This window comes from Paramisgurnus dabryanus, chromosome 11 (assembly GCF_030506205.2).
Source record: "Paramisgurnus dabryanus chromosome 11, PD_genome_1.1, whole genome shotgun sequence".
Classification (NCBI taxonomy): domain Eukaryota; kingdom Metazoa; phylum Chordata; class Actinopteri; order Cypriniformes; family Cobitidae; genus Paramisgurnus; species Paramisgurnus dabryanus.
In genome coordinates this window covers 1,153,838-1,214,785 of record NC_133347.1, presented here as the reverse complement: position 1 = coordinate 1,214,785, position 60,948 = coordinate 1,153,838, and the positions used below count along the sequence as shown (strand labels likewise).

General features: G+C 42.7%; 1 long non-coding RNA gene across 1 annotated transcript; it reads right to left on the bottom strand.

Moving 5' to 3' along the window:
• Positions 1-24,792: 24,792 nt before the first annotated feature.
• LOC135729949 (uncharacterized) lies at positions 24,793-26,482 on the bottom strand. Its single transcript, XR_010525816.2, has 3 exons — positions 26,406-26,482; positions 25,829-25,973; positions 24,793-24,890 (listed from the first exon to the last, which is right to left on the bottom strand). It is a non-coding gene; the product is annotated as an uncharacterized lncRNA (long non-coding RNA).
• Positions 26,483-60,948: the final 34,466 nt, after the last annotated feature.

Sequence of the window (60,948 nt, the reverse complement as noted above, 5' to 3'; positions counted from 1 at the left end):
ATTATTAAGAGTGTAAACAAGGTATGGTTTGAAACACACATCAAATAGTAATCTCATGAATGTGAATTATGAGACATGCTAAGATGAACAAAGCATCCCTATAGTGTTACAAGAAAGTGGTTCATTACAGATAAAAACATGCAATACAAGGATATATAATATATACAATTTAAACCAATTTATTTTGGTCTTAGCTGTGAGACAGACACATTTTTGTGTCATGGCTGCTTCGTCTCTGCTCACGGTTTGAAGTTTGCTTTGAGGTGTTAATTTGCTTAGATTGGAACAATAAAACAGCCAGAGAGAGATTCAATAGGTCTGGAAATGTGTGTTATCAGGAGATTAGGATCTTCTGATGAAAGCGTCCGAGCAGACCTGGTGACAAAACTCATTCTAGGGTCACAGCATGAAACCGTTAACAACCCAGACTGAAGAGACCTCCAGTGGACGTCCAGCCAGATGTTACATATTCCCCCCTTCACGACCGTTAAAGTCCAGGGAGCCTGTTCACTGAACTCTTGCATCCCGTTAAATCTTCGTTATGGGATGAAGGCTAGGCTGAGAGTAAGGACGTATCCTATTCCTGCGGAGAGGCACAGTACCGTGTCAGTGGCAGTCCAAGATCGGACAACACAAAGGCTGTCTGTAGTGGGCATCCGAGCGAGTCTCTGGAGGACAGTGTCGAAGGCTTTGACATCAACTAGTTGGGTCCCCCCTTACGCAATCCTCATTTTCAGTTCAGGGTTTACAATGAAGTGGTGGTCCCTGAGATTTCCACTTTGATGTGGTATTACTCACTGGGAAGGTGATCAAGTACCAGGTCATCGATGTGGAGAATCACATCCTTTGGAGTTTGAATCCACTTTGTCTGGTTGTGCAGACTGATGTGGGTGGTTTGTAGGTTAACGTGTTTGTGTAGGCTGGGGTGTTGAACAGCCATCAGTCACCTACGAATGTTAGTGGCATCGGCTAGTGGTTTAACCGAAGCGGAACACTGGGAGTCGATCTTCATGGGCTGCAGCCCATAGATGTCATCAGTGTTGTCCTTAAAAAAAAAAAGAATGCTTGGGCAGAGATGGTGAATGTCTTTAGTGCGGCTGCACCTGCGCGGGTTTGATACAAGATACAGCTGCTTGTTTGGTGGGGAGGCAGTAAGGAGGCGGTTTGGTCTAGTTGGAACTAGTCCCCCCTTTTCTGTTATGCCTCAATGTTTAGTGTGTTGGTTGTGTTATGATGGACCCATCTGAAGATTGTTTCTTTCTCCTCCCTGTCCATCCTGGTCTGGTATGCAACAGCAGAGATTTCCACAATCTGATGGGGTCCTGTCCAGTGTGGCAGAACTTCCTTCGACAGTCACTGGTGAGTTGTGTGAAGTGGCTGTGCAAAGCTGTTTGTACCAAACATCGTCATCCACGTCCAGTTCCTCTCATGATGACTTCCAGTCGTAGTATGCCTTCTAGCCCTCAGCCATCTTCTGTAGCTGTTCCCGGGCGGAAGCGAAGGGTTCCAGATGCCTGTGAAGTTCATTGGTGAGTGGTGTTGGCTGTGATGAGATTGGAATCTCAAGGTTGGTACAACAGGTGTACTGGCAGTGTCATCTGCCGTCCCATCAATGGTTTGAAGGGAGACACACCAGTAAATTAATTTGGGGTCGATCTGATAGCCCTAACAATAAAAGGGGAGTTTCCGATCCCAGTCCATCTGATTTGCTGAGACACATTTCTTTGACATGCTAGCCACAGTCTGCTTGGTTCGATGAGGAGGGATGATGCTGATGTGAAGTTGGGCGTGTGCGCCTAGGGGTTTCCACACATCTTTAATAATTTCAGCGGTGAAATGGGTACCTCTATCTGAGTTGACTCTCAGTGGCAGTTCGAACCTGGCGAAGATGTGGATCATGTGTAGAGGTGCTGTGTTTTGAGCAGTGTCATTGGGTGCTGGGAGGCTCAACCCACTGTGTGAATTGGCAAATGACCATGAGTAAATGTTTGTTGCCCCTCGTCGACCTGGGTAGCAGTTTACCCAGCCTAAAAGTCTGACCAAAATTAGCACTTGTTCTTTGCAGTGGTGCTCTGTGGTTTGGGTTAGCCGATTGTAGTTAGCAGCAAACCAGGCATCCTTTGATGCATTCTGCTTAGTCCTGCTGCATCCAGGGCCAGTATGCCACCCGTTTCAGTGGTTTGTACGTGGCTCTTGCAACTTGGTGTCTGGCACATGCTGTGTCATGCGCATACATCTGTAGGACCCCCCTATGTCAATGAAGAACCACAAGCTTAGGTGAAGTGCGGTCGTCAGGGACATATAAGAGGATGTTGTGTTGTATATGCAGCAGGTGTTCCATGTCATTAAGGCATTTAAGGGCTGGTGTAGCAATGAGGTCAGAGTTCATGATAGGGCAGGTGGAGGGGTCTGAGAGGTGGTTGACATAGCTTGTATGGTGGTGTCGGAGGCATGTAATGCAGCTATGTCACTGTTTGAGATGTGTGGAGCCAGTGTAAGTGGCTATGTGATGGGCACTGTGGTGGTCGGCGTGTGTTGGCCGCAGGTCAGTGCAATCACAGTTGGGCGGGTGGGTTGTTTGTAATGTGCACAACAGTGAACTTGAACTTTTGGTCTGAGACGATGTTCTCGCGACTGGCTGCTGGGTAATCCATAACTTTGTGACTTGGCAGTGTACTTCAGATGATTTTCTGAGTGAAAAGGTAGAAGTTCTCTCACCTGAGCCCAAAATTTTACTTTTTAAAGTCTGTTAAAGGCTCAAAACTATCTAACAAGTCTTTGCCAATGAAAAGAGGATGTGTGTCCACTGGTGAGATTTACACAGGGTGTAGAAGTCTCATAGAACCGATGGTCGGGTGGATGGAAAGCACCTGTTGCAGTTTGGCTGTGAGACTGCATATTCAGCATACACCTTTGTGGGTTGAGGGTCAGATCTTGTGCTTCATCGTTGTTCTGGAGTCTTGTGAAAAGCTGGAATGACATCAGCATTAGATCAGCTCCAGTGTTGGCGAGGGTTTCCAATCTGACCTTGTGTTTCACGGTGGTTGCTAAATAGAGTCTTTTAGCTACTCCTCTCTCATTCAGGTTTCCCAGGGCCTTAGTACCAGGTTTTGTGTGGTAACTGGAAGGCAGTTAAGGCTGGTCTTCAGTGATTCTGTAGGGAAACAGATGTCTAACACAGCACTTTCCTGGTACCTGCTGAATCTGACTGGTTGATGTTTGAAATACAGTTTGTGTGCCAAAGTCTCTGATTTTTGCGATGACTGGATCGATGGTAACGTGATGAGTGGCAGAGATTTAAGTGTTGCTTGCAGGAGGGTTTTCTGGAAAGTTCTTGCTGTATTCCAGTGCTGCTGCTAGTGACAAATAGTTTGGTTAATCCTCGCGGTCCTCCTTGTGAGGCCTCCTTTGGATTTGACTTCTTCACTATTTTCAAAATCTCTGCTGACTCAGATGTGTATGTGTCGCTTTGCTTTTGTGACAGTTCAGACTTAGCTTTGTTCACTGTGTGTCGAACCGGGTCCATCTGTTGACTGTTTGGACTTCTCATTCTGACAGGTGCAGGATGGTTTCCATGGACGCTGTCCTCTGGCTGTCTGATGATCCTGGCTGTGAAGTCCTTCGATCCTCTTGGCTCTCTGCTGAAATGTCCTTTACTGTGGCGCTGTTGTTCGCCCTCCAGTGGCCGTTTTGGGGTAATTTTCAGAGAAAGAAAGGATGACAGTCTTTTCAGAGGTGGCTTTTGTTTACCGTAGGCTTTATGGACGAAGTCCTGCAGCTGTCTGGTTGTCGTCAGGTGAGGGTAGGCCATAAATCCTAAGTGTTGCATTACGGTAAAATAAAGCTTTGCAGGGGGAGGATCTTGATGTTTCCTCCATTCTTGGCTCGTTTTGTGAGCTGGAGTAGACTGAAAGTCAGTTGTAGTAGTAGGCCTGTGGAGTTTAATTTCTGCTTTGTTTTAAATCCATTGCAGCGATAAGTCCTCATCGTGATTCTGGATCTGAAAACTCTTCTATCAAGGCCATTTGCAGCTGCTTATAATCCAACTTGACACTTTCTGACTGCCGGTCCAGGAAGCTCCTCACCTAACGGCTGGAAGTAATCCATAGCAGATACAGCTGGTCTCTTGTGGTTACATTCGGCAGCGTGTGCACATAAAAGTCAATGTTCTGCAGGTAAGCGTGGATGTCATGGACACCTGCAGTGTTTGGACTAAATGTTGGACTGTTTCTAGCCAGCTTGTCAAGGTCTTTGGGCCATGCCGTGTGTCTGTAGACATTGTTGGGAAAGGTGTTGGCCCCACCCCCCTTGTGTTCTTGTGAGAGGGTTGTGGATGCTGGCTGGCAAAGTTCTTAACAGTGGGCTCTCACCCCCCTCTTTTTCAGCAGGAAACTTTGGTGGGGGAGTGCAGAGACACTGATTGGATGAGAGGAGAATGATGCTTGCTCTCTCAATGGTTCAGCTTGCATTCTGAAACCATATAACAGTTCTTTTTGGACGGAATCATGTTCGTCCTTAGGTTGGTGATGTTGCTGAACAAGAACTTGAATTTCAGCTTGAGCAGCTTGCAGGTGGTTTTCGTAGGCCTTGGACTTGGCATCACGTTCTTTCTGTTCTGCCTTGGCTCTTACCAGAAGACTTTTGGCCTGCAGGAGCTTTCCCAGCTCCTCTTTGGCGGTCTTTTCCTGCTGCTCTCTGTGCTCGGTGTCTGTGTGGAGTTGTGAGATGGCCTTGTGAAGTTGTCTTGCCTCATTCTTTATCCTCTTGTGTTCCTCCTCGATCAGCTGCTGCTGATCCTTGTATTCCTGTGTCAGCCGATCTAGACGAGTCTGCGCGTCCTCCTGATTCCTCCAGGCTTCCTTTGCTTGGAGCTTTAGCGTTGCTGCATCCTGTTCCAGGTGGGTGACGTTCCTTTCATCCCGCTTTAGCTGGATGATGAGGTTGTGAGCGATGGCACCTGTGATCCTTGCCATCTCCTTGTGGCTGTAGCTCTGTGTTGAATCACGGGCTATGATCTCGTCCAGGTTGCCATCCCGTTGCTCTCGGTCTCGGCGCTGCAGATCGTTGGCGACATTGGTCAGGAGGTCAGATGTCGGATCGTTGAGCCATGCCTCCAGCTGGTCACAGTGGTTGGCAGGGCTGGGTGATCTGGACACGTTGGCGCACTGGTGGGTGACAAAACACAAAGAGCCAATACAAGTCCGCAGAATTTTAACGAGCTAAAATGAATAAAAAAAATATGGGCTATGTGGGTCTAACTGACGTGATCAGCTAGTGGCACAAATAAAACTATTATCGGGGCCTTGCTTCGGCGGCACAGATAATAAGTGTGGGTAAAAAGGGAAAAAATTTAGTGAATGGACGATGTGTTTTAACCTATTGGTCGCTTCAGACATTTGGTTAATCGTTCGCATTACTAATACTTTTTCTCAAGGTGTGTGCAGATATGGTTTTTCAGCCCAAAATAAAATAAGATCAAAATAATTAAAGTTAATTAATTATAATGATAAAATAAAATTAAATAAAAAGCAAATAAAAGGTGAGAAAGATAAATTACTGAAAATAAAACAAATAAAATAAAATGGATAAAAAAAATAAAAGAGATTAAAAATAAATAAATAAATAAACTGAAAATAAAATAAGACAGCCAAACAGACAAAGCAAAAAGGCTGAGAAATGAAAAGGATAAGAGATGAAAATAGTTATGAGAAGGAAGTCCCTGTTTTAGCTTAGCAGGTTCTCTACCCTAGATTTAATGACAGGGCCTTACAGGGAGAGGGCACTATGAAGTCATGCGAGCTAGGGGAGTGGCTTAGCTAGAGTGGCTGGGCTAGGCCCAACTTGCGAGGGACAGGGGGCTTATCCTATTGCACCAGTTAAAACATAAATGAATTCACTGAGAATGGGACTTATGGGGCTGAATTCTATTCACAGTAAAGAATTGATTCAATTAAAATTTAAAATAAATCAAACTGCATTAAATTTAAATTTAAACTTAATTAAAATACAATCTCTACAATAGAAAAGAGAACAGGAAAGTAAGGAGCGAGAGAGAACAGCAAAAATGAAATAAAATAAAATAAATCAAAATAAAATAAAAATTAAATAAAGAAATAATAAATTAATAAAGCCACAGCAATATTAATTATTATTTATAAATTTAAGACCATAACATTCAATACGTAGGAGATAAAACTACAAAGTAGTAGAATAACCTAGTTATTGAAGTAAGGTCAAAAATCCAAGTTTGACTCCTGTCATACATTTCCCAAAAGAGTTTATGAGAGGGCCAAACGAACTTTCCCCACCAGATGGCGATATTTCGCCCAACAAACAAAGAAAGCGGAAGTCAGGCGTAAAGTAAAGGAGAAGGAGAAGTGTTAGACACTCAAGACTGACATCTAGTGTTAGAACTAGGTAGTACGCTTTAAACTGACAAAGATTCGCTTCTATTCAACAATTACATCAGCGGCCGCTGCGTTGCTAAGACGACGGATGTAATTCGCTCGTGTTCGGCCGGTGCCTCTTTTGGCTTACCGGGACACACAATAAACAAGAGTCCAACGTGTTTTATCATACGTTGTAAATAAATACTTGATCAAGTTTTCATCTCCTTTAAAATTGAAAAGTCTTACCCTCGGGGCTTACAATTTTAAAAATCCACGTACGTGAATAAAATGGAAAAATACAATAGACAGCTTCTCTAATTGTAAATCATTTCCTGGAGATTTAACAAAAAGGCCTTATCAGATGGGAGTACTCACTCGACCACCGCTTCGCTCTAAATAAAGGAATTCTACTCTTTATTAGGCGGAATCAGACGGTAATTCAGCGTATCAAAGGGGTTTTAATACGGTTACCTTAAAGACTGCAGTAAACTATACATAACAGGGGCGCGAGTCTGTTACGTCCTGAAAATGATACAGGAAAATACATTTTCATTCATACAAATAAAGAACGAAATCAGTTATAGCTGATAGTTCTTTTTCATTCACACAAAGCAAAACACATTTGACTTGTAACTGGTTTGCTCAGAAAATAATGTTTAAATCTGCCCGCGCGTTCTCTACCATTAATATGTAGCGATTCAGTGGGAGGAGGGGAATAAGGTTATTTGAAACACTATAAACCTCCGACTGTAATACTACGGGGATTCCCAAGGGAATCTTAGATTTTAGCTCAAAAGGGAATATTATGTATAACTAACTGTAATTAATTATACAAGTTTATCAGGTTTACCTGGCGTAGCAGAATTAATAATAACAATTAATTAATATGTTCGTCCACCGAAGACATATATCCATAATCGTATATTAACGTCTAAGAAATGTTAATTTCATGGCCTTTAGAAAATAACATTCTTACTGCTATAAAGTATTTTTAAGCATGTAGCTTTAAGATCTTAACGGCAGATTAAGTGACATTTATTTCATGAGCATTGAACACAGAAAGAATTCAATTGTGAAATGCAAAACCGGTTTATTAAACTACGTTACACTACAAAAACACACAAGACTAACTATACATACAAACAACAAACAAGCAACATATATGAAAGAGAAAGAATGGAAAATTAAGAGAGAGAGAGAGTAAAAGAAGGGCAATATCACTATAGACTTAACTTCTGCACAAATCATCAGAACTCTAAGAATCACCTTAATTAAAAGGGGCAATAACTTTTTACAGCGAATGAACAAGCGATACTTGCGTTTGTCAAAGTCAAAAGTCAAAAAGTCAAAGTCTCTTTATTTGTCTCCCTAGGGAGAAATTTGGTTTGGAAATAAGGGAATTGCTACAGGACAAAAATTAAGACAAAGACACAGCACATGTAAAAAGATGAAAACAGATAAAAAAGATACAACACAAGTACTTAAAACATTTAGGCTACACAAGTAGCTGTGCAAATTTGCAATCCACTGTACCTTAAAAAACAATTAGTGCAAAAATAATATCGTGTCATGATCATAAGTAACATTCAATCACAAGTATCCAAGTAATATTATTATGATCCTAAATAGCATACAGTCACAGATATCAATGTGATTAAAATAATTGGAAAGTATAGGTAGTCTCACCTACATTGCTGCTGATTTATAAGATTAATAGACAGAGGAACCAGTGAGCACTTAAACCTGTTGTATTTACACAGGGGAACCCTATACCTCTTTCCTGAGTTCAAAAGTTCAAACTCTGAAGAAAGTACATGTGAGTTATCTGATATAATGATCTTAGCCTGCCTAATTATAGTCTGATCAAAAAGTTCACCCGGATTTAGAGGTGCAGGGGTACCCATGATCTTGCCTGCTGTCTTGACCAAATTAAAAATCTGAGTTTTTGATTTAACTGTCAGATTTCCAAACCAGCTTGTAATACCATACCGAAGAATGGATTCAATAGTTGCTCTATAAAAAATTAACATAATATTTTCACTGACTCCAAACAACCTAAGTCTGCGCAGAAAATGTAGGCGCTGATGGATTCTAGCACAAATATATGTAACATGTGTACGCCAACTCAAGTCATTGTCAATAAACACTCCTAGGTATTTAAAAGATGTCACCTGCCTGATATCATGTCCATGAATGGCCACTGGTCTCTGATCTCCAACTGATTTGGGGTCAACCAGCATTTCCACAGTTTTGCCTGTGTTAATCTGTAGGTGGTGTAAATCACACCACTTGACAAACTTGTCCACAGCATCTTGGTGAGTGTTCATTTTACTTTCAGTGGTAAGCAAACTAAGAATAACAGTATCATCTGAAAATTTTACTATATGTTGATTTGGTTCGGAACTGATGCAGTCATTTGTGTACAGTGTGAACAAAAGAGGTGAACTGACGCACCCCTGGGGGGCGCCAGTGCTGCACACTGTTAGATCAGACAGAGAAGAGTTGAACTTCACCTGCTGTGGCCTATTTGACAGAAAAGAGTGATACCACCTAATTAAAAAAGGATTTACATTTAACTGAACTAGTTTCCTAAGGATGATATCTGGCTGAATTGAATTAAAAGCAGAACTAAAATCAACAAAAAGCAGTCTAGCATATGCAGCAGGACTTTCTAAATGCTTTAAAGTTAAGTGCATAATAGTTGATATGGCATCACTTGAGCTACGTTTTTCTTTGTAAGCAAACTGGTATTTATCTAGAGTTTCTACCACATTTGTGTGCAGTTTCTCAATCATAAGCTTCTCAAAAGATTTAAAAACATTAGAAGTAATGGCCACTGGCCGATAGTCATTATTCTCTTGTGGGCATGCCTTTTTTGGTACTGGAATAATGGTAGATTTTTTCCAGAGTTCTGGTACTGCACATGTGTCTATGGAAAGCTGAAATAGTTTATGCCAGACTGGAGATAATTCTTCTGCAAAAGTTTTTAAAAGAAAGGCAGACAGGTTGTCAGGACCTGTTGCTTTTTTTGTTTGTAAATTTTTAAAAACCTTAGTAACAGTGGATGGTTCAATTACAATTCTATCCAGGTCAACGTTACACAGTACATTCTCTAGCACTGCAGCACATTCCCTGGAGTTATCTGAGTTAAAACGCATGTAAAAAGTGTTCAATTCAATTCAAAGTTGGCTTTGGTGAGGCGTGTACGTCCAGCTGTATGTGCGCGTATGCGAGGAAGAGAGTTCCTGAGTTTGTGGTCACGTGACGGAGTCCTGAGGTGTCCGTAGGAGTTGTTCCTTTTTGGATTAATCCGTCGGTCTGGTTAATCTGTGGCGATTAATTTGTCCAATTTGTTAAAGTTTGTCCAAGTGTCAGGGTGCCCGTGAAAACTATCCGAGAGAGGGACAGGTCTCACAGCAAGCCCGGCTGGGCGCCGTGGCCTCGCTGTTGAGCAGCCGTGTGGCCTGCTGTGCGTGTGCTGTGAGCGTTGATGAATTGGGGTGCAGGCCTCTTAACCTGAGTTTAAACCAACCCCTTGAAGTTCAGATGACCAATCCAAAAGGTTGTTGATAGAGTAGGAAAACTTTGTCTTTGTTTTACCAGACTCATTTGCATAGATGGACTATGCTAAAGATTTTGTTAAATAATAATTTTGATTAATATTTAACAAGTTTGATATCAGTTATGGTAAGATGATGCACATCATTGATCAGGAAAGGAAAAGGGGATTATTAAGAGTGTAAACAAGGTATGGTTTGAAACACACATCAAATAGTAATCTCATGAATGTGAATTATGAGACATGCTAAGATGAACAAAGCATCCCTATAGTGTTACAAAAAAAGTGGTTCATTACAGATACAAACATGCAATACAAGGATATATAATATATACAATTTAAACCAATTTATTTTGGTCTTAGCTGTGAGACAGACACATTTTTGTGTCATGGCTGCTTCGTCTCTGCTCACGGTTTGAAGTTTGCTCTGAGGTGTTAATTTGCTTAGATTGGAACAATAAAACAGCCAGAGAGAGATTCAATAGGTCTGGAAATGTGTGTTATCAGGAGATTAGGATCTTCTGATGAAAGCGTCCGAGCAGACCTGGTGACAAAACTCATTCTAGGGTCACAGCATGAAACCGTTAACGACCCAGACTGAAGAGACCTCCAGTGGACGTCCAGCCAGATGTTACATCTGGTAGTCCTATTGTTTGTACTATAAGCACTCTTTCAGTTTGACCAATACCGTCTGTACAACAACTGCATAATGTTGTAAAGGGTGCAGGTATATATTAAATTAATAAAAAATAAGCCACTACATGGTAGTACTATGATTGTGTTTAAATGTTAAAATATTTATATATAAATTTATAACGTATACATGTTCATCAGTAGAAAAACTGTTTTTCTTTGGGAAAATTAAATGTCTTGAAAATGAATACAGACGGTTTTGTACACTTTCTTTATTGTCATCTGAACTTAGTTTAGTTAGTTTGTAACTGCCGATTTAAAATGATGCACTGCAGCACACATAAGCTGAAAACTATCCGTTCTTCCTGCTTCGCTACTGCTTCGCTACTGCTTCGATACTGTTCGGACGCTTTTACTTGCGCTCTGTGCTTTGCGCTTTTGCTTTTTCGCTTTTATCTTTTGATTCAACTACCAGCAGTTCAGCACAGTGCTCAAACTAAACAATTGGGCACTCACACTAAAACTACAAATTCCTGGAACTATATTGATATTTGGAACATTCAACAACTTGTGGAATTTGTCAAAGCGGTCTACCAGTCTGCTATTGCCGGCAGCTAACAATCCTAAAACAGGACAACACAGCTGCCCACACTCAAACAGAAGAAAAGAAGAAAGAATGCCTTCTTCTGGATCTAAATCCACCTGCTGCTCAAATTGCCACAGACTTTTACAAAAGATTGCAGTTCTCGAAACAAAGTTACTTGTGGCGCTGCCGACCCTGCCAGAACATACAGCGAAGCTTCATCGTGGTCCTTCTCAACATAAAGCTGGTGAGTCCTGTGAACCTAATGCTTTTAAACAGGTCATAGAGAGCTCAGAGAAACCTAAAGTAATTGAGGACACAAACCGATGGCATAAACAGGGTGCGAGACCCAAAAGTGCTCAAGACATTAGACTGTCACGAGTGTCACAAATTGCTGCATTAGCATCATCTACCCCAGATATGGGTACAACTCGAGTAGCCAATATTGGTATTCTACCACCCCCTGTACGGCTTGAAAATAGATTTGAAGCACTAATGAGTTTGGGTGAAGAATCCCCAAATGTTAATGGACACAGATCACGTCAGCCAGTAGCTTACAGAGCTAACAGACGCTCAACATCATATAGGCAGCGGCGCTCCGCTCAGACAGCAGCCGAGCCAAACACGCTGATAGTGGGTGACAATATTATCAGAAACTTTGAAAGCAAGGCTACCCGTACATACTGTTTTCCTCGGGCAACGGTTTCTGATGTTAACAAGGAACTTTGCAACATTCTGATGAAACATAAGTCTGTCAGTCGGATTGTCATACATGTGGGAAAGAATGATATTCGAAAAGAGCAGTCTGAGCTCCTTAAGGGGGATTTCAATTAACTTTTTGAAACACTTACAAGACTGAAAGTTCAATTTTTCATCAGTGGACCTCTTCCAGCCCGAGGAACAAATATGTTTTCTCGTCTACTAAGCTTAAATTCATGGCTGCAAAAAACCTGCACCATGAGAGGACTGAATTACATTGACAACTTCAATATCTTCTGGAGTCAAAGGCAACTTTTTAACACAGATGGTATCCACCCAAACAAACTAGGTGCTAGGTTGCTTAAAGACAATATCTTTTTCTCCATGCATCATCCATCAGCTGAGTGTGCCAGTCCACTACTGAACAGCGGAAATGACCACGGGATTTTACACCAGCACCTGGATGGACATTCAGATGACAAGGATAAAACTCTGCAGTCACAACTACTGTTCACAGACACAGCTCAGGCTGAGCCCTGCCCACAGACCTCGCTACAGCTGGATTGTGAATCAACACCCAAGGACGTTTCTGTTGATAATGACCAGAGGAATGATAACACTCCCTCCCAGCCTTCAGGAACACCAGAATCACAGCTGATGTCGTCACACTCTCTCTCCCTCTCTCCAACATCACCACTTCTAGGCTTTTCAGAGAAAATGGAGAAACTGGTATCTGCTGGAACAAAGCTCTCCCACTCTATTGCTGCGAGTCCCCAAATATCAACCAAGAAACGGCGGGCTCCTCAACCACAAAAGCCTTCGGGCCCAGCCCGCCCTCCCCCTCCATCTCAGAGAACACTCCGACCTATGCCTCAACGTCAGGGATCACACCAGCCCTCATCTGCAAACAGCACTGGTAACTGATGTGTGTTGGGTTCCCGCTACGTCAGCAGTAACAATCATAAATATTTTAAGAACAAGCGGGCGCCCGATGTCCCTTTAGCTTTCCCTATCTCTGTCCTGACATGTGATAGAAAGATGAAGGCCGTCTCCAGCCGCACAGCAATTCTATCTAATCTACTGCCTATTATACGTGAAAGATGCCTTTCAATGCAAGCAAGTGTTACTTGGTGATTACCAGTCTTTTGAATATTTGTGTATTGCTCTAAAAGGTACACCACGCATTCTGTTTACAATTATATATAGACCTCCCAAATACACCTCAGCATTTGTTGATGAATTCACAGAACTTTTGTCAACAATTTCCTCTGAATTTGATTATTTTGTTATTGCTGGAGATTTCAATATTCATATAGACAAATCAGAAAACAATACTGCGATTGAACTGTTAAATGTTTTAAACACTTTTGATCTGACCCAGCACGTGCAAGGTCCTACACACAATCGGGGACACACTCTTGATCTGCTCATTAGCAAGGGTCTAAACATTTCATCCACTGTAATCAAGGATGAAGCGCTATCTGACCATTTCTGTGTTTACTTTGATTTATTGATCTGTCCTGCCACTGATGCTAGATCTGTCTATATCAAAAAAAGGTTCATAAATGAGAACACCAGTGAGGTATTTATGAATGCTATGTCAATGTTGCCAAACATATCCGCAGACTCTGTTGATGTTCTCCTTGAAAACTTTAACATAAAAGTTAAAGATGCTATTGATGATATAGCTCCAGTAAAGGTCAGGATGATCACTGGCAGACGTAAAGCACCCTGGAGAAACACAACAGCAGTACAGCACATGAAAAGAACATGCAGAAAAGCTGAACGTATGTGGCGGAAAACAAAACTTGAAGTACATTATAGCATCTATAAGGACAGTCTTCGTGCTTTCAATGTAGAACTAGGCACAGCTAGACAGACCTTCTTCTCCAATATTATAAATAACAACATAAACCACACTCGCACTCTTTTTGCTACTGTAGAGAGACTAACAAACCCCCCAAATCAAGTTCCTAGTGAAATGCTCTCTGACAACAAATGCAATGAGTTTGCTAAGTTTTTCTCTGAGAAGATCAGTAATATCAGAATGGCAATCAATACGACCTCAAATTGTACTGTGGTCAGTCAGATATCATTGCAACAACCTCAGAAATTAGCCATTCTCTCAGAATTTGACATAATTGATATAAAAACCTTGGAAGAAACAGTACAACTTCTTAAAGCATCAACTTGCAGCCTTGACACTCTCCCCACAGTTTTTCTCAAAAAGGTGCTTAACTGCTTAGAAACTGACCTCTTAAAAATAGTAAACACCTCTCTGATCACAGGCACTTTTCCAGAGTCATTAAAAACAGCAGTTGTAAAGCCTCTCCTAAAAAAGAGTAACCTAGACAAAACCATTCTTAGCAACTACAGACCTATCTCAAATCTTCCGTTTATAAGCAAGATCATTGAAAAGGTTGTTTTCAATCAGCTGAACAAATTCTTAAACTCAAATGGCTATCTGGACAATTTTCAATCTGGTTTCCGTCAGCATCACAGCACAGAGACAGTGCTCATAAAGATAATAAATGATATTCGCTTAAACTCTGATTCAGGTAAAATATCAGTGCTGGTGCTACTAGATCTTAGTGCTGCCTTTGACACAGTAGATCACACCATACTCTTACATAGACTGGAAAACTGGGTAGGGCTCTCTGGGATGGTTCTCAAATGGTTTAAAACATACCTACAAGGAAGAGGTTACTATGTGAACATAGGTAACCATAAATCTGAGTGGACATCCATGACATGTGGAGTCCCACAGGGTTCAATTCTTGCACCGCTTCTGTTTAATTTGTATATGCTCCCACTTGGTCAAATAATGAAAAAGAACCAAATTGCTTACCACAGCTATGCAGATGACACCCAGATATACTTAGCCCTGTCACCCAATGACTACAGCCCCATTGACTCTCTATGTAAATGCATTGATGAAATTAACTGTTGGATGCGTCAAAACTTCCTCCAGTTAAACAAAGACAAAACCGAAGTCATTGTATTTGGAAATAAAGATGAAACTCTCAAGGTTAACACATACCTTGACTCTAGGGGTCTAAAGACACAAAATAAAGTCAGAAATCTTGGTGTAATTTTAGAGTCTGACCTAAATTTCAGTAGTCACGTGAAAGCGATAAGCAAATCAGCTTACTACCATCTCAGAAATATTGCCAGAATTAGATGTTTTGTCTCAAGACAGGACTTAGAGAAACTTGTTCATGCTTTCATCACCAGCAGGGTGGATTACTGCAATGGACTCCTTACTGGGATCCCCAAAAAGACCATTAGACAGCTGCAGCTCATACAGAACGCTGCTGCCAGAATTCTGACCAGAACCAAAAAATCTGAGCACATCACTCCAGTCCTCAGGTCCTTACACTGGCTTCCTGTTACATTTAGAATAGACTTTAAAGTATTGTTACTCGTTTATAAATCACTTCATGGCTTAGGACCCAAATACATGACAGATATGCTAACTGAATATAAACCTAGCAGATTACTCAGATCATTAGGATCAGGTCAGTTAGAAATACCAAGGGTTCACTCAAAACAAGATGCGTCAGCATTTAGCTTTTATGCCACCTCTAGCTGGAATCAACTTCCAGAAGAGATCAGATGTGCTTCAACAGTAAACACTTTTAAATCTAGATTAAAAACACATCTGTTTAACTCTGCATTTACTGAATGAGCACTGTGCTGCTTCACACTGACTGCACCTTTAACTCAAGTCACTTTTACTCCTGTTTTATTCTTTTTAACATTTTAAACTGTTTTATTAAAATCACATTTATTTTCTTTAATTGTTATTTTAAATTCTCATGTATCTTTGTCTTTATTGTGATCTTATCGTGTAAATCTTATTTTTACATTTTCTTTTTCTTTTTTATATATTGTTTTCTCATTTCTGTGTAAAGCACTTTGAATGACCTCTGTGTATGAAATGTGCTATACAAATAAACTTGCCTTGCCTTGCCTTGCCTTGCCTAAGCATACATATATTCACATTTAGAACATCAAGAAGGGTGTGACATAAGATTTAAAAACCAAACAATCAAACATTAGCATGTAGAACACCAATGCCCGGTTTCACAGATAAGGCTTAAGGCAAAACTAAAATGAATGTTTCAGCTGTCTTAACTGAAAATAACTTGCACTGAGATATCTGAAAGTATGTATTTGGAAAAATGTGTTATCAACCAACCAACCAAATTTGCATGCAAAACACCAAGTAATTAAACTAAGTTATCAAAATCTTGGAAAAATAGGCAGTATTTTGTGCTCTCAAACGGTGGTGGTATGTACGCCGTCAAAGCTGAAACAACACCCACTTACTGTTTCTCAACTTTCAAATACCACTTCAACCTGAATGGATGGTCACAATTGTGTTAGGGGCGGTGCCACGCTGGGTGGCTCAAGTGCATTATCGAGCAACCATTTTAGGACCATCTAAAATATCCTGAACTCAGAAATACACAATCTTTACTCTGCAATTCAGAGCTACGTAGTTTATAGTCTTTGTTGTGTATTTCTGCAATACATTTTTTAAACATTTATAATGTGTTCAGAAACAATTTTTTAAAATTGACTTTACAGGGACTTAAGAAAACATTCAAATTTGTAAACATGTTAAGATTAAGTAGTTTCCATCACTGTGCCACAATGAGTTGGGACCTGCAACACGGTAGGTTCTTCGGTGCAGTCTTTGGGCCAACGCTCTACGTGCAGCTCCAGTTGGGTTACTTGTTTAATAAAAACAAGAGAAAAATTATAGGACAACAAAGTACAGCGGCTCAGATTAAACCGTACTAGTGAGCGGAGTAATAATGTAATGTAACTCTTTAAGTTAAGCTAATGTCAGCCGACCCCAAGGGGTTTAAAAAACTCCTAGGAAAAAACCCTTATAGGGGAAAAAGTCACTGGGAGAAAGAAAACCCTTGAGAGAGACCCAGACCTAGCTGATCCTAGAAAATATATACCATATATTGAATAGGCCTTCTATATTCTTAAAATGTATGGGAATTATTGTTAAAGGTTTAAATCATTTAAATTAAAAGTTAAAGTAAGTGGTTGGTTGTCACTAAGCAGAATTACGCAATCCAATAAAAAACTATACTATACGATTTATTAAGAATTAAACAATTTAGAAATAAAGGGAAGCAGCGGGTGGTCACTGGTCAGACATTGGCAGGGCATCACAATGATGGGAGGCCAGTAGATCATGGTGTGATGAGCTTCATGGCAGCAGGAACTGGGTCTGTCAGTCTCAGTCTCCTTGGGTTCTAGGACGAGACAGGGAAAGAGAAACAAAATCCTATTAGCATAAGTCATAACATATAATGCAAGTGTCATACAGTATAATGGGTGAAAGTGTGCTCTGTTCCAGACAAGCTAACTCTTGCGGCATACGTATATTTAATAGGCGAATTATGTGAATCCTTTGTTAAAGAGATATGTCTTTAGTTTAGACATAAATTGAACATTGTTGGGCAAAACATTCCAAAGCTTGGGACCTAAGTAGGTAAAAAGTATTTACTCTAACCATACAGTCCAAGTCTCCTTCGCGGCACTCAAATATTTATAGCTGCAAGCCTGGACCGAACAGCATTTCCCCCTGTAAGAGCCATTTGTCTTGTTAAGGTGTCCACTAGGTGTCACTGTTCTAGATTCAGTGAATATAGGTAGGAACCTTCCTTCAGGTGACAGGTGTTGCTGGAGGAAGGTGAACACACAGTTTTTTGACCGTATCACAAGGCCATGCTGTTACAACAATGCAACACATTAAATAAAATGAATACTCTGAGCATTCAAATGGTGAGTGGACATTGATTTAATGACATTTAACTTAAGCCAAGTGAGCGCGTACAAATACACCGTCCAGCAACCCTCAGCTGCTTTAAGTATAGACTTAGCTGCTTCATTTAGTCAAAAAACTTTGTTTTGCCTACGTTATTTGGAGTAATCATAAGTGGATTTACATCTGAAATGCTGCAACTATGATATGAGGACAACGCAAAGCTGTGGAGTATACATGCACGTCTTTTCTACTGGGATAAGGACCATCATCTGCACAAGGAAATACATCAGGGCTGTTTTACAAACACCGGCAGAGATCCTTTTGTTCCATAATGGCGCCCAACGTGAAAAGGTATGTCTAGTAGCGCCACTTATTGTTGAATGGCCATTTAACTATGTGTGCACACATTGTGAGACAAAAATCCAATGCATTGGTTATCAAAGAAAATAATTAACTTTACGAACTATTGTTGTTAATTGTTTACATCGTGTTTTGAACATTCTGTGGATTATGGAGACAGCTGAAGCTGTGCATAGCCAAATGGAAGCGCTTCAATTGAACGATAGTGTTTGTATTGATGTTGATGTTCAAATGGACAAACAAAAACGTGTTGTAAAGTTAACTCCTAAAGCATTTGCTGAAAAGGTTGAAAGGTTGCAGTGTAATAGAAAATCTGTACTAACTAAAGCTGCAAATTTAAGAAAAAAGGTACAAGGCCTGATGCAACAAAGACATATAAAGGGGGTGCAAAGTGTTTTTGATGACTTCTTAAATTTGTGTGATGAAGCAAGATGTATTCATGATTCTTTGTTGGGTATGTTACCTGAAAGTGAGAAAGGAAAAACATGACATATGGTTTAAAGCCAAAATGATTGTAAACAATGATTTTATTTCTGAGGTCAAAATGTGGGTATCATGTAATGAAAATGATGAAGTTACTATGCATGAGGTAATGAAGGTTGATGCTGTTAATCCAGAAGATAGTATCTCAAATGTTGGGAGTAAACATTCAAGTAAAGCAAGTACATGCAAGAGTGTTTCTTCTGCCAGAGTCATAGCTGAGGCAAATAAGGCTGCACTGCTTGCTCGTATGGCAACATTAAAGGAAAGGCATGCCTTGGAGGAGCAAGAGCAGATGATTAAGAGGAAAGAGGAGCAACTGGAGCTAAAAGCTATGCTAGCAGAGTCCACTGCCAAACTTGCAGTTTTACAGGCTTCTGACAATCGCAGTGTTTCACAAGTCTCTCTTATTGTGAATTCTCAACTGGAAAAGGAGCAAGGAAAGGCATCCACAACTATCTTAAATCCAATGGCAGAAGAGTTTGAACTTAATGTCCATGGCAAAACTGCATATCAAGCATTAGCAGTGAATCCGCCTTTGGCATCTTCTGAGTCATATCAGGAAATTCGGCAGCAGCCTTGGCAGGAATGTACAAACTCAGGAAGGCAGAATTCCCAACAAATATTTGTACATACATCAGTTCAACCTCATGGAGCTTTTGCATCTGATTGGAGTTCCCAGCATATACCAGGACATACATCAGTGCAACCTCATGGACCTCTTACATCAGATCGAAATTCTCAATACACATTAGGACACACATCAGTTCAACCTCATGGACCTCTTACATCGGATAGGATTTCTCGGCCAAACATTGAAAGTCAATATGGTGACATTGTCACTATAATGCAAAAGCAGAATGAAATAACAGCAGCTCTTGTTCAACAGCAATGTTCTGCATCTTTACCATCAAGAGATATTCCTTTATTTGATGGAGATCCGCTTCAGTATGTTTCATTTATCAGGATGTTTGAAAAGGGAGTTGAGGAAAAGCCAAGCAATAGTGATTGCTTATACTACTTGGAACAGTTCACTAGGGGGCAGCCAAGGGAGCTTGTACGTAGTTGTCTACATTTGAACCCTGACTTTGGCTACACTAAGGCAAAACAGCTATTACAGGAACATTTTGGGAATAAGTACAGGATCGCCACTGCTTACTTGGAAAGAGCCTTGTCTTGGCCAATAATAAAGGGTGAGGATGTCAATGCTTTACAGTCTTATGCTCTATTTTTACGTGGCTGCTGTAATGTTGCTGAGGAATTGCAGTATCTTCAGGAGTTGGATATGCCAAGCAATATGAGAGCTCTTATATCTAAATTGCCTTACAAGCTCAGAAAGCGGTGGAGAACTGTTGCACATAACATTCTGGAAACTACTGATTGTAGAGCTTCATTCAAAGATCTTGTTGGATTTATTGAAAGACAAGTTAGCATCTTGATGGATCCCTTGTTTGGTGATATCAGGGACTTGCCAGTTAGCTCAAGACCTGTCAATCGACCAAAACTGAGTCTAGAAGGCAAAGCTAAAGGAAACATCTTTGCCACTAATGTTGCACCTGTGAAGTCTCTAGAAGCCTCTAATATAAGAACAGAATTGCCAACAAACAATCCCAAGGTGATTTCATTATGTTTGTACTGTGCTAAACATCATGTGTTGGAGAATTGTATGCAATTTAAGAGTAAGAAGCATAGGGAAAGAATGGACTTTCTAAAGGAGAAAGAGCTTTGCTTTGGTTGCTTAAGTGCTGGGCACATGAGTCGTAACTGTGGCAAGCGGTTGACTTGTAAGATATGTAATCAGCCCATCCCACTGTGCTTCACATTGACAGAAATACAGCCAATGCAGACATAATCTCCAAGGAATCAGACGCATGTCAATTCTTAGGAACTACTGAAACATGTGGCCATACAGGGGCCGGAAAATATCACTGTCTACTTTCTATCTTACCAGTTCAAGTTAAATCCAGTAAGGGAGATCAGATAATACAGACGTATGCATTTCTAGATCCTGGCAGTTCAGCAACCTTTTGCACTGAAAGCCTTATGCAGCGACTTAATCTTCCTGGAAGAAAAACTCAGCTTTTACTACAAACTATGGGACAGGAAAAGGTTGTACCAGCCTACGTACTCTCAGGTTTAGAAGTCTCTGCTATTGATGGTAACATCTTCTATCAGCTTCCACAAACGCTTACACAGAAACAAATGCCGGTAAGTTCTGACAACATTGTGTCTAAGGAAGAGTTGTCAAAGTGGCCTTACTCGCCAAAGGTTAAAGCTCCTCACATAACGGCCAACGTTGACTTGTTGATTGGAAACAACGCACCCAAGATGTTGGAGCCTTGGGAAGTCATAAACAGCCATGGAGATGGCCCTTATGCCATAAGAACGGCTTTGGGTTGGGTCATTAATGGTCCTTTGCATGCAAGCAACTTTGAGGATGAAGACTGTTCTGCAGTGGTCAACAGGATTTCTGTGTGTAGGTTGGAGGAGATGTTGTCTCAACAATATAACCATGATTTCAATGAGCAAGTTACAGAAGAGCAAGGATTATCAAGAGAGGATATTAGATTCTTGGAGATTGCAGAGAGTTCTGCCAAGCTTAGGGATAATCATTACACCTTGAAGTTGCCGTTTAAATGGGAAAATATGCATCTTCCTAACAACTTTTCTGTGGCAAAACAACGTATACTTGGGTTGAAGAGGAGATTCCAGAGAGATGAGCAATTTTATCAGGAGTATGTAACATTTGTCAATGAGATGCTCAACAAAGGATATGCAGAGCAAGTTCCCACTCAACAGCTGAAAGGTGAAAATGGCAAGGTGTGGTACATTCCTCACCGCGGTGTACGTCATCCCAGGAAGAAGAACCTGCGGGTGGTTTTTGATTGTGGTGTAACATTTAAAGGAACATCCTTGAATCAAGTCCTTTTACAAGGTCCCAATTTTACAAGTACATTGCTTGGAGTCCTACTGAGGTTTAGGCAAGACGTGGTTGCAGTCATGGGTGACATACAAGCAATGTTTCATCAGGTTAAGGTGGCAGAAGAAGATCGTGACTTTCTTCGCTTCTTGTGGTGGCAAAATGGAGACTTTGCAAGAGAAGTGTCAGTGTTTCGTATGACTGTCCATCTTTTTGGTGCTGTCTCTTCTCCAAGTTGTGCTGCTTTTGCTTTGAGAAAAACAGCAGATGATCATCAGTCTGAGTTTCGAGAGGAGGTTGTACAAACTCTCAAAGAAAACTTCTATGTGGATGATTGCCTTAAGAGTGTGGCATCTGAAGAAGCAGCAACTTGTTTAGTTAAAGATCTTTCTACTCTTTGTCAGCGAGGAGGTTTCACTTTGACGAAATGGAGTAGCAACAAGCGCACTGTTCTTCAAACTCTTCCAGAGGAGTCCCGAGCCAAAGAGTGGAAGAAGCTGGATCTGGACAGAGACAGCCTGCCTGTTGAAAGAGCTCTTGGTTTGCTGTGGTGTGCAGAAACGGACTCATTTAAATTCAAAATGGAGGTTCAGGAAAGGTCCTACACAAGACGTGGGATGTTGTCAGTTTCAAGTTCAGTATACGACCCACTTGGATTTTTGGCACCAGTAGTGTTACCTGCTAAGATTATGTTACAGGAGCTATGCAGGAGGAAGTTTGGATGGGATGATACTGTGCCCCGTGACATTCTGCATGATTGGATGAGGTGGTTAAAGGAGCTAAATGCACTCTCTGAATTCAAAGTTGAGAGATGCATAAAGCCCACAAGCTTTGGGTCCTACATGTATGCTCAGCTTCATAACTTCTCTGATGCAAGTGAACAAGGATATGGCGCAGTCACTTATCTCAGAATAAAGAATAACAACGGTGACATCCATGTTGCCTTTCTTTTGGGAAAAGCTAGGGTAACACCTTTAAAGGCCATCACTGTTCCCCGTTTAGAGCTAACTGCTGCTGTGCTTGCTGTCCGTGTAGACCTGATGTTAAGGAAGGAGCTGAGGCTCCAGCTGCAAGAATCTGTTTTCTGGACAGACAGCACATCTGTGCTCAAGTATGTCATGAATGAAGACAAGCGTTTTCATACTTTTGTTGCAAACAGAGTCTCCATCATCAGGGAGGCCACAAAGACAGCACAATGGCGATTTGTTGGCACAAAGGAGAATCCAGCTGACGATGCATCCAGAGGAAGGAGGGCTGGAGATTTCATTAATGACAACAGATGGATAGAAGGCCCCAAGTTCATGTATAAACCAGAAGAGGATTGGCCCGAAAAAATTGTGCATACTTCAGTAGCTGTTGATGACATCGAGGTCAAGAAAGAAACCTTTGTGAATGTGGTAAATACCCAAGATGCCCTGGAGGGTACAAATCTGCTGATAGCTTACTTTTCAGATTGGAGGAGACTTCGAGTGGCAGTTGCCTGGTTCCTAAGGTTGAAAGGAATATTATTGACGAGGACTCGCATGAGGAGGGAGTCTGATGCCATTGATGTCAATAAGCAGAATGCCTTGGCACAAGAAAAACTGATGGCTAAAGGTACAACAGGAGGACAAATCTTGTCGGCAGAGGATCTTTTGGAAGCAGAGTTGGCTATAATCTGCTACTGCCAACAGCAAATATTTCCTGAGGAGATTGCTGCTTTGTCTTCGGGAAAGAATACAATAAGCAAACACAGTACCATCTATAAGCTGGACCCATGGTTGGATAATGGGTTTCTGAGAGTTGGAGGGAGGTTGACACGAGGCTCATTGCCAGAAGACACAAAGTATCCACTACTTCTCACTAAAGATCAGCATGTGGCTACCCTGATATTGAGAGATTTACATCAACGGCTTGGCCATAGTGGGCGTAACCATATGTTGTCTACATTAAGGAGGAAATATTGGATTACAGGTGCTACCACAGCCGTAAGAAAGATCATAGCAGAGTGCTGCTTCTGTAAAAAATATAATGCAAGACTGATGGGGCAGAAAATGGCTGACTTGCCTAAGGAGAGGATCCTGCCAGACCAGCCGCCATTCACTAATACAGGTGTTGACTATTTTGGTCCAATAGAGGTGAAGAGAGGACGAAGCACAGTAAAACGGTATGGTGTCATCTTTACCTGCTTAGCCAGCAGAGCAGTCCACCTTGAAATGGCCAATTCCCTTGACACAGATGCTTGTATTAATGCTCTGCGCCGATTTATCAGTAGAAGAGGGCAGGTGGAACGTCTTCTGTCAGATAATGGCACAAATTTCATAGGGGCTGAGAGAGAGCTTAAGGAGGCACTTTCATCACTGAATCAAGTTATGATTCAAGGAGCTTTATGTCAGAAGGGAATCCTCCGGCTGGATCCCATTATGGTGGAGTTTGGGAGCGAGTCATCCGGATGCTGAAAAAAATCCTCACTTCAGTTCTTCAACAGCAGACGCTTGATGATGATGGTTTACATACAGTTTTGTGTGAAACTGAAGCCATCTTGAATGATAGACCAATCATCAAGTTGTCTGATGACCCAATGGATCTTGAAGCTCTGACTCCCAATCATATATTGTTGCTGAAAGGAAAACATTCCTTATCTCCTGGATTATTCGATGTGCATGATTTGTACATAAAAAGAAGGTGGAAACAGGTTCAATACATTTCAGACCTATTTTGGAAGAGATGGGTGAGAGAATACCTACCTTTGCTGCAAGAGAGGCAGAAATGGAAGCAAACTAGGAATAACCTCAAGCCTGGGGACATTGTGGTCATTATGGATCCAACGGCACCTAGGGGCTCCTGGCCTCTTGGAAGAGTTTTAGAAACATTTCCTGATAAGAAAGGCCTGGTGCGCTCTGTGCGTTTACAAACTAAGACCAGTGTTATTGATAGGCCAATAGCAAAGCTTTGTTTCTTGCATGAATCTATGGGCTAAGAGATTGTTTACAATCATTATGCATGTTTATTGTGCTCACAGTTTGTATTTGTTTTATGGCTCTTTTGTATGTTTTGAAAATTGGTATATGTCCCAATTAGGGGCCGGTATGTAAGAGCCATTTGTCTTGTTAAGGTGTCCACTAGGTGTCACTGTTCTAGATTCAGTGAATATAGGTAGGAACCTTCCTTCAGGTGACAGGTGTTGCTGGAGGAAGGTGAACACACAGTTTTTTGACCGTATCACAAGGCCATGCTGTTACAACAATGCAACACATTAAATAAAATGAATACTCTGAGCATTCAAATGGTGAGTGGACATTGATTTAATGACATTTAACTTAAGCCAAGTGAGCGCGTACAAATACACCGTCCAACAACCCTCAGCTGCTTTAAGTATAGACTTAGCTGCTTCAGCCCCAATCTTCTAATTTTCTCCAACCAAATTCTGAACAATATCATAAAGTTGGGAATCTGAAAGGTGTGAATATCTCAAGACAGAAAGGTTGAACTCTCTAGGAAAGAAAAGAAAGATTTCATTGTAAGTGTATTGGCTTTTTGATGAACATGACAAAAGAAACATCTGATACAGATAACTAGGACAGCTATAATAGAGAAGCATTTAAGACAAACTCCTTTCAAAATGTTCTATAAAACGACTTTACAATGTATACTTTTAAATATCTTAAAAGCATGCTTTAACAATACTGTAATATATATGTATTGCAAAACTATAAAAATTATAGTTCTTTATAATTTTGCTTAAAATAATAAGAAGAGTTCATGTTCCCCAAATCAGCATATTACAATGATTTTGAGGGATCTTGTGACAATGAAAACTGGAGTAATGGCTGATGAAAATTCACTGCTGTCAGATGTTGCACATATAAATGACTTTGACTTTGAAAAGCATTGTTTGTAAAGTTGAATTAGTTAATAAAATAATAGTCTGATTAAACAAGTCATGCTGCATGTGGTACCTGATATTGCTATGACAAACACAAGTCCACAAACAAAATAAATCGAAGTGCAGAACAAATGGTTAACACTGTAGTCACTACTAAGATAAATGATTAACTAATCAGTAGGTATAACATACTGATGTTTAGGTTTAAGTAAAAATTACTTGAGCAGTTAATTATTTAATAATTAATATTACACTCTGTAAAAGCATGTGTTAATTTTTTTACACATTTTTTTGTGTTATGCGCTTTAACACATTACGTGCAGTTTTAACATATTATGTGTCACTTTGTGTTAAAATAAATAAAAGTGACAACACTTGTATTTAAAGTAACGCAAAATGTGTTGTTCCAATAATAACAGAGATTTGTCTGTTTTGGGACAATGCATTTAGTGTGTTGTCCCAAATCTAACACTGTTTGTGTTGTTTCTAACATCAAAACAACATTTTTAATCTGTTTAGAGTGTAGAATGCTATTCTCCATATTACCATATAGAAAGTGCCCCATTTAACTATTGTGGATATGTTATTGACTGCTGCAGTACTTTGGTCGGGGAGTTGGGAGTCATCAGATTTGGTCATGTATTGCACAAGAGTGACCATTTTCACATAGTGGTGTACTTGAGGTAGTATTCTGAAACATGATAACAGAAATAATAAATAATTATTGTCTAAATATAACACGTAAAAAACATAAGAGATTACAAACATCAATGATAAACAACTAACTTTACCATTAAGTTACACAACGCACTGATATATGACCAATAAATATCAGCATAAGATAACAACAAACTGCATAATGAAGTAACTACTACAAAACAACAATAATAAATTGAATATTATACTGTATTGTTAATAAAGCAATAATTAAGCAGAAATGTTGCACTTTTGAAAGAATAAACAAGTAAACATAAAACATATTAGCCGCGATGCTAACGGCACTAATCTGCTCATAAAACATTTTCAAATTTCACTCAAACAGATCTCGGAGCATCAAAGTTAACACAGCTGCGGTACATTGTAATAATCTGCATTGACGACAACAACATAGAAGAAAACTTACTTGTCACGGACTTTCACTTCCACATGAACGCTACATATGAATAACTGCATATGAATCCGCGATCTGACTGCTACCACCATAGACTGTAAAAAAAGATGGACGACGCCTGTTCGCTCTCTTCCATTGGTGAAAAGTGAAGCCGCCAGTGTCCCGATATGGCGCTGACATCTTGGGTCTTGAGTCTGCGCAATAGCGATTTCGGGACCAGTCATGCGCAGTAGTGAGCAGGAAGGGAAGCCGCGAAGTCAAAACCCCGCCCTCGCTCTCGTAGAATGCGCATATCACACGATATCACAGCTGTCAATCATGACGTGACACCATCGTTTTTATATCATTAAATAACTAACTAAACACAAACCTATTTTAAAAACAAACATTTGAATTTACATCAGCGTGATAAAAACTACAGTAAATGACAGAAACCAGCTTCGGAAAAAAGATAATTAAAGTGTAATTAATTTTTTTAGTTGGTCTCAAGTCCCATTGAATAACATGGGGAGGCGGGGTTTATGACCTATACTGGGACCAGTCACTGGGGGGCGATCGAGACGTTTTGGCTTCACTTTTCAGGGCTTGTGCGGCACGCTTGGCTACCACGGTGAGTTCTTCTTCTGGTGTTTTATGGCGGTTTGGCACACCAATAAACAAGTGATTACCGCCACCTACCGATCTGGCGTGTGGAGTGAACAGATTTGGAAAAAAGAAATACAAAAAAATCTCTTGTTCTTGTGTTTTACAGGTATTTCATTACTAATGAATGTACTCTTGATTGTCTTGACTCGTTTACTAACAATACTTTTAAAGAAGTATTAACTCCCAACCATTCTTGTCTTTACGGTGAGTTCTTTGCTCGAAACACTGCTATACGTGTCAAAACGTCACACACAGAAAACTTTAAGTTCTCAACGATACCAATTAAACCCTTAGCACTTTTATTCTGTTTTCTATCATATTGATGATAAAAAATATCCATAAAAATGCAAAAATAAAGATTCCATGTTTTCAAACCCTGTCCGATTCCTTATGTTTAAGTGTAGAAGATAAAGACTCAGGAGGTGTGCTTTTTAACATTAACCTTTTCTTAATATTAAGAAAATATGGTACCTATTAATTAATGTAAGTAATTGGCATGTGGGGGACGTGAAAAATATAGCCTACGTTTGTGTGTAGAAGTCTGAGCTAAAGATACGCGGATTGTCCGCTGTCGGTACACTGTAAAAAAATTCCGTAGAAATTACAATGTTATTGCAGCTGGGTTGCCGGTAATTTACCGTAGATTTACATTTATGTTATTTACTGGCAAGCAGGCGCGGAGCTATGGGCGGGCCTGGACGGGCCTGGGCCCGCCCAGATTGACAGCCGGCCCGCCCAATCAAAAATTAAAAAAAAATACTACTCTGTATAGTTAGACAAAAAAAACAGTAAAATTATAAGAAAGCCTGATAACCATTTAAAAACTATTATAAAGAAGTTGAATGTTGCAATACATTATGGTTCTAAAGAGAAAAATATTCCCGAGAACTTTTTTGCAAGCAAATGGAAAACGTATTTTGAATAACAACACGTTATAAATATGTGCTGCGCGCTTTCCTCTCAATAACATAAACACACAACAAATATGACAGCGGGGTAAAAAAATAGAAAGAAAACATCTAATCACAGTGATGTTGTTTGATATAGCCTACCAGCTCTCTAGCTCAGCACTATAAGTTACGCCACGTTTACTGATACACTTTATACAATATAGCCTATTGCTTTTAAGCAACAGATAGCCTATCATAACAACCTATATAAGCCTACTGTGTAATTGAGACATTAATTTAAGAAATGCATTAATAGCAGAAAGATGTAGGCTGCGGAAATAAAGTGGGTTCACTTCAATCCACACCACAGACGTTCTTGGTTTGCTTCTTATTTATTAAATCGAGGCAATTGTTTGATTAAACATTGATTAATATTAAGATACAATTTATACAAAACGAAATTCACTTTAAAGAAAGTCTTTAACAAACCTATGCAGGGCAGGGCTCGCAAAATCGCTACCCCGAAGTCCCGGGGGGATCCTGTCGGGCTACAAAAATGTATGCGCCCTGCCCGTCGGGCGGAGGAAAAAATATTGTAATGTGTTTGCATTCTCTCAGATTTAGTTAGGTAATTATATTGTATGTTATTCGGTGTCATCTTGTTAGTCATTACTATCCCCACTAACAAGTAAAACTGTCAGGAAATGAAGTGAAAGCATAATTAAACCCATTATTCCTTTCGTGTTCACGTCTGATATGCGCGCTCCTCGGCTACGCTCTTCACGAGTAGGCTACCCGCTTGCTCTTATGCTCATCAAAAAGTATATTAAATGTTTATTTATTTGTCATTTCGTTTAACCTCAGAGTCAAACATTATTCTAGCAATTCCCTTTTTCTTTCTTTATTTAGTAAGTTAACTTAAATATGTGAAACGAAAATATATTTTTAGTGATTTGCATGAAGAGAATATGTTAGAAGCTTCATTTTAAGCATTTAGTAGCTTAATTTATTTAAACAGTTTTAATAGGCTATTTTAAAAAGTATAAGGTTTTTTGTGTTCATTTATATTTGTCACTGTGTGCAGGTTCTTTTTTGTAGGCTATGACAGCCCAATATTTTTTTTTTACCAAAAAGGCTTAATTAATGTCATGTTGCATTACAATTTAAAGTATATCAATAATATCAAAAATGTGACGTGCAGTTCGGGTGTGTGTGTATGCTGTTTAAATTAGTGTTTTCACCAATACGCTTGTGATTCCTGAAGTTTTGACGAATTTTATAGACTTGTTATAGTTTCTTATTCAAAAGTGACACCCATAGATTCAGGCCCACCCGGACTTAATCCATGCCCACCCATATGTCACGTTCTGCATCCGCCACTGCTGGCAAGAATTTGTTCAAAGTTAAATAAATTTTTAATATTAACAAGTCTTTATCTTTACAGAATAAACTACAATTACAGCCTCATGCAAAGCATTCTGGGAACCAGAAATCATCATCAAGCTTTTTCTGTTTTTTGCTTCAGATTTTGTTTCCCAGAATGTTTAGCTTGATGCTGTTTTTTTAGTTTTACTCTGTAAAGACAAAGACTTGTAAATGTTTAATGTTCATTTAACTTTGAACAAAATCTTGCCAGTAAGTAACATAAATGTAAATCTACGGTAAATTACCGGCAACCCAGCTGCAATTTCTACGGAATTTTTTTTACAGTGTAGGTAAAGCAATTCTGATGAATATGAGAGTGGATGCGTGAAACCACTGACAATGAAATATTATCTACATTTCTAACATGTAAACGCGTTAAAAAGTTCTGCGGATGTGATAATTTACTGGTCTGCATGTGTGACAGACACAATAAACTTTAGGCTACACGTTCGTTTAAAAACATATTAATTTACCATATCTGTCACAGTTATGAGACTATGGAGGGTTCGTATAAGGATATAAATTAAAGAAAACCATGAGGTGACCCCAAATAGTCAAAATAGTCAAATCATCACAGACGTGCTATGAAATGAGGATCATTCAATTTTGGCCATATGGGGGACACATTATCTGATTTCACATATAACAGCTTTCTTCCAATATATTAATATAGGCTACAGCATATTATTTGCATAGCATTATCATAATATGTGAAGAAGTAGCCTAGCTTTCAATAAATATTTAAAAAATGCGTTAATAAATCCAATAACCCCCGTGACAGAGCTACATGGCCATAAGAGGTTTCTAGGCTTTGCTTCTGCATTTAAAAAGACAAAGCTGGCAATTCTGGCTACTCTTTCGTTATTTTAATAATTTCTTTATTTTATTTTATTTTATTTATAAATTACTCGGGTTAATCTAATTTAATTATTTGGCTTGTGTTTTGTTTCCGTGCACTTCAGGCATTTTGCACATATTTGTCCTGCACCTTGTTACTTCTGAGCTCTTTTTATTTAATTTTTATTTATTATAAAGGTAAATTCTGATCTCAAGTTAAGTAAATTTTGGATTGCTTCTTGTTGTAGTTATAGCCTATCAATGTTGCACTGTTGCGTGCTGGCCATGGTGCTGGCGAACGCTAAGGTGCTAGGTGCGCTCTGAGTGTCATATTTAGGAGTTCATCAAACTAAACTTAAAAAATATATTTTTTTCGACAGGTATAAGTTTAAAAATGTATTTAAAACAGGGTGGTTATCTTGTCAAAAGTATAAAACTGCACCAAATTAATTCCAGACGCGACTGTCTCTCTTGTGATTTAAATTCTTGAAATAAATGATATTAGAATCATCAGGTTTTTCTACAATTAAAGTGAATACAGAGATGATAAAAGTCAAAATAAACAAGCAGCAAAATAATACAACGTAGTGTCTATAAAATAATTAATTTCAGTGTTTATCTTGTTATAAATTAATATTTCAAGGAATTGTATATAAAGCTTAGTTTTTATCATTTAGGCTACAGTAAATCATATTCGTCTGGGTGTCAGATGTTTAATTTAAAATCTTTGTGTACGTTTGTGAATTACAAATTCTGTAGAATGTATAAAAAGTATGTCTCTTTTTTAATCACTAGGCCACCCCTGAAAAAAACGTTCTGGCACGCCCCTGTGTAGCAGAGTTTGATTTCTGACGACTAAAATAAAATTAATGTGACTAGATTAAAATAAGTGTGCTTCACCGAATTGACCCAATTACGAGGAGCAAAACATTGAATATTCAGAAGAATAAACCTTAATAATTTAATGGATAAGTGATTGAGATTTCAGCACTCAAGCACGCAAACTCCACCGCACCTTGGTGTAAAGTGCATAAAAATGAATAAGTTACCTTGCGCACATAATCATCAGGTAATGCTTTTTGCTGTATTATGCGTTTTCATGACATAGCTTTTAGGCTTTAATATTTTATTAATATTTTAAAATATTTGTTTATATATTTGTAGTGCTTTGTAATGCTATTGTTTGCTAATTTTAGCTATTTTTAATGTGATTTTGTGATTATTTTATGCTACAGAGGTAGCATTATTAGTTTATTTAGGTCTATGTAAAGAGTTATACATTTTACCGCCTCGACTTAAACCTTTAACCTCAGTTTATTGCTAAAGCTATATTTCTAATTTTCGTTTAGTTTAGATTAGTTTAAAATAATATTTAGATCTATATTTTATTTGATATCAGTTAAAATAAATTATTAAAAATGGTTTAGTAAATGATAATAACCCTACTATGGTAAAGAAATGAATGAAAATGAATAACAAAGCAGTCTGAAAATGAAAATTCTGTTGCATCATGCTGCTGTTGTGCCCTTCCGAGGTTGCAAATACGAATATATCATGTGATACGACATTTGATAATATGCGTTTCCATCAGCTATATCTGTAAACTGTTTAATAATTTCTTTTTATTTAAAAAGTGTTACTGATCAAATCATATCTGTTATATTTGCTCTTTGTATGAAAGTGACAATCAACCAGAAGATATTTCAAGATTTTAAATGTTTCAAAGCATGAAATTATTTTGCCCACATGTGCCACGAGGGTTCCACATTATCATCCCACATGGGCAAACCTATATATGGGACCCACCCACATAGTGAAACCCACATGGACCCACACATATTGCCCATGTTAAGCCCATGGCCACATGGAACCCATGCTGAACCCACGTAGGTCCCACATAAAAGAATATTATGAGTTTGCATACATTGAAATATAAAAGTGTACGCTTAATAAATAAGAAAAGCACACTCTTTTAACTAGCTTTTTAAAACAGGACATGGCAATGCCTACAGAAACTACAGCGTCACATTCAATTCAATTCAATTCAATTTTATTTATATAGCGCTTTTCACAAAAGTCAATTGTTTCAAAGCAGCTTTACATAAATAGAAGCAGTGAAAAGCACAGAAAACGACAGATAGCACAACAGAATACATGATAGCATGAGCAGTTAAATTTGCTGCGGCTATGACTCAATATTATAATTGCACGTATTACTAAAGCAACGTATAGAAGAGGAAGCTAGGTAAAGCCCAAAAAGGCTGCCTCCCCGGGGTGAAAAACCCCCTAGGAGAAAAAAAAAACCCCGGGCTTTTATCCGAGGAAAAATGAGTCCTAGGAGGGAAAAACCCTTGGGAGAACGGAAATGGAGATTTAGCGGAGATTAAGCGGTTCTGCCGGTGATCGTTGGTCAGGTATCAGCTGGGCATAACGTTGAAGGACGGCCAGTAGATCAGAGGTGTGCCGACTTTCACATCTACCGGGACTGGGTCTGTTTGTCTCGTCCTCGGGTCGAGGACGAGACAGGGAGAGAAAAACAAAATCGTATTAGTGTAGCAGCCGTTCATATGTATTGAAGTGTCACACAGTGATGTGGTTTAACTCAGCTTAGTTCCAGACAGACTAAATATTGCGGCATAATTATGTTATCCACAGTTGAGGATTTAGCAAATTGGGGGCCCAATGCGAGGGTATATATGGTAAATAAGGGTCACCTTCCGATCTTTAAGAGAAAATGAAACCTGACGACCCGTTTGACTAAGGCCTAAAGCCCCACTGTCGTCGTTAATGCAGGTTCAGTGGCAAACGGGTCTATATTGTATACCATTTACAGGACCAGGAGAAGACGCCAAAAACATCGCAACCCGACCATACGTGTTAACCCGTTTGACTAAGGCCGGAAGCCCCACTGTCGTCGTTAATGCAGGTTCAGTGGCAAACGGGTCTGTATGGCATACTATTCATAAGACTTACGATAGCGCCAAAATCGCAACCCGACCATACATGCCAACCCGTTTGACTAAGGCTGGAGGCCCCACTGTCGTCGTTAATGCAGGTTCAGTGGCAAACGGGTCTGTATGGCATACTATTCACAAGACACACGAAAGCGCGAAAAACGCAACCCGACCATACATACCAACCCGTTTGACTAAGGCTGGAGGCCCCACTGTCGTCGTTAATGCAGGTTCAGTGGCAAACGGGTATGTATGGCATACTATTCACAAGACACACGAAAGCGCGAAAAACGCAACCCGATCGTACATACCAACCCGTTTGACTAAGGCTGGAGGCCCCACTGTCGTCGTTAATGCAGGTTCAGTGGCAAACGGGTCTGTATGGCATACTATTCACAAGACACACGAAAGCACCAAAATCGCAACCCGACCATACGTGCCAAACCGTTTGACTAAGGCCGAAAGCCCCACTGTCGTCGTTAATGCAGGTTCAGTGGCAAACGGTGGCAAACTATTTAATGCAATTCATTTTAAGTGTTCATGTAGAAAAGGTTTTTATTTATTTATTTGGTTGGTCTGTGTTATGACCGTGAGTGCTTTGTTCCGTGAAAATAACTATTGCGAGTTAAGAACCTTTACTAGACAAATTATGCGAATGCTTTGTTGAAGAGAAAAGTTTTAAGTCTAGATTTAAAATGATCGACTGTGTCTGATTCTCGGACATCGGTTGGTAAATCATTCCAGAGCTTAGGGGCTAAGTAGGAAAAGGATCTTCCACTTTTAGACACTTTTGATAGTCTAGGGATAATCAATAGGCCAGAATTTTGCGACCGTAGTGTGCGTGATGGATTGTATTCTGATAGTAATTCTCTAAGATATGAGGGTGCTAAGCCATTTAACGCTTTGTAGGTGATTAATGATATTTTAAATTGGATGCGATATTTAACTGGTAGCCAGTGTAAAGATGCCAGAATTGGGCTTATGTGGTCATACTTCTTAGATCGAGTAAGTACCCTTGCAGAAGCGTTTTGAACTAGCTGAAGCTTGTTGACCTGATTTGAATGGCATCCCCCGAGTAGCGAGTTACAATAGTCTATTCTAGAGGTCATAAAAGCATGAATAAGCTTCTCTGCGTCAGATGTAGACAGTATATGGCGTATTTTTGAGATATTTCTAAGATGGAAGAATGCTGTGCGGCAGACGTTGGCGATATGACTATCAAAGGATAAGTTGCTGTCGAACATCACACCTAAGTTCCTAACCGTGGAAGATGGCACCACAGTACAGCCATCTATGTGCAATTTGTAATCTGACATATTATGTTTGTAGCGATTTGGTTCAATAAAAAGTACCTCTGTCTTATTGGAGTTGAGCTTAAGAAAGTTATGTGCCATCCAGTCACTAACATCGCTAATGCAGTCTTTTAGCTTAGAAAACGTGTGTGTTTCGCTGGGATGCGAGGAGATGTAAAGCTGGGTATCATCCGCATAGCAGTGAAAACTTATGTTGTGTTTCCTGATAATGTCTCCTAGGGGTAACATGTATAACGAGAACAGGATAGGACCTAAAACTGATCCCTGCGGTACACCGTATTTAACCAGGGAGTGATATGACTCTTCCTCATTTACATAAACAAAGTGATAGCGATTGGTTAGATATGACCTAAACCAGGCTAGCGCCTGACCACTGATACCAACATAGTTTTCTAGTCTATTGAGTAGGATTCTGTGGTCTATTGTGTCAAATGCTGCACTAAGGTCTAGTAATATAAGAATTGAGATTTCACCACGATCGGATGTTAATAGGAGGTCATTTGTAACTCTAAGCAACGCTGTCTCTGTGCTATGGTGGGGCCTGAATCCTGATTGGAACTTTTCATATGTACTATTATTTGTCAAGAATGTGCGTAACTGGCTTGCCACTACCATTTCTAATATTTTCGAAAGAAAAGGGAGATTTGAGATTGGTCTAAGGTTATTAAGTTCTCCTTGGTCAAGCTGTGGTTTTTTAATCAGCGGTTTAATAACTGCTAGTTTGAAAGCTGTTGGAACGTATCCTATTTCTAGCGATGAGTTAAAGATATTTAGAACCGGGGTTGACACTACAGGGAATACTTCTTTAAGTAGTTTTGTGGGAACGGGGTCTAATATACAGGACGATGATTTGGATGATGTGACTAGTTTAGAGAGCTCATCTATTGTAGTAGGTTTAAATGAATCAAGATGTTCGTATGGTAGTCTAGTGTTAAGTGAACTAATGGGTAGAGTGGTGGCTGCCTGGGTAGCTACGATGTTTTCCCTAATAGCCGAAATTTTGTTAGAAAAGAAGTTCATGAAGTCGTTACTATTGTGTCGTTACATCTGAGGTATTTTAATGCAGAATAGCTCTTATAATTAATCTTACGAATTTAATGCAGTTAACTGAAATAAACCAATGAGTTCTCCATAGGATGCAGCCTTCCCAACCCAGTTAATGAAAAAAAAAAATAATTCATGGTTACAGATAGATTGGACGCCATTCCCGCTGGGGTCAAAGCAGTCCTTAAAGACTTATCCCAGCTTACTGTTATACTGTATGCATCTGTTTGGCACTTTTTTGGAATATATATTTTTTTTATCCAGTTGCGTCGCAACAAAAGAATTAGAAAATTATTTCATATATGGATGTGATCTCTAACCATTGTCCTAGACGTGATGCAACACGGCACTTCTCATCTAGTGTGGGACCCCCTTTAGATTTTTGAATGCATGTGAAGATTTTTTTTTCACTTAATAAATAATAGTACTGTCAAATGTATTTCAGATAATAAAAATACTCTAGTTCACTGTATGTATTTGTTTGTTTCATTAAGAAAAAAGTCTGAAGGACACCATCAAATAATTATATAAATTCATACAGGGCTAGTAGTATGCATGTACAGCTTTATGTACAGATACACCGCCAGGTATCAGCTTAGGTTTTAGACTAGTCCTACACTAAAATATAAACGTAAGAGCAGTCCAAAGTGAAAACATCTTGCACTGTCATATCTTAAAACACATCAGTGCCCGCTTTGCCATAAAATGCACACAAGTAATGATTTTAGTAAGACTTGTTTGTTAAAACTTGTTACCTAGTAACTGACTTAAGATAATCCCCGTCCAGGAAACCACCCCTATAGGTGTATATATAAATATGTATTACACATTTAATCATAGTACTAGCATGTAATGGCATCCTTGTTATTCTTTTAATGTATTCCTGCACCCTTTTTACCGTTTGTTGTTCAGCCTGTACTGGTAAAATGTTTTGAAAACTGAGACATTTAAAACCCTCCATATACACTTACAAGCACACCCTGCCAGATATTATGAAGTACCAGTGAAGTGCTGTTTTCCACCTTCCATATATATATATATATGCTTTTGGAATCTGATCAGGGATAGCAAAAATAAAACTTGCTTGGCAAAAGGTGGAATTGAACCTGGGTCTACCGCGCCAAGTGCAGGCATCACCAACCACACACCACTGAGCCTGATAAGCGAAGTAAGTGTTGTTTTAGTTAATGTACAGAGTGCTTGCCAACAAGGTGGGCAATTTGTGTAAGTATAGACAATCTGTTATTTTATTTGCAGTATTTTACATTATAGCCAACATGTAAGAAGGAAAAAGCACAAAGAAATAAGTTGATCCTTAGCATTTTGGTGTCATAGCATAGAAATGGACGGGAACCCCCCAAAGCCTACAGTAATGGTTTAACCCAACTGCCCAGCAGCCAATAGGAACTCATCAGGCTCACTCGTTGAAACTGGTCATGTTGCCACGAGGGCCAAAATCGCGCGAATTTTCACACGTAAACAACGCGTAAACAACGCGTAGAATACGTGTTGTTTGCGCGTAGAATACGCGTAGAATACGTGTTGTTTACGTGTGAAAAATCGACGCGTATTCTACGCGCAAACAACATGTATTCTACGCGCAAACAACACGTTGTTTACGTGTTGTTTACGTGTAAGATTTCGCGCAAATTTGATCTCTGCGGCAAACCATACACATCATAGCGCGTGATACATTTTGAATTTAGTTGGCGCGATGGCGGAGAGTCAGGCACGTGCACAGATAGGGCTCAACCTGTGCAGAACACATGCCCTTTTTGTCCTTACCCGGCCGAGATACGGCAGTCTATGCCCGGATATTCCCACGGCCGTATCTCGGGCGCCCCGGGTCTGGGGCCTTCGCCCTTCGGGTCGGTCGCTCTGCCGGAGGGGGCCTTTCGAACGAGCCTACCCGCGAGCCTCTAGCCCCTTCCCCGGCCGAGATACGGCGGTCTATGCCCGGATTTTCCCACGGCCGTATCTCGGGCGCCCCGGGTCCGGGGCCTTCGCCCTTCGGGTCGGTCGCTCTGCCTGAGGGGAGCTTTCGAACGAGCCTACCCGCGAGCCTCTAGCCCTTTCCACGGCCGAGATACGGCGGTCCCTCCCCGGATTTTCCCAGGGGCTAACTTTAAACGGCCGTAGCTCGAGCGCCTTTGCTCGGATCGACTCGCCCTTTGGGTCGGTTGCTCCACCGGAGGGGACCTTTCCAACGAGCCGTCCCGCGTCTCTCTAACTCTAAGCCCGGGCAAGATACGGCGTACCACCGCCTGACCTTTAAACGAGTCCGAGACTTCCAGGCCTTCTGTCGTACACCCTCGCGTCCGCTCCCGAGACGTCTCTTCGGCCTGGGGGTGCGCCATGTACACCCCCCGCGTCCGCTTTCGACTCTTCCGGAGGGGGCCTTTCGAACGAGCCTACCCGCGAGCCTCTAGCCCCTTCCCCGGCCGAGATACGGCAGTCTATGCCCGGATTTTCCCACGGCCGTATCTCGGGCGCTCCGGGTCTGGGGCCTTCGCCCTTCGGGTCGGTCGCTCTGCCGGAGGGGGCCTTTCGAACGAGCCTACCCGCGAGCCTCTAGCCCCTTCCCCGGCCCAGATACGGCGGTCTATGCCCGGATTTTCCCACGGCCGGATCTCGGGCGCCCCGGGTCCTGGGCCTTCGCCCTTCGGGTCGGTCGCTCTGCCTGAGGGGAGCTTTCGAACGAGCCTACCCGCGAGCCTCTAGCCCTTTCCCCGGCCGAGATACGGCGGATTTTCCCAGGGGCTAACTTTAAACGGCCGTAGCTCGAGCGCCTTTGCTCGGATCGACTCGCCCTTTGGGTCGGTTGCTCCACCGGAGGGGACCTTTCCAACGAGCCAATCCGCGTCTCTCTAACCCTAAGCCGACCCAAAGGGCGAGTCGATCGGACCAAAGGCGCCCGAGCTGCGCCCCTGGGAAAATCCGGGGAGGGACCGCCGTATCTCGGCCGGGGAAAGGGCTAGAGGGTCGCGGGTAGGCTCGTTCGAAAGCTCCCCTCCGGCAGAGCGACCGACCCGAAGGGCGAAGGCCCCGGAACCGGGGCGCCCGAGATACGGCCGTCGGAATCTCCGCGTGCTTCGAACGGACGTATCTCCGGCGGGCGGGGTCGCACGGACTCGAGGCCGGGCTCGTCGGAAAGCCCCGGGACGGACCTTTCGAACGAGACCGGCCGCGCGACCTCCGAGGCGGACGCTAGGGGCGCCGGAGCTCCGGACGAGCGAGTTGAGCCTGTTTTAGGCCACAAGGCCTGTGAATCACAATGGTAAAGTTGCATTTACAAATTTCTTAATTTTTAATTAAAACAAAGTCCAATCAGATTGTGTGATACATCATTGTAATGCGTGTGTTTTGCAGTTTCACATGAACCCAAGCTCATTGTTGTATGTGTGGCAGTACGAGTTAAACTCATAATTACTTTGCACTCTTTTGGCCAATCGCTGTCCCTGGCTCTCCCTATAAATAAATGTCGTAGTCCTTTGGACTGCTGTCTTGCTCACTGGTGAAGGAAGTGCGTCATACTTCCGGGTCACTCGCTCCGTGTGTTTTGCTGCTGCACAACAGATCTCTGGTTGGTTGGCGAATCCTCTGCACGGTCGCTCAACGCATTCAAAAGCGGATGTTAACGCAGGCAACCTGTACTGTTTGTACCCTTTGAGCTGTCTTCTCCTGGGTGATACAAGACGATGCCTGATCGAGATCGGACTGATTCAACTGGAGACTGACTTCAGCTGCAGAGCATTTATTCATTAGCTGCTGTTTTGCCTGGATTATTGTTCGTGTAACGTGCATATGTGGGTTGTTATATTAACGCCAACTGTGTTGTACGTCTGTCTTGAATGACTGGTGGTGTCAACGTGCATCCACTGGTCATTTTGTCAACCACTTTATGTGACTGCCGCACGCTCGCCCTGGATTGCTGTTTGTGCACGCATGTGCGTTGAACATTGATACTAGCCCCTTATTTAGTTGTATGCTCGCCCTGTGTTGCTGTGTGAATGCACGTGCATGCTGAGAACATCATACTAGTCCATACTTTATTCAATCACTGCATGCCTGCCGTGGACTGTTGCTTATGTACGTGCATGCTTTGAACATTATACAAATCATCTCAGCTCATCACCAAAACGCCCGCGTTGGACGTGCATGTTTTGCGGTCATCTCCACGATTCTATTTGAGTACTGCACGCCGGTTTGTTTGCTGCCGATTAGCGACGAATGTGTTTTGAGCACTGATGAACGTATTCTGAACAGTGTGCCAGCAACCTTACTGTTTAACAGCCTTCCCGGCCATTGGTCTGTTTGAAGGGCGAGCTTCCTGTTTTATGTGGGCTAGTATTTTAACTGTGTGTATACCGCTAAAGGGGGTTTGTTTCCTGTTATAATTTGGTTGGTTAAGTGTTTTGTTTGTTTTGTTTTCCGTTTGTTGAAACTGTCTTTATTGTTTGGATTTTGTTTCTTTTTTTTGTGCCAATACAAAGTAATTTAGTTAATTGTGTATTTTCATTTATTGTTTTTGCTTTAGTTTCTTTCCTCTGATTTATCCTATTTGACTTACATTTGGTTTTGTTTAGTGATAAGTTTATTTTTGCTATTCTGTGCACTGCCTTTGTGGAGCCATTGTTGGCCTTGGCAGTTTATTATATATTTAGTGATTTAACTTTATTTAGCTTTCTTTGATATTGAGTTTTGTCTGTCGATTTAACCCTTTTGTGTGTTTGTTTTTGTTCCAGCTGCTGAGAGCTGAAGGTGGTGGTATTGGTGTCCCGGGTGGTGGTGTCCCCTTGCCAGTGTGCTGTGGCAATTACCCCGTTTTCTCCATATTCACTGTTTTGCTGTGTGTGTGTGTGTGTGTGTTCACGTGGGTGATTTATTTTTTTTTTGATTTCTCTACGCCCTTGTGACCTGTTTCCCCCACCGGTAAGCCTCAGCAGCCATTATAATTTGCCCCCCTTCCCAAGTATGAATGTGTTTTAAAATGGTGTTTTATGATTGAAATAAAGTATTGCTTATTTTTTTGAACTTCGTCTCTGGCTTAATTGTATACGTACCTGGGTGTCCTTACGTGTACTTAGAATATCAAAATTAGGAACTAACACCAAGTATTCCCTGGGTGTAAGTCCCAGGGTGGCGTAATCAGTGTTTTGGGGGTAGGTTTTCTTTAAAACTAACCACCCCTCCCTCTTTGTACCGCCACATTTGGCTTATAGTCGGCAGGGCCTCACAATTCAAAGCTGAGACGAGTTCAATTTTTGTTTTTGTCTGTTGTGTTTTTGGGTGTATTTTGATTCATGTACAGGAGTGTTTACCTTTTTGTTTGTTTGTTTTTGTGTTTTAGGCAAAACAGCAGCTGGTGTTTCTCCACCTTATCTCTTAACGAGAGTTTCCCCTTTATTGGGCAGGATAAGTATGGAGGGAGAGTTACAGGAGTTGAGGGATTTAGTTGAGCAGTTAAGGGCAGATAATGAGAAGCTGCGCCTGGAACAGGCCGGGGCTGTGGCAGGACCTAGTTCAGCACCCTCTAATGCGTCAACTACTGCACTACCCGCGGCTAGAGCCCCTACTACCGAAAGATTTGTTTTCGTGCCCCGTGATCGGAAATGTCCTATGTTTAGGGGAAGATCAGTTATAGGGTTAACAGAATGGATTGAGGAAGTGCAAGCTTGTATGAGGGCGCGCCATTTGTCAACATCTGATCGGGCATTCTTTTTGATTGATCACCTGGAAGGGGAAGCCCGTGATGAAGTAAAGTTTCGTCCGAGTGCAGAACGTGAAGACCCGGTTAAGATTATTGCCATTTTACAGGAAATTTACGGTTGTTGCGAGTCCTACGTAGCCCTGCAGGAAGCGTTCTTCTCCCGTCGGCAGCAGGAGGGGGAAACCTTGCAAGAGTTTTCCCTCGCATTATTGAGCCTTATGGCGTCGGTAAAGCAGCGTGCCCCTAGCGAAATACCGAATGCTGAAGTTTTACTGCGCGACCAATTTGTTGAGCATGTACTTGACGGCGCTCTCCGTAGCGAGTTGAAACAGTGTGTGCGCAGACAGCCGGCCGCTACTTTGCTGGAGGTGAGAGCAGAGGCGATACAGTGGGAGCGAGAGGGTTTGCCAGGGGGAGCTAGGGGTAGGAGTCACTCGGTCCCTTCGGCCCTTGGTTTTCAGTTTGGTGTTCAGAGTGATTCTCGGGGAATTGTTAATTCACCCCAGGTATCGGAGCTGAGTGAACTACGAGAAATGCTAAAGGTGCAGCAAGGGTAGCTTAACCAACTTACCCAAAGCATTGCCCGTTTGCAGAGTTCTAGCCAGCGCGGTCGTTCATCTTATAATGCCCCCATAATATGTCGGAGGTGCCAGAAGCCTGGCCACTTCGCCCGAGAGTGCGAAGGGGAACGTGCTCCTGCTCGTGTATCTTTTCCTTCACATGCCCCTCCACTTCTTAATAGGCAGTCTCGCCCTGGTCCGGCGTCGGAAAACTAGCACCCGCCGAATTGCAGAGCCACAGTTCGGGGGGGGGGTAGATATTGGTTCATTTGGTTCTGATCGTTTGTCAGAAACCGCAAAGCTGATGTCATCTTGTCCACATTTAGATGTGTGTATGGGTGGGGTTGAGGTTCCTTGCCTTGTAGACACCGGTTCAATGGTTTCTACAATCACAGAGAGTTTCTTTCTCAAGCAATTCAAGCCATGGGGTCAGGAAAGACTCCAGTCTTGTCACTGGCTGCAGCTTAGGGCAGCCAACGGTTTGGCCATTCCTTATCTTGGCTACCTGGAGCTTGACATTGAGCTTTGTGGTAAATCATTGCAGCGGTGTGGGCTGCTGGTAGTTAAAGATCCCCCTGGTGGTGTGTCTTCTCAGGTTCCGGGTATTTTAGGGATGAATGTGATTCGTAGATGCTACAGAGAGCTTTTTAGTCTTCATGGCCTGGCCATGTTTGACTTACCTGTGGTTGCCAATAGTCCAGAACTTGTTGTGAATGCATTGCAAAGGTGCCAGCAGGCCAGCACTCATTCCCTGGATGATGCAGTTGGTAAGGTAAGAGTGCGAGGCAGGAAGGCTTGTCGTATTCCTGGAGGGGTGATGAAAATTGTCACTACCACATGTTCAGCACAGTACTCTGACATTACTGCATTGTTTGAACCCCTGAATGCTGGCTTACCAGCTGGACTTCTGGCATCTCCTGCCTTGGTTCGGGTGGTAAGGGGTACTGCCTATATCCCAGTTGTGAATGTGGGTACCATTGATGTGCTGCTTTACCCACATACAGTTGTAGATACTTTGGACGAGGTTTGTGTTGTTAGCTTGCCTACAGGAGTCATAGAGGTACCTTCACGTATGGCCACAGTGTCATCTCAGACTGCTGCTCCTACAGTGCAGGATCAGATAACTTCTATGGACCTGTCATCATTGTCGGTTGAAGAACAGGGCTTGGTAAGATCCCTTTTAGGGCGTTATAGCTCTGTCTTTTCGACTCATGACGGAGATCTTGGGTGCACAAACCTGATTAGTCATGACATCCCTCTTTTGGATAATGTTCCTGTTAGGCAACGCCACCGGCGTATCCCTCCTTCTGAATATGAGGTGGTTAAGGAGCACATTCACCAACTGCTTGAGTCACAGGTAATTAGGGAGAGTAGCAGTCCCTATGCCAGCCCAATTGTTCTGGTAAAGAAAAAAGATGGAACTTTGAGAATGTGTGTTGACTATAGGCAGCTTAATTGTAAAACCCGGAAAGATGCCTTCCCCCTTCCTCGTATCGAGGAATCCTTGGATGCCCTCACAGGTGCTTGCTGGTTTTCTACCCTGGACCTGGCTAGTGGGTACAACCAGGTCCCAGTTACAGAGGTAGATCGGCCGAAGACTGCGTTCTGTACGCCCTTCGGGCTTTTCGAGTGGAACCGTATGCCCTTTGGGCTTTGTAATGCCCCCGGTACCTTTCAGAGGTTGATGCAGCGGTTGTTCGGAGACCAGCAGAACCAGTCTTTGTTGCTTTACCTTGATGATATTGTGATTTTCTCCTCCACAATTCAGCAGCATTTGGAGAGGTTGGAAGTGGTGCTGGGTCGGCTAAAACGAAAGAATCTAAAGCCCAAGCTCACTAAGTGTGCATTTTTCCAACAAGAGGTGCGTTATTTGGGGCATGTTATTTCCAGCAAAGGGGTTGGCACAGATCCAAGTAAGGTAGAGGTTGTAGCAAATTGGCAGCCACCTGCCACTGTTTCAGAGCTGCGGTCATTCCTTGGGTTTGCCAGCTATTACCGCCACTTTGTGGAGGGTTTTGCGAAATTGGCAGCCCCTCTACACAAGCTTGTGGCCCAGTTGGGGGCCACCAAGTCTAAGAGGAAGACTGAGCAAGCTGTCATTGAAAACTGGACAGAGGAATGCCATAGCAGTTTTGAAGCATTGAAAGCCAAGCTCACAAGTACACCAGTGCTTGCATATGCCGACTTCGCTCTTCCTTTTATTTTGGAGGTGGATGCAAGTCACGGTGGCCTTGGTGCCGTGTTATCACAGGAGCAGAATGGTAGGGTTAGACCCATAGCCTATGCTAGCCGGGGTTTGAGGCCCACTGAGCGCAATATGGCGAATTACAGTTCAATGAAACTGGAGTTTGTGGCGCTCAAGTGGGCTATGACGGAGAAATTCCGGGAGTATTTGCTAGGCCATAAATGTGTGGTCTTTACCGATAATAATCCGCTCAGTCACTTGTCGTCTGCGAAGCTTGGTGCCACTGAGCAACGCTGGGCAGCCCAGCTCGCCTCGTTTGATTTTGAGGTAAAGTATCGCTCTGGCAGAAGTAACAAGAATGCGGATGCTTTATCTCGCCAGTATCCGCCTGCCTCTGCCAATATGGAAGCTATGCTTCCTGGTACTTTACTCCCCAAGCCTTTGCAGCAGGCCCTCCAGGGACCTGAAGCAATTCAAACTGCTGTCATGGCCCTGCCTCACCTCACCACTGTTGATATCTCTACCCTTCAGCAGGCTGATCCGGTTATGCAGGAGGTTTTTGTGTTTTGGAGACGTGAGCAGCGTCCCGACTTTGAAGAGCGCCGAAAGTCGTCTCGGTCTGCATTGGCATTACTTCGACAGTGGGACAGGTTGGTTGAACAGCGTGGGGTCCTGTACCGCCAGGTGTTTCGCCCTGATGGGGCAGAAGCAGTTTTGCAGGTGGTGGTGCCCGCTTCCCTAAGGGAAGAGGTGTTGACTAAGGTCCACCAGGAGCACGGCCATCAGGGTATAGACAGGACGTTAGAGCTTTTACGCCAGCGCTGTTATTGGCCAGGTATGTCCGCAGATGTGTCTAAGTGGTGCCAGGCCTGTGAGAGGTGCCAAGTGGCCAAGGGTCCTCAACATTCTGGTGCTAGTTTTATGGGGCATTTGTTGGCCTCCCGGCCTAATGAGATTGTAGCCATTGACTATACAGTGCTAGAACCCACCCAGAATGGTTTAGAAAATGTATTGGTTATGACGGATGTCTTCAGCAAATACACACTGGCTGTTCCTACCTGTGACCAACGAGCCTCTACTGTGGCCCAAGCTTTGGTGGTAGAGTGGTTTTCCAAGTTTGGTGTTCCTGCCCGTATCCACTCTGATCAGGGCCGCAACTTTGAGAGCTCCCTTATTCAACAGCTGTGTCATCTTTATGGTATTGAAAAGTCTCGCACCACACCATACCATCCGGCCGGAAACGGCCAATGCGAACGGTTCAATAGGACGCTCCATAACTTGTTGCGTACTTTGCCAGTGTCTCGGAAGAGGGACTGGAGTTCCTGTTTGCCACAGGTCTTGTTCTCCTATAACACTACTCCCCATCAGGCAACTGGTGAGTCTCCATTCTTTTTGATGTTTGGACAGGAACCTAAGCTGCCAGTTGATTTCCTGTTGGGTAGAGTTCAGGAGCCTGTGGGTGGAAACATTCATGAGTGGGTTCAGGAACACCAGACACGTTTGCAGTTGGCCTTTGAGGGGGCTACAGAGAGGTTGCGGGTTGCTGCGGCGCGTCGCAAGAACAACCACGATTGTCGGGTGAGAGCTCTGCCCCTTAACTTGGGCCAGTTAGTGTGGCTTCGTGATTTTACCGCTCGGGGCCGTCATAAGCTTCGTGACCTTTATGGTCCTGTACAGTATAAAGTCCTTAAGGTACCCAGGGAGGGAGGGTCCGTGTACACAATTGCACCGGTGGACGAGCCGACCAAAGCCAGGCAAGTCAATCGTGCATTCTTGAAGGCTGTGGTTGGAGCTCAGCCCTTAAGCGAGGTTGCCTCACCTTGCTCGCCTCCTGGAGACCCGCCCCAGTCGGAGGACGAGCTGCCAGGGGATGATTTGGTGGTGTTGAGGTATGAGGCCTCTTTTGTGACTCCTACTTCAGTGTCGGTTACTCAAGCCGTCCTTCCGGTGCAGCCGTTACCAGCTGCACCAGCACTTACTGGTCAATTGCCATTAGTGCCTATTTCTACCAGGGCAGTAGGAGGCCCTGTTTCGGAAGTGGCTGTGCGTCGGACAGCGCAGTCAACTGCTGGCCAGCACTCTAATGTCCATCATCTACCTAGACCGGTAGTGACCGTGGAGAATGCTGCTGATCTTCCTGGTCCAGTGTCTAATGCAGTCATGGCTTTCTTTCGACCTTGGAGCTAGCATAGGGTATTTTTGGCTTTATTTATCCATCGTCGGGGCGACGATCCAAAAGGTGGGATAGATTGTGGCAGTACGAGTTAAACTCATAATTACTTTGCACTCTTTTGGCCAATCGCTGTCCCTGGCTCTCCCTATAAATAAATGTCGTAGTCCTTTGGACTGCTGTCTTGCTCACTGGTGAAGGAAGTGCGTCATACTTCCGGGTCACTCGCTCCGTGTGTTTTGCTGCTGCACAACAGATCTCTGGTTGGTTGGCGAATCCTCTACACGGTCGCTCAACGCATTCAAAAGCGGATGTTAACGCAGGCAACCTGTACTGTTTGTACCCTTTGAGCTGTCTTCTCCTGGGTGATACAAGACAATGCCTGATCGAGATCGGACTGATTCAACTGGAGACTGACTTCAGCTGCAGAGCATTTATTCATTAGCTGCTGTTTTGCCTGGATTATTGTTCGTGTAACGTGCATATGTGGGTTGTTATATTAACGCCAGCTGTGTTGTACGTCTGTCTTGAATGACTGGTGGTGTCAACGTGCATCCACTGGTCATTTTGTCAACCACTTTATGTGACTGCCGCACGCTCGCCCTGGATTGCTGTTTGTGCACGCATGTGCGTTGAACATTGATACTAGCCCCTTATTTAGTTGTATGCTCGCCCTGTGTTGCTGTGTGAATGCACGTGCATGCTGAGAACATCATACTAGTCCATACTTTATTCAATCACTGCATGCCTGCCGTGGACTGTTGCTTATGTACGTGCATGCTTTGAACATTATACAAATCATCTCAGCTCATCACCAAAACGCCCGCGTTGGACATGCATGTTTTGCGGTCATCTCCGCGATTCTATTTGAGTACTGCACGCCGGTTTGTTTGCTGCCGATTAGCGACGAATGTGTTTTGAACACTGATGAACGTATTCTGAACAGTGTGCCAGCAACCTTACTGTTTAACAGCCTTCCCGGCCATTGGTCTGTTTGAAGGGCGAGCTTCCTGTTTTATGTGGGCTAGTATTTTAACTGTGTGTATACCGCTAAAGGGGGTTTGTTTCCTGTTATAATTTGGTTGGTTAAGTGTTTTGTTTGTTTTGTTTTCCGTTTGTTGAAACTGTCTTTATTGTTTGGATTTTGTTTCTTTTTTTTTGTGCCAATACAAAGTAATTTAGTTAATTGTGTATTTTCATTTATTGTTTTTGCTTTAGTTTCTTTCCTCTGATTTATCCTATTTGACTTACATTTGGTTTTGTTTAGTGATAAGTTTATTTTTGCTATTCTGTGCACTGCCTTTGTGGAGCCATTGTTGGCCTTGGCAGTTTATTATATATTTAGTGATTTAACTTTATTTAGCTTTCTTTGATATTGAGTTTTGTCTGTCGATTTAACCCTTTTGTGTGTTTGTTTTTGTTCCAGCTGCTGAGAGCTGAAGGTGGTGGTATTGGTGTCCCGGGTGGTGGTGTCCCCTTGCCAGTGTGCTGTGGCAATTACCCCGTTTTCTCCATATTCACTGTTTTGCTGTGTGTGTGTGTGTGTGTGTGTGTGTTCATGTGGGTGATTTATTCTTTTTTGGATTTCTCTACGCCCTTGTGATCTGTTTCCCCCACCGGTAAGCCTCAGCAGCCATTATAATTTGCCCCCCTTCCCAAGTATGAATGTGTTTTAAAATGGTGTTTTATGATTGAAATAAAGTATTGCTTATTTTTTTGAACTTCGTCTCTGGCTTAATTGTATACGTACCTGGGTGTCCTTACGTGTACTTAGAATATCAAAATTAGGAACTAACACCAAGTATTCCCTGGGTGTAAGTCCCAGGGTGGCGTAGTCAGTGTTTTGGGGGTAGGTTTTCTTTAAAACTAACCACCCCTCCCTCTTTGTACCGCCACATATGTTACTCACAGCTCGAGATAACAGGGGTCAAATCGGCCTTGTTGAGGTCATTGCAAAAGGCCAGTAAATTATTTGGTAAATTGCCTGTATAAAAATCTGTGTATATCAGTCAAATCTGAAGCTATTGTCTTTTGTTTTGTATCAAATTAAAGGTGTTTATGTGTAGTTTACAGACATATGAGTGACTTTACTGTGTGTTGTTCCTAACAGGAAGGAGAAGAGTTACAGTTGAGCCTGTTTTAGGCCACAAGGCCTGTGAATCACAATGGTAAAGTTGCATGTACAAATTTCTTAATTTTTAATTAAAACAAAGTCCAATCAGATTGTGTGATACATCATTGTAATGCTTGTGTTTTGCAGTTTCACATGAACCCAAGCTCATTGTTGTATGTTACTCACAGCTCGAGATAACAGGGGTCAAATCGGCCTTGTTGAGGTCATTGCAAAAGGCCAGTAAATTATTTGGTAAATTGCCTGTACAAAAATCTGTGTATATCAGTCAAATCTGAAGCTATTGTCTTTTGTTTTATATCAAATTAAAGGTGTGTATGTGTAGTTTACAGACATATGAGTGACTTTACTGTGTGTTGTTCCTAACAGGAAGGAGAAGAGTTACAGTTGAGCCTGTTTTAGGCCACAAGGCCTGTGAATCACAATGGTAAAGTTTCATGTACAAATTTCTTAATTTTTAATCAAAACAAAGTCCGATCAGACTGTGTGATACATCATTGTAAAGCTTGTGTTTTGCAGTTTCACATGAACCCAACTGTAGTCTGGTAAGTAAATAAATGCTTTGCTTTAAACAAATGCATCTATTTTTAAACGTTTTTAAATGCTATCTTACGTATTTATTGCCGCTCCAGAACCTAAGTCGATGGGGTTGACCAACGGCTGGAGAAGTGAACGCTCCAGAACCTAAGTCGATGGGGTTGACCAACGGCTGGAGAAGTGAACGCTCCAGAACCTAAGTCGATGGGGTTGACCAACGGCTGGAGAAACTTTCGGGTTGACCAACTGCTGGAAGTACTTTCGGGTTGACCAACGGTTGGAGATCGTTTCGGGTTGACCAACGGTTTGGTTCTCCAGAGGGGCCGGGAGTATGGGGCTTAGGCCGGGGGGGAGTGCTTAAGAGTGGGTGCCCGGGACCGAACGGTGCGCCGGGTACGGGCTCCAGGGTGTCCGTGGCGGGTTCCGAGGCCGGCCTCGGGTGCACTGTGGGCGGGTAGAGGGGCCACCGTCCTCGGGGGTCCGAGGCCGGCCTCGGGTGCACTGTGGTCGGGTAGAGGGGCCACCGTCCTCGGGGTCGTATCTCGGCCGGGGAAAGGGTTAGAGAGGCGCGGGTTGGCTTGTTGGAAAGGTCCCTCCGCGGGGCGTCCGAGGGTGGGTGTCCCGAAGGGCTGCGGCGAAGGGCTCCGGGGCTACGGCCGTGGGAATATCAATGGGTGGTACTCCGTATCTCGGCCGGGCTTAGGGTTAGAGAGATGCGGGTTGGCTCGTTGGAAAGCTCCCCTCGGGCAGAGCAACCGACCCGACGGGCGAAGTCCTGGGACTTAGTCCGCCGGAGCTACGGCCGTTTAAAGGTCAGGCGGTGGTACCCCGTATCTCGGCCGGGCTTAGGGTTAGAGAGAAGCGGGTTGGCTCGTTGGAAAGGGCCGCTCCGGTAGAGCAACCGACCCGAGGGACGAGTTCATCCGATCAAAGGCGCCCGAGTTACGGCCGTTTAAATGTCAGGCGGTGGTACCCCGTATCTCGGCCGGGCTTAGGGTTAGAGAGAAGCGGGTTGGCTCGTTGGAAAGGGCCGCTCCGGTAGAGCAACTGACCCGAGGGACGAGTTTATCCGAGCAAAGGCGCCCGAGTTACGGCCGTTTAAAGGTCAGGCGGTGGTACCCCGTATCTCGGCCGGGCTTAGGGTTAGAGAGAAGCGGGTTGGCTCGTTGGAAAGGGCCGCTCCGGTAGAGCAAGCGACCCAAAGGGCGAGTCGATCCGAGCAAAGGCGCCCGAGCTACGGCCGTGGGAAAATCCGCGGAGGGACCGCCGTATCTCTGCCGGGCTTGGGGTTAGAGAGACGCGGGTCGGCTCGTTGGAAAGGTCCCCTCCGGTGGAGCAACCGACCCAAAGGGCGAGTCGATCCGAGCAAAGGCGCCCGAGCTGCGGCCGTGGGAAAATCCGCGGGGGGACCGTTGTATCTCGGCCGGGGAAAGGGCTAGAGGCTCGCGGGTAGGCTCGTTCGAAAGGTCCCCTCGCGTGGAGCAACCGACCCAAAGGGCGAGTCGATCGGACCAAAGGCGCCCGAGCTGCGCCCCTGGGAAAATCCGGGGAGGGACCGCCGTATCTCGGCCGGGGAAAGGGCTAGAGGGTCGCGGGTAGGCTCGTTCGAAAGCTCCCCTCCGGCAGAGCGACCGACCCGAAGGGCGAAGGCCCCGGAACCGGGGCGCCCGAGATACGGCCGTCGGAATCTCCGCGAGCTTCGAACGGACGTATCTCCGGCGGGCGGGGTCGCACGGACTCGAGGCCGGGCTCGTCGGAAAGCCCCGGGACGGAGCTTTCGAACGAGACCGGCCGCGCGACCTCCGAGGCGGACGCTAGGGGCGCCGGAGCTCCGGACGAGCGAGTTGAGCCGGTTTTAGGCCACAAGGCCTGTGAATCACAATGGTAAAGTTGCATGTACAAATTTCTTAATTTTTAATTAAAACAAAGTCCAATCAGATTGTGTGATACATCATTGTAATGCGTGTGTTTTGCAGTTTCACATGAACCCAAGCTCATTGTTGTATGTTACTCACAGCTCGAGATAACAGGGGTCAAATCGGCCTTGTTGAGGTCATTGCAAAAGGCCAGTAAATTATTTGGTAAATTGCCTGTATAAAAATCTGTGTATATCAGTCAAATCTGAAGCTATTGTCTTTTGTTTTGTATCAAATTAAAGGTGTTTATGTGTAGTTGGAAACAGGCGCGGGTTGGCTTGTTGGAAAGGTCCCTCCGCGGGGCGTCCGAGGGTGGGTGTCCCGAAGGGCTGCGGCGAAGGGCCCCGGAGCTACGGCCGTGGGAATATCAAGGGGTGGTACTCCGTATCTCGGCCGGGGAAAGGGTTAGAGAGGCGCGGGTTGGCTCGTTGGAAAGGTCCCTCCGCGGGGCGTCCGAGGGTGGGTGTCCCGAAGGGCTGCGGCGAAGGGCTCCGGGGCTACGGCCGTGGGAATATCAATGGGTGGTACTCCGTATCTCGGCCGGGCTTAGGGTTAGAGAGATGCGGGTTGGCTCGTTGGAAAGCTCCCCTCGGGCAGAGCAACCGACCCGACGGGCGAAGTCCTGGGACTTAGTGCGCCGGAGCTACGGCCGTTTAAAGGTCAGGCGGTGGTACCCCGTATCTCGGCCGGGCTTAGGGTTAGAGAGAAGCGGGTTGGCTCGTTGGAAAGGGCCGCTCCGGTAGAGCAACCGACCCGAGGGACGAGTTTATCCGAGCAAAGGCGCCCGAGTTACGGCCGTTTAAAGGTCAGGCGGTGGTACCCCGTATCTCGGCCGGGCTTAGGGTTAGAGAGAAGCGGGTTGGCTCGTTGGAAAGGGCCGCTCCGGTAGAGCAACCGACCCGAGGGACGAGTTCATCCGAGCAAAGGCGCCCGAGCTGCGGCCGTGGGAAAATCCGCGGAGGGAGACGCGGGTTGGCTCGTTGGAAAGGTCCCCTCCGTTGGAGCAACCGACCCAAAGGGCGAAGTCCTGGGACTTAGTGCGCCGGAGCTACGGGCGTTTAAAAGTCAGGCGGTGGTACGCCGTATCTCGCCCGGGCTTAGGATTAGAGAGATGCGTGTTGGCTCGTTCGAAAGGTCCCCTCCGGTGGAGCAACCGACCCAAAGGGCGAGTCGATCCGAGCAAAGGCGCCCGAGCTACGGCCGTTTAAAGTTCAAGCGGTGGTACCCCCTATGTCGGCCGGGCTTAGGGTTAGAGAGAAGCGTTTTGGCTCGTTGGATAGGGTTAGGAGTTAGGTTAGGGTTAGGGTTAGGGTTAGGTTAGGGTTAGGTTAGGTTAGGGTTAGGTATAAGGGGTAAATGCAGGATCAGTCAAATGACTGATCCTCAAATATCTCTTGATAGGAAGGTCGTAGAGACTTCAAACCAGGTTCAAAGTGTTCCCTTTTTGATTGCGCTTCTTTTGGTACCACCCTCGACTTCCTGTGATAACCGGAAGTCTGTGTAAAACCGGAAATAAACATTAAAATGCTTATATCTCGAGAACGGAAGGTCGTAGAGACACGGGGACAAGTCTGGCGTGTTCCTCGTGGTCGAATTATGTCAGACGGAAGTGTTCAGATTTGCTGTACGACGTTCCGTTCCTGAGATATTGTTAGGTTATAGGCATAAATACGAAGAGTGCACCCCCTGGAAGTTAGGGTTAGGAGTTAGGTTAGTCCAGAGCCCAGACAAGTCCAGACCCGGTTGTGCATGGGCCATCAAGCTCTGACCACTCCAGACAATCCAATGGACACCCCAGGAACCAGAAAAGCCCCCCGCTCCCCATCATACAAAATTATGTAATATTCACACATCAACAGATCTCTGAATGGGCAATAAGAAAGAAGAAAGTCCATCCTTTGGTGTAATCTGTACGTAGAGAGAGTGAGAGACCATGACCAATCCACCACTGTGTACCTAGAACAGCCTCCAGGACCTCTGTGTTTAGATTATGTGTCTGGAGAAGGGAATTTTTATTTTATTCAGTGTGTTCAGATGATCTTTTATTGTGTAAAGGAAATATAATGTCAAAATGAATTTTTAAAGGAGTACTGCATCCCAGTATAAGTCAATGGTGCCCCAGATACAAAGTGTGTTAAAATCAGTATATGGGGTTCTAATCTCTAATGATGTGGATTTTAGGTGTATAGTGTATGTCAGACACAGTGTATCACACCATAAGGGTTGTATTCATATAGTGTTTGATATATATAGGGCTGGTGCACTTGGGTTAAACGTTAGGTTAGGTTAGGGTTAGGGTTAGGGTTAGGTTAGGGTTAGGTTATAGGCATAAATACGAAGAGTGCACCCCCTGGAAGTGCACCCCCTGAGATTTTTTTTGTCACCCCCAGGGATCAAGTTTTCTAGGCGTTTCAGGTGACGCTGATTCTCCTGGTATGATTTCTGTGAGAAGTTAGGGTTAGGTTAGGTTAGGGGAACTGAATGCCTCATGGGCTAGCTCTGGCACAGGTACACTTTAAAACTTTATGTTAGGGATAAAAGAAGGAAGAAGAAGAAATTGTACAATCCAATATAAAATTAAACCATACTTATAATAAAAAATCCATACCTCTCAGTTCAAATAAAACAACAGACACCATACAGGAAGAGTAAAATAATAAAAACAAAGTCCAAAATTTTTTGAGGGGCATTCTTTTGTTTTTACTATCGTACACTGGGTTTTGAAAAAAGATGGGTGGCAAGATATAAGAAAGGAAAAAAAAGAAAAATTGAAAATAAAAAAAGCGGGGGTTATAATTAATTTTAGGGTTAGGTTAGGTTAGAGTTAGGCCAAAGCCAGACCCAAGGTCCAACTTGGAAGCACTGGCCATCGTTCAACTGGCCGCCTCAGGTAAGTTCCCATTATCACACCAACAGCCCAAAATAGTATGCACAAGCACTCACAATATCCTACTTTTTGGAAAATAAATCCACCTTGGTGGTTAGTGAGCTTAGGGCTGCTTTTTGCAGGGTTTGTGACGTTGGGGTTAGGGTTTGTGTTCAGGTGAGAGGATCTAAATGGATCTACTTCAATCACCATCCACAATAAAGGTTTCCAGATGATGTTATGCTGGTGTTCGAGAGAAGACTTGGTCTGTAAGCCTGTATCACGCGACGTTAGGGTTAGGTTAGGTTAGGTTAGGTTAGGGTTAGGGTTAGGTTAGGGTTAGGGTTAGGTTAGGTTAGGGTTAGGGTTAGGTTAGGTTAGGATATAGGCAATAATGCGAAGAGTGCCCATTTGTAAAGTGCCCATTTTCGTTTTTAACTATGTTAACTTTGTCCTAGAGAGCTGAAATTTGGTATATATACTAATTAGGGGACGCCCTATCGATTGGGCGTGGTTTCAGCTCGATAGCGCCACCACAAGTTTAAATTTGGTATTGCACTTCCCATTTAATGATGTCATATATATAAAATTGACATCTATATATACTATTTCGAGGTCGCCGGACACGATGGTGGTGTTTTCGAGTCGATCCGAGCTTCCGTTTCCGTTTGCCCATGGGTTTAAAAATCTGCCCATTTTTTTTGTAAGTCCCAGATATAAAACTTACATGTATATGTACTATTTCAAGGATGCGGAACACGATGGTGTTGTTTTCGAGTCGATCCGAGCTTCCGTTTCCGTTTGCCCATGTGTTCGAAAATGTGCCCATTTTTTTTTAAAGTCCCAGATACAAAATGTACATGTATATACACTATTTTGAGGGTGCTGAACACGGTGGTGGTGTTTTTGAGTCGATCCGAGCTTCCGTTCTGATTTATGTTGTTTTTTTCAAAAAATTTTCATGTATATATACTGTTCGGAGTGTGCTGAACACGATGGTGGCGTTTTTTTCCCGATCCGACGTTGCGTTTTTATACTAGGGGTCGACAAATATGTCACCAGGGACCCATTTATTTGTGCGTTTCAGGCTACGCTGATTCGCCTGGTATGGTTTCTGTGGGAAGGATTTTTGCATTTGGACTTAGTGTTTTTTTTTTTTTTTTTTTTTTTTTTTTGTCACGAGGGACCCATTTTTCTAGGCGTTTCAGACGACGCTGATTCTCCTGGTATGGTTTCTGGGAGAAGGAATTTTTTTTTTTGAGTTTGGACGGTGTTTTTTTGTGATTTTTGAATGTTTTTTTTGTGATTTTTAGGGTTAGGTTAGGGTTAGGGTTAGGTTAGGGTTAGGTTAGGATATAGGCAATAATGCGAAGAGTGCCCATTTGTAAAGTGCCCATTTTCGTTTTTAACTATGTTAACTTTGTCCTAGAGAGCTGAAATTTGGTATATATACTAATTAGGGGACGCCCTATCGATTGGGCGTGGTTTCAGCTCGATAGCGCCACCACAAGTTTAAATTTGGTATTGCACTTCCCATTTAATGATGTCATATATATAAAATTGACATCTATATATACTATTTCGAGGTCGCCGGACACGATGGTGGTGTTTTCGAGTCGATCCGAGCTTCCGTTTCCGTTTGCCCATGGGTTTAAAAATCTGCCCATTTTTTTTGTAAGTCCCAGATATAAAACTTAGGGTTAGGTTAGGGTTAGGTTAGGGTTAGGGTTAGGGTTAGGTTAGGTTAGGGTTAGTTAGGGTTAGGGTTAGGTTAGGGTTAGGTTAGGGTTAGGTTAGGGTTAGGGTTAGGTTAGGGTTAGGTTAGGTATAAGGGGTAAATGCAGGATCAGTCAAATGACTGATCCTCAAATATCTCTTGATAGGAAGGTCGTAGAGACTTCAAACCAGGTTCAAAGTGTTCCCTTTTTGATTGCGCTTCTTTTGGTACCACCCTCGACTTCCTGTGATAACCGGAAGTCTGTGTAAAACCGGAAATAAACATTAAAATGCTTATATCTCGAGAACGGAAGGTCGTAGAGACACGGGGACAAGTCTGGCGTGTTCCTCGTGGTCGAATTATGTCAGACGGAAGTGTTCAGATTTGCTGTACGACGTTCCGTTCCTGAGATATTGTTAGGTTATAGGCATAAATACGAAGAGTGCACCCCCTGGAAGTTAGGGTTAGGAGTTAGGTTAGTCCAGAGCCCAGACAAGTCCAGACCCGGTTGTGCATGGGCCATCAAGCTCTGACCACTCCAGACAATCCAATGGACACCCCAGGAACCAGAAAAGCCCCCCGCTCCCCATCATACAAAATTATGTAATATTCACACATCAACAGATCTCTGAATGGGCAATAAGAAAGAAGAAAGTCCATCCTTTGGTGTAATCTGTACGTAGAGAGAGTGAGAGACCATGACCAATCCACCACTGTGTACCTAGAACAGCCTCCAGGACCTCTGTGTTTAGATTATGTGTCTGGAGAAGGGAATTTTTATTTTATTCAGTGTGTTCAGATGATCTTTTATTGTGTAAAGGAAATATAATGTCAAAATGAATTTTTAAAGGAGTACTGCATCCCAGTATAAGTCAATGGTGCCCCAGATACAAAGTGTGTTAAAATCAGTATATGGGGTTCTAATCTCTAATGATGTGGATTTTAGGTGTATAGTGTATGTCAGACACAGTGTATCACACCATAAGGGTTGTATTCATATAGTGTTTGATATATATAGGGCTGGTGCACTTGGGTTAAACGTTAGGTTAGGTTAGGGTTAGGGTTAGGGTTAGGTTAGGGTTAGGTTATAGGCATAAATACGAAGAGTGCACCCCCTGGAAGTGCACCCCCTGAGATTTTTTTTGTCACCCCCAGGGATCAAGTTTTCTAGGCGTTTCAGGTGACGCTGATTCTCCTGGTATGATTTCTGTGAGAAGTTAGGGTTAGGTTAGGTTAGGGGAACTGAATGCCTCATGGGCTAGCTCTGGCACAGGTACACTTTAAAACTTTATGTTAGGGATAAAAGAAGGAAGAAGAAGAAATTGTACAATCCAATATAAAATTAAACCATACTTATAATAAAAAATCCATACCTCTCAGTTCAAATAAAACAACAGACACCATACAGGAAGAGTAAAATAATAAAAACAAAGTCCAAAATTTTTTGAGGGGCATTCTTTTGTTTTTACTATCGTACACTGGGTTTTGAAAAAAGATGGGTGGCAAGATATAAGAAAGGAAAAAAAAGAAAAATTGAAAATAAAAAAAGCGGGGGTTATAATTAATTTTAGGGTTAGGTTAGGTTAGAGTTAGGCCAAAGCCAGACCCAAGGTCCAACTTGGAAGCACTGGCCATCGTTCAACTGGCCGCCTCAGGTAAGTTCCCATTATCACACCAACAGCCCAAAATAGTATGCACAAGCACTCACAATATCCTACTTTTTGGAAAATAAATCCACCTTGGTGGTTAGTGAGCTTAGGGCTGCTTTTTGCAGGGTTTGTGACGTTGGGGTTAGGGTTTGTGTTCAGGTGAGAGGATCTAAATGGATCTACTTCAATCACCATCCACAATAAAGGTTTCCAGATGATGTTATGCTGGTGTTCGAGAGAAGACTTGGTCTGTAAGCCTGTATCACGCGACGTTAGGGTTAGGTTAGGTTAGGTTAGGTTAGGGTTAGGGTTAGGTTAGGGTTAGGGTTAGGTTAGGTTAGGGTTAGGGTTAGGTTAGGTTAGGATATAGGCAATAATGCGAAGAGTGCCCATTTGTAAAGTGCCCATTTTCGTTTTTAACTATGTTAACTTTGTCCTAGAGAGCTGAAATTTGGTATATATACTAATTAGGGGACGCCCTATCGATTGGGCGTGGTTTCAGCTCGATAGCGCCACCACAAGTTTAAATTTGGTATTGCACTTCCCATTTAATGATGTCATATATATAAAATTGACATCTATATATACTATTTCGAGGTCGCCGGACACGATGGTGGTGTTTTCGAGTCGATCCGAGCTTCCGTTTCCGTTTGCCCATGGGTTTAAAAATCTGCCCATTTTTTTTGTAAGTCCCAGATATAAAACTTACATGTATATGTACTATTTCAAGGATGCGGAACACGATGGTGTTGTTTTCGAGTCGATCCGAGCTTCCGTTTCCGTTTGCCCATGTGTTCGAAAATGTGCCCATTTTTTTTTAAAGTCCCAGATACAAAATGTACATGTATATACACTATTTTGAGGGTGCTGAACACGGTGGTGGTGTTTTTGAGTCGATCCGAGCTTCCGTTCTGATTTATGTTGTTTTTTTCAAAAAATTTTCATGTATATATACTGTTCGGAGTGTGCTGAACACGATGGTGGCGTTTTTTTCCCGATCCGACGTTGCGTTTTTATACTAGGGGTCGACAAATATGTCACCAGGGACCCATTTATTTGTGCGTTTCAGGCTACGCTGATTCGCCTGGTATGGTTTCTGTGGGAAGGATTTTTGCATTTGGACTTAGTGTTTTTTTTTTTTTTTTTTTTTTTTTTTTGTCACGAGGGACCCATTTTTCTAGGCGTTTCAGACGACGCTGATTCTCCTGGTATGGTTTCTGGGAGAAGGAATTTTTTTTTTTGAGTTTGGACGGTGTTTTTTTGTGATTTTTGAATGTTTTTTTTGTGATTTTTAGGGTTAGGTTAGGGTTAGGGTTAGGTTAGGGTTAGGTTAGGATATAGGCAATAATGCGAAGAGTGCCCATTTGTAAAGTGCCCATTTTCGTTTTTAACTATGTTAACTTTGTCCTAGAGAGCTGAAATTTGGTATATATACTAATTAGGGGACGCCCTATCGATTGGGCGTGGTTTCAGCTCGATAGCGCCACCACAAGTTTAAATTTGGTATTGCACTTCCCATTTAATGATGTCATATATATAAAATTGACATCTATATATACTATTTCGAGGTCGCCGGACACGATGGTGGTGTTTTCGAGTCGATCCGAGCTTCCGTTTCCGTTTGCCCATGGGTTTAAAAATCTGCCCATTTTTTTTGTAAGTCCCAGATATAAAACTTAGGGTTAGGTTAGGGTTAGGTTAGGGTTAGGGTTAGGGTTAGGTTAGGTTAGGGTTAGTTAGGGTTAGGGTTAGGTTAGGGTTAGGTTAGGGTTAGGTTAGGGTTAGGGTTAGGTTAGGGTTAGGTTAGGTATAAGGGGTAAATGCAGGATCAGTCAAATGACTGATCCTCAAATATCTCTTGATAGGAAGGTCGTAGAGACTTCAAACCAGGTTCAAAGTGTTCCCTTTTTGATTGCGCTTCTTTTGGTACCACCCTCGACTTCCTGTGATAACCGGAAGTCTGTGTAAAACCGGAAATAAACATTAAAATGCTTATATCTCGAGAACGGAAGGTCGTAGAGACACGGGGACAAGTCTGGCGTGTTCCTCGTGGTCGAATTATGTCAGACGGAAGTGTTCAGATTTGCTGTACGACGTTCCGTTCCTGAGATATTGTTAGGTTATAGGCATAAATACGAAGAGTGCACCCCCTGGAAGTTAGGGTTAGGAGTTAGGTTAGTCCAGAGCCCAGACAAGTCCAGACCCGGTTGTGCATGGGCCATCAAGCTCTGACCACTCCAGACAATCCAATGGACACCCCAGGAACCAGAAAAGCCCCCCGCTCCCCATCATACAAAATTATGTAATATTCACACATCAACAGATCTCTGAATGGGCAATAAGAAAGAAGAAAGTCCATCCTTTGGTGTAATCTGTACGTAGAGAGAGTGAGAGACCATGACCAATCCACCACTGTGTACCTAGAACAGCCTCCAGGACCTCTGTGTTTAGATTATGTGTCTGGAGAAGGGAATTTTTATTTTATTCAGTGTGTTCAGATGATCTTTTATTGTGTAAAGGAAATATAATGTCAAAATGAATTTTTAAAGGAGTACTGCATCCCAGTATAAGTCAATGGTGCCCCAGATACAAAGTGTGTTAAAATCAGTATATGGGGTTCTAATCTCTAATGATGTGGATTTTAGGTGTATAGTGTATGTCAGACACAGTGTATCACACCATAAGGGTTGTATTCATATAGTGTTTGATATATATAGGGCTGGTGCACTTGGGTTAAACGTTAGGTTAGGTTAGGGTTAGGGTTAGGGTTAGGTTAGGGTTAGGTTATAGGCATAAATACGAAGAGTGCACCCCCTGGAAGTGCACCCCCTGAGATTTTTTTTGTCACCCCCAGGGATCAAGTTTTCTAGGCGTTTCAGGTGACGCTGATTCTCCTGGTATGATTTCTGTGAGAAGTTAGGGTTAGGTTAGGTTAGGGGAACTGAATGCCTCATGGGCTAGCTCTGGCACAGGTACACTTTAAAACTTTATGTTAGGGATAAAAGAAGGAAGAAGAAGAAATTGTACAATCCAATATAAAATTAAACCATACTTATAATAAAAAATCCATACCTCTCAGTTCAAATAAAACAACAGACACCATACAGGAAGAGTAAAATAATAAAAACAAAGTCCAAAATTTTTTGAGGGGCATTCTTTTGTTTTTACTATCGTACACTGGGTTTTGAAAAAAGATGGGTGGCAAGATATAAGAAAGGAAAAAAAAGAAAAATTGAAAATAAAAAAAGCGGGGGTTATAATTAATTTTAGGGTTAGGTTAGGTTAGAGTTAGGCCAAAGCCAGACCCAAGGTCCAACTTGGAAGCACTGGCCATCGTTCAACTGGCCGCCTCAGGTAAGTTCCCATTATCACACCAACAGCCCAAAATAGTATGCACAAGCACTCACAATATCCTACTTTTTGGAAAATAAATCCACCTTGGTGGTTAGTGAGCTTAGGGCTGCTTTTTGCAGGGTTTGTGACGTTGGGGTTAGGGTTTGTGTTCAGGTGAGAGGATCTAAATGGATCTACTTCAATCACCATCCACAATAAAGGTTTCCAGATGATGTTATGCTGGTGTTCGAGAGAAGACTTGGTCTGTAAGCCTGTATCACGCGACGTTAGGGTTAGGTTAGGTTAGGTTAGGTTAGGGTTAGGGTTAGGTTAGGGTTAGGGTTAGGTTAGGTTAGGGTTAGGGTTAGGTTAGGTTAGGATGGGTTAGGGTTAGGGTTAGGGTTAGGGTTAGGGTTAGGTTAGGGTTAGGTTAGGGTTAGGGTTAGGTTAGGTTAGGGTTAGGGTTAGGGTTAGGTTAGGGTTAGGGTTAGGTTAGGGTTAGTTAGGGTTAGGTTAGGTTAGGTTAGGGTTAGGTTAGGGTTAGGGTTAGGGTTAGGGTTAGGGTTAGGGTTAGGGTTAGGTTAGGGTTAGGTTAGGTTAGGGTTAGGGTTAGGTTAGGGTTAGGTTAGGGTTAGGTTAGGGTTAGGTTAGGGTTAGGGTTTAGGGTTAGGGT